The 69,912-nt window shown below is 30.4% G+C and overlaps 9 protein-coding genes across 23 annotated transcripts in view; 6 read left to right on the plus strand and 3 right to left on the minus strand.

Moving 5' to 3' along the window:
- The first annotated feature begins 4,686 nt into the window (after positions 1–4,686).
- LOC100814612 (cytokinin riboside 5'-monophosphate phosphoribohydrolase LOG1-like) lies at positions 4,687–9,382 on the plus strand. Of its 2 annotated transcripts, none has more exons than XM_006600160.4 (7): positions 4,687–5,123; positions 5,502–5,599; positions 5,676–5,706; positions 5,782–5,881; positions 7,706–7,776; positions 8,227–8,373; positions 9,054–9,365. In XM_006600160.4, the coding sequence occupies exons 1-7, from the start codon at positions 4,986–4,988 to the stop codon at positions 9,117–9,119; spliced, it is 651 nt and encodes a 216-aa protein (XP_006600223.1). In that variant the 5' UTR covers positions 4,687–4,985; the 3' UTR covers positions 9,120–9,365. The 2 variants fall into 2 exon arrangements, with proteins under 2 accessions (XP_006600223.1, NP_001239732.1); NM_001252803.3 differs by having other exon boundaries at positions 4,837–5,123; positions 8,230–8,373; positions 9,054–9,382.
- Positions 9,383–18,437: 9,055 nt separating this feature from the next.
- On the plus strand, positions 18,438–22,027 carry LOC100815137 (uncharacterized). Of its 8 annotated transcripts, none has more exons than XM_041010921.1 (5): positions 18,443–18,598; positions 18,765–18,846; positions 18,991–19,054; positions 19,979–21,190; positions 21,263–21,983. In XM_041010921.1, exons 4-5 carry the CDS (start codon positions 20,861–20,863, stop codon positions 21,845–21,847), a joined length of 915 nt encoding a protein of 304 aa, XP_040866855.1. In that variant the 5' UTR covers positions 18,443–18,598; positions 18,765–18,846; positions 18,991–19,054; positions 19,979–20,860; the 3' UTR covers positions 21,848–21,983. The 8 variants fall into 8 exon arrangements, with proteins under 8 accessions (XP_040866854.1, XP_040866855.1, XP_040866853.1 ...); XM_041010919.1 differs by having other exon boundaries at positions 18,765–18,808; XM_006600163.4 differs by having other exon boundaries at positions 18,444–18,598; positions 20,855–21,190.
- A 1,743-nt stretch (positions 22,028–23,770) lies between these two features.
- Positions 23,771–26,221, minus strand: LOC100815666 (protein disulfide-isomerase LQY1, chloroplastic). Its single transcript, XM_003550373.5, has 5 exons — positions 25,880–26,221; positions 25,715–25,798; positions 25,556–25,607; positions 24,500–24,656; positions 23,771–24,022 (listed from the first exon to the last, which is right to left on the minus strand). Exons 1-5 carry the CDS (start codon positions 26,030–26,032, stop codon positions 24,001–24,003), a joined length of 468 nt encoding a protein of 155 aa, XP_003550421.1. The 5' UTR covers positions 26,033–26,221; the 3' UTR covers positions 23,771–24,000.
- Positions 26,222–31,339: 5,118 nt separating this feature from the next.
- LOC100816203 (HVA22-like protein i) lies at positions 31,340–34,108 on the plus strand. Its single transcript, XM_003550374.5, has 7 exons — positions 31,340–31,640; positions 31,944–31,984; positions 32,093–32,191; positions 32,403–32,459; positions 32,567–32,630; positions 32,722–32,931; positions 33,332–34,108. The coding sequence occupies exons 2-7, from the start codon at positions 31,953–31,955 to the stop codon at positions 33,815–33,817; spliced, it is 948 nt and encodes a 315-aa protein (XP_003550422.1). The 5' UTR covers positions 31,340–31,640; positions 31,944–31,952; the 3' UTR covers positions 33,818–34,108.
- A 4,690-nt stretch (positions 34,109–38,798) lies between these two features.
- Positions 38,799–44,278, minus strand: LOC100783601 (tRNA (adenine(58)-N(1))-methyltransferase non-catalytic subunit trm6). The gene is made up of 13 exons (XM_006601284.3): positions 43,895–44,278; positions 43,705–43,808; positions 43,036–43,228; positions 42,676–42,757; positions 42,288–42,358; positions 41,740–41,781; positions 41,038–41,162; positions 40,740–40,833; positions 40,175–40,274; positions 39,922–40,097; positions 39,737–39,842; positions 39,303–39,389; positions 38,799–39,145 (listed from the first exon to the last, which is right to left on the minus strand). Exons 1-13 carry the CDS (start codon positions 43,996–43,998, stop codon positions 39,056–39,058), a joined length of 1,374 nt encoding a protein of 457 aa, XP_006601347.1. The 5' UTR covers positions 43,999–44,278; the 3' UTR covers positions 38,799–39,055.
- Positions 44,279–50,078: 5,800 nt separating this feature from the next.
- Positions 50,079–53,989, plus strand: LOC100816726 (uncharacterized). Its single transcript, XM_003550375.5, has 3 exons — positions 50,079–50,705; positions 51,153–51,253; positions 52,800–53,989. Exons 1-3 carry the CDS (start codon positions 50,218–50,220, stop codon positions 53,462–53,464), a joined length of 1,254 nt encoding a protein of 417 aa, XP_003550423.1. The 5' UTR covers positions 50,079–50,217; the 3' UTR covers positions 53,465–53,989.
- A 5,732-nt stretch (positions 53,990–59,721) lies between these two features.
- On the plus strand, positions 59,722–63,509 carry LOC100817266 (hexokinase-2, chloroplastic). The gene is made up of 9 exons (XM_003550376.5): positions 59,722–60,105; positions 60,196–60,346; positions 60,902–61,084; positions 61,383–61,457; positions 61,700–61,855; positions 61,956–62,051; positions 62,140–62,270; positions 62,528–62,609; positions 62,968–63,509. The coding sequence occupies exons 1-9, from the start codon at positions 59,822–59,824 to the stop codon at positions 63,310–63,312; spliced, it is 1,503 nt and encodes a 500-aa protein (XP_003550424.1). The 5' UTR covers positions 59,722–59,821; the 3' UTR covers positions 63,313–63,509.
- Positions 63,510–64,238: 729 nt separating this feature from the next.
- LOC100500054 (uncharacterized) lies at positions 64,239–66,109 on the plus strand. The gene is made up of 6 exons (NM_001249266.2): positions 64,239–64,352; positions 64,471–64,569; positions 64,797–64,847; positions 65,006–65,179; positions 65,646–65,705; positions 65,933–66,109. Exons 1-6 carry the CDS (start codon positions 64,350–64,352, stop codon positions 65,972–65,974), a joined length of 429 nt encoding a protein of 142 aa, NP_001236195.1. The 5' UTR covers positions 64,239–64,349; the 3' UTR covers positions 65,975–66,109.
- A 520-nt stretch (positions 66,110–66,629) lies between these two features.
- LOC100817798 (uncharacterized) overlaps positions 66,630–69,912 on the minus strand; it is a 4,747-nt gene continuing 1,464 nt past the window's right edge. For 3 of the 7 annotated variants that reach the window (XM_014769906.3, XM_006601287.4, XM_006601286.4), the window contains exons 4-13: positions 69,895–69,912; positions 69,545–69,764; positions 69,036–69,294; positions 68,879–68,945; positions 68,723–68,780; positions 68,540–68,597; positions 68,345–68,441; positions 67,688–68,011; positions 67,390–67,605; positions 66,630–67,129 (exon numbers count right to left, since the gene is read on the minus strand). The exon at positions 69,895–69,912 is cut by the window's right edge. In XM_014769906.3, coding sequence (XP_014625392.1) covers positions 66,776–67,129; positions 67,390–67,605; positions 67,688–68,011; positions 68,345–68,441; positions 68,540–68,597; positions 68,723–68,780; positions 68,879–68,945; positions 69,036–69,294; positions 69,545–69,764; positions 69,895–69,912 — 1,671 coding nt within the window. In that variant the 3' untranslated portion in view covers positions 66,630–66,775. The remainder of the gene's footprint in view (positions 67,130–67,389; positions 67,606–67,687; positions 68,012–68,344; positions 68,442–68,539; positions 68,598–68,722; positions 68,781–68,878; positions 68,946–69,035; positions 69,295–69,544; positions 69,765–69,894) is intronic. The other 4 variants (XM_006601289.4, XM_006601288.4, XM_014769907.3 and 1 more) reach the window with 2 other exon arrangements.

The following is a 69,912-nucleotide window of genomic DNA, read 5'->3' on the forward strand; positions in this document are numbered from 1 at the left end:
GGACTTGTGGTCCTCTCTGTTTTCATTCTCTGAGCTATGATATATTCCAAATGAGTTAGGGATTGGATCCTTGTTTTAATATTTTGTACAAAAAAGATAAAGAGTTGAAGATAAAAGAAAAGAAAAGAAAAGAAGAAGATGCACTGAACTAATAACATTTCACTTTCAATTTCATTCATAATCTTCCACGTATTTAAACCTTTTCAAAAACATTCTTCTCACAAGTAGGCCAATATTTCCTTAGAATAGTGTTTCAATCTTGAACTTTACCTCTCTAGTTTACAAAAGAAGAAGATATTATATCTCTTAAGTTTAAATTTTTAATTATAAGATTAAAATATGAAGCAATACAAAAAATTAAGATACTTTCAACACTTAAGACTAAACTATTCAATGTCACCCTTACAATTAAACAACTTACTGTGTGTGAGATTGAAAGCTGAAAACAAGAGAGAATATAGAGTGTAAATTGAGTGTAGTTTTAAATTGATTAACAAAAAATTAAGTACATGTTACAAAATTTCGGGTTATTGTGAAGGAGAGGATGACTGATGATGAATTGAGTAGAGAAGAGAATGGGACAAATCGAGAAGATAGAGAAAAAAAAAAAATTAATTGGGGAATTATGGAAGGCGTTAGTGTATAAGGATTAAGTCCACTTAAGAAACTAAATTAATCGATTTGAAATTAGAAATATTAAAATTAAGTTTGATAAAAAAAATATAAGAATAAAAAGTATATTTTATTTGATTTTTTATTATGAAAATAGACTATATATTAATAGTGTAAAATAAATTGATAGTACAAAACTATTTTATAATGTGAGTACATGATCATTGTTAAGAGAACTATCATATATGAAAAAGATTTATTTAGAAGAAATTAATCTTTTTCTTTTAGTTTAGAGATGTCTTTATATAAGCAAAAAAGAATTAAGAGTTGCCTAATAATTAAATTCAAATCATAAAGTAAGATCAATACTTTATTTTTATAATCAACCTCATTTTTATTAATTTTAAAATACTAATCATTCATTATTTATAAAGGGTTTTATTTCACTGTCATCTTGATTTAAATATTAATAATATCATTTCTTCTTCTTCATAAAAATACCTTATCAAAACCAAAAGAAAGACGCTCTTATTCACGATAAGTTTCAATTTACAAGCTATAATATCTTGATATATACCTAATGACGTATATGATGTAATGCATAAAGTGGACTCAATAATTTGTCATCGTTATAATCAACCTCATTTTTATTAATTATAAAATATTCATCACCCATGAAAGGATTTTATTTAAATATCATCTTTAATTTAAAGATCAATATCACAATTATTCCCATTAAAGCATCTGATAATAAAAAAAAACATTCATGATAAATTCCACTTTCCAAACTCATAATGCCACGTGAGAAATAATGGGTGGAACCAAAATACTGATGGAATCCCTGTTCCACGCACAATGCAAAAAGGTGGATCTTCGGGTTCTCAGTTCTTTAATTTGTTTGTTGCTTTTCCATGGAAAAAATTATTTCATGTACCCGGTGAATTATAATAAAATTCTGTGTTTATTTTTACTTTAACAAATATTTAGTGAAAGAAACAAAATTTCAATATAATTTTATCCAGTCAAAACTATGCTATTATTTTTCTTTTTTACAATAATAATTATATCATTCGGATCGGATTGTAACACGATCCTTAAGCCTTAATCTCTACGCCCATTGTGTATGAGATTTAAGAATTGTGTATTCTTCGGGTCGAATAATAACTTGATTCTTAATTCTTAATTTCTACATATATTATGTTTGAAGTTCAAGAGTTATGTAACTTGATTCTCAAATATTATTTGACCTGATTATTTCAATAGATATTTATTCGATCAAATTATTTTTATCTTTATAGTATCAAAATTTCCAAGAATATGATATAACATATTAATACACCATATGATTCAATCCTTGAATATGAGAGGAGATGTGAGCAGTACTTTAGGTTTAAAAGGTTATCATGTTGATATAGTAGGTAAGTTAAGCAATACACTTTAATATTTTGAACTAGGTTGTCTCCATCTATTAAAAAATCATTTTCTAGAACAATAACATTAAAATTTAAACTTAAAATCTCATACAAAATTACAAATTACTCAAACCATTCATCATTATAATAACCCTAATAGATTTAGGTTATTAGGTCGCATAAGAGAAATCTATTGCCACTTGTTAATTCTCATGGCCTGGTGTGAATCACCCTCTTCTCGAAGTTAGTGCTGCATACATGACGCCACTTAGTTTTATTTGATATACTTTAGTATTCTTTTCAATGAAATATTAAAATAGGATTCCTAAACTTGTCTTTCGACTTGTGAGTGCTCTACCTATTATGGCAATAGGAATGAATCTTCCACGCCTCAATTCAAACTTATCCAATTCAGAGCTTTCTCCACATTCTTATCTAATTCAGCTGGTGGTTGCCTCGTGCTTCCTTGTAGACTCTTTATTGTGTTTGTATCATCTCTTTACGTTTTTTCAGTGTAAGAATTCAAAATAAGTATAAAAAAATTTATAATAATTCACAAATCTTATTTAATTAACTGAGTTAACCTCCCTTAATATTTATCCATTCGTTTAAAGTAAAAAATAATGATTTCTTTTCCTTTGCTGCAGTACGTAATTCTTGCAAATGAATATGCATGATACTTTTTTAGAGTTTAAGTTTAGTGTATCATTAATATATAATAAATATTCAATTATCCTTAGTAATAAAACACATTTTTTACATTCATAATTTATTTAACTAAAACTCTGTTTCTTAAGCTTAATTAGCCAGTGAGCCTGCTGTTTCCAAAAGGCAGGGCCACAATATAAAATATAAACCACGCAATACTGGCCATAAACGTGAACGTGATGTTTCTCCAGCACCTCACACGCAGTCTTTGCATAATCCTAGACACTAGCTAGTTGATTAATTACTTGATTACATATATTTAATTCAAGGAAGATTATTGACTGTACAATATATAGAGTCGGTTTGAACATTGAACATATAATTTTTAATGAATATATAGTTTATTCAGCAGGGTGGTGTTTGACTGAGGTTTATTTAAATTAATAATTAACAATGATGATAACGTGGTTTCACAAAAAGAAATTAGACAATTAGGTTAGAAGCCGTTCCATGTTTAATTCGATGATCCTTTAAAAGGCTGGAGATGAAACAAAGCTAAATCTTTCTCACTAACACAAATATATAAGTTTTATTCTTATAATTTATTATTCTCTCGCATGGATTTTCTTGGGTTGGTTACGTTCTATCAACTATATGTCTACTCCAATGGTTCTGGCTGAAGAAATAGCCACTTGGCACATTACTAATACACCATTCTTTTAGTTAGTAAGTAAGCATAGTGTTCACGGTAACTGACATCCGCGAATTTGAATTGAACAAAATCGATCTAAACAGTTTGAGTTGAATGTATTTAGATTAAAATCGAACTGAACCGATCAAAATTATTCCTATACGAATTGAGTCACGAGTTTAGATTTATAGATTCGATCAAAATCAAACTGATCAAAATGTTTAGAATTTTTTGTTTTGACTTTAAATACTCCTAATATTGAGATTTTAAGTGTTGAAACTACCATTATAAGAACTATTAGTGTTAGAACTTCTTTAAGGTATTATTTTCAAGTACATTATTATTTGTTTCACATTTTTTTATTATTATGTTTATAATATTAATGGATCATATTTTATTCATTTATTTTAACAAAACAACAATATATTTTTTTTAGATATTTTTGCAACTATAATTGTAAGATTTTATAATTCTTATGATGATTCAAAATTTAATTAGAATGTAATTTTTTATATTGTTATTTAATTATAAATTATTATTATTTTTACAAATTTCTCGAATATCCTAGCTTGGTGTTATAATTAATAGAACACCTTGATACAAATGTATATAACTGTAACTTTACAAAAGTATTCCTATAAGTAGGGACTACTTAATTTGATGATGGGGAGATTCTGGCAGGGCTCTAATTCTAAAGTGTACCGGAAGCAGTGTTGGTTAGGGAAACCTCTTATATAAACAATTTTTAAGAAAAATATTGGTGACACATTCTTTTAATCATATTTTATCTTTGATCTAAAGGGTTAATACAATAGTGTAAGATTTTGTCATGTTGTTTATATGAGTAGAAAATTTGTATTCGATTCACACTGTATTCAAAATTTAATTTTTAAGTTAGAAACAATCCAATCATGCATGAACAAAATTAATATATGATTCAATAAGTTGGAAGAACACCATAATCTTTAATCAAGACAAAATAACATATCATCTTTTTAATTGGATTTTTTTTTCAAATATTAAAATTTTATGAGTCTCACATCATATTTAATAATTATATCTCATGAATTCATAAATTTTAATCAATTAAAAAATGCATCCATGTTTAAAAAAATATGTTAGAATATACTGTTATTACTCCTAATTTGTAATTAACTGATAATATAAAACTTGTTACATTATATAAAATGATCAAATGAAATATAAGTTCTTAAGAAATAACAAGTCCCAATGTTTACATTTTTAAAACTATAAGAAAAAAATAAAATGATGGGAAGCAAAAATGAGATTATAATTAAAGGAAGAATATGTGACGAGTGGAGATGGATGACGATAGATTGAGACAATGATGTAAGATATGATGCATTGCAGACATTGATATGCAATATTATCGTGTGTGGGAAGGGGGCATAGAAGATGGATCTGATTCTCAGATTATTTATTTAAGAGATTATCTGGCACCAGTTCTATCTCACCACTTCAATTCTTCTACTTAACTAGCATAAAAATCACGTTTGCAATTCTGCGTGTTCTTTCCCCACCCTTCATTATACGTACATATTCATCCACCCACCCTCTAGCTACCAATAAAATTGTTCACTTTCACTAATTAATTTTATAGTATGGAAATTGAAGAGCAAACGATGAAAATGATGATGAAGTCGTCGTCTAGGTTCAGACGTATCTGTGTTTTCTGTGGCACCAGCCCTGGCAAGAACCCCAGCTACCAACTCGCTGCCATCCAACTCGCCAAACAACTTGTAATGTCACAACTCAATTATTATTATTTCTCTCTTCTTCAATTCGGACAAAACCACCTTTATTTATTCTTTTAATTATTTAATTAGAATATATATGCACTCACATATCACACCACTCAATTTTCTTTCTTTAATTCTGATCGTGTGTGTGTACCAAATCAGAGTAAATATTCCCTTGGCTAATTAAAATTTGTATGAGTTGGAATCGTAATCAGGGAATCAATAAGTATTCATATTAATAATCTAGTAAGTAAAGATGAATAGACAATTGAAGGGCTATTATTTATTAAGAGTTTAATTAACTAGATTGATGATGATGATGATGTGGTAAGATCAAGAAGAAGAAATGATGAGAATTGGATATATATATATATGCAGGTGGAGAGGAACATCGACTTGGTTTATGGAGGAGGGAGCATTGGGTTGATGGGTTTAATCTCACAAGTTGTGTTTGATGGTGGACGCCACGTGTTAGGGTAATTGGATCTTGTTTCCCTAGCTTAGCTATATGTTTCTGTACTTGTGATGTTCATATTAATATTATTATTGCAGGGTGATTCCAACAACTCTTATGCCAAGAGAGGTATTTTTATTTTATTCTATTTTTCATAAGTTTAGAAATGTTAATTGATGAGTGGTTTAATTTGGGTTAAATAAGATAACGGGGGAAAGTGTCGGAGAAGTGAGAGCAGTGTCAGGCATGCACCAACGCAAGGCAGAAATGGCGAGACAAGCCGATGCATTTATTGCGCTGCCAGGTACTCCATAATATAATAACTTCATTTCTTTCTTCTTCCACTTATGCATATACCTATCTATGTCACAGATTCTCACCTTTTCTGCGATAACTATCTTACCTTTTTTTTTTAACCGCACATTATTTTTTTTTTCTTTCAACAACATCATACTATTTATTATTTTTTTTTCTTATTTTCCTTTCTAAATATTAAGTAAGAATTGATTCCTATATTTAAATAAATAAAATCTATAGCGTATGGTCATAATTAAGCTATACTTTTTATTGATAATTCTTATTTTTCATTTAGATTTTTACTTTTTTTTTCTTCTCTTTTCATCTCTCTCTTTTAATATCTCAGTATTTGTGTAATGAATGATATAAATTTTATCTATAATTATAATTTATCTATTTATTTATAAGAAAAAAACTCAATAAAATTGTTACATGGGAACTTTTTTAATTTTTTTATCTTTTAAAATTAATTTAATTTTATATTTCATTTATTTTTCTATTAAAAATTTATATATATTCATGTATCTATTCCTTAATTATAATAATTATAATATTATATGCATGTGGATATGTTTCTTAAGCATCTCAAAGCATTTTATCCTTTGACCAATATAGAAAAGCTCTTGTTATTGCATATTTCATGAATTAATGACCAAGCTTTTCAATGACCGAGAACCTGGATCTACCATAAGTATATATAAAAAAGACTTTTAATATTATTATTATTTACGAAAATATATTTCTCAAATTCAAAAGGTGAAAGGTTAAGACTTAAAAGTAATTGAAAGACTAATAATAAAAATGCAGACATAAAACGTAACTGTAAAAAAATTAAGTTGAAAGTCGCATTGGTGACAAATGCTTTGTTTGAACTTTTATATTCAACTATATAGTAAATAAATTAGTTTGGCCTCCCTCTTCATCTAAGCTTAATTAAAAGCCTCTTCTCGCGCGCCTTCTATTTTCAAAACACTTAAAAATAATATATTTATTAAAGTGTTAGTAAATTTTTGTGGTCCCTTTTTATATTACGCACTGAATATTTTAAGATAAATTCAGATAGATTTTCACCACTGATTGTAATCAAATAAATAAAATAACTGCCTCTTTAATTTAGTGCTTGTTTAAACTTTTTTGGGGGTTTTCTTTTTTTTTTTAAAGAAAAATCATATTAAATATATTTCTTTGGAAAACTCTTAAAATAACTATGTAGTTTTGAAAAAAAATAAAAATGAGTAATTTTATATAAAAATAATAATTAGGCGAAGTATCCTCTAAAAAAAATTAGGCGATAGTAACTTAAAAAATTGACTTTTCTTCTTTCTCGATCTTCATCTCTCTCCTTTCTCTTTCCTCACTTTCTCTCTTGTCATATATATATCTGCACTTTTTTATTTTTCTTTTAATAGTCTCTTTTAAGGAAAAGATGATAAAAAAAAATTCCACAATTTAAATTTTATTTTTGAAGTTCTCATAATTGTTTTTAAAAAATGGGGGCAAATATCCTCTGTTGTCCTGTGTTCCGCGCAGAGAAAATAGCTTCTAAATATATCTTTATCAATAACGAATCATAACTGTCAACTGTATGCTGCAATTAGTAAGATTCCTGCCGTGGTTTTGATTTTATTATGCATTATTGCATTTGCATAGTTATAGAATGATATATATATATATATATATATATATATATATATATATATATATATATATATATATATATATATATATATATATATATATTGCATAGCTATAGAAAAAGCAAGTGCACTTTAATGTGCAAAAAAGAAAGAATATAATATACTGATTTTATTGGAAATTTGTATTCCTTTAGGTGGATATGGCACCCTGGAAGAACTACTTGAAGTGATCACCTGGGCTCAACTAGGAATCCACGATAAACCCGTAAGATATTGAAAATCAAATCCCTTCATGCGTTTTGTTTTTAATATATTAAATATTACTAATACTTAAGGAAGAGGAAGTGCTAGAAAATATAAATTCCTTAGTGGAAGTGTACCTAAAGTCCGTAGAGTAAAACATTATATTATTGTAAGTTCGTATAGAAGAAACATTACTTTTGGGCACGTATCGAAAAGACTAAAACCCATTACAAATGTGACACTCACACACTAGAGCCGTTTAATATATAATCGAAAACACTTTTTTTATTTTGATTTGTGTCATATCCCTAGCTCACATCACATGTAAAATACAATAAGTTAGTTTCGAAATTAAGTGTTAACTAATATGGCATATTATATTATAATGGGTTGATGACGATAAAGAAAAGACAGAATCATTGGAAAGGGATAAGTGTGCAAAATGAATGATTAACGGGGAAATTAAATGAAGCAGGTGGGGTTGTTGAACGTGGATGGGTACTACAACTCGTTGCTGTCATTCATGGACAATGCTGTAGACGAAGGTTTCATTACACCCGCTGCCCGTCACATTATTGTCTCTGCCCAAACTGCCCAAGATCTCATGTGCAAGCTTGAGGTACCTACGTACAATGCAATTCCCAATTTTCCATTTTCAATCTCACATGCTCTAGCTAAATTTATTGTTTAATTTGCAAATCATACCTTCTTAAATCTCATTAAAATACTTCACAATGTTATTGTATTTGCACATTCATACATAACCATTCCCCTGTTTTCCTTCTATTTTTCTTGTCATTTCATGTGAGAAGGAGACCAAAGAAATCTAGGAGATAAAGAATATGAATATCTTTGGATAAGTTTTTCATTGAACACTTATAGAAAAAAAAAAGGATAAATATAGTTTTTCACATAGCTTAAAATTAATTTATACACTACAATTTTTAACAAATTAGAAGAAAAAAATTTCTATAAAAATTAAGTATAGAAGTTAATTTTAACTTATGGAACAAGTTCAACTTATTTTATCTTTTTTACTTATTTTATAGGCGTGCAGGGAAAAGTTTATACAAAAAAATAATAATTATATTTCTTTTAATTTTCTATAAATAGCATATGTTATTTTGTCTGATGTACAAAATATTCATTTTGAGTCTGATTAATGAATCCACAATTTTTAACAAAAAATATATATATATAATATCTATAGATGTGGCTAACATGCGATAACATAAACATATATATCCAATTTGATGTGAGTTGTTCATTTGATATCCACCTTGTTGCTGATTTTACCAGGAATATGTCCCGAAGCACTGTGGCGTGGCACCAAAGCAAAGTTGGGAGATGAACCAACAGTTATAAAAAAGTTAACACTGCAAATTACCAAATTCAGATACTTGTCGTTAACCAAGTCGAATCTACATATTTTCTCTACCCCATTAGAAAATAGCTTTCTCAATACAAATCAAGCCTTTTTTGGCTGACACTGTGTAATTGCGGATCAGAATCTGATCTGTATGATCAAAGAACGTAACACTAGAAAACTTCCATCATTAATTGTTGGTGCTTATAGATTCTGTGTTATATAGTAAAGCTTGCTTCAGTGCAGTCATGGGTACTTTCTAAATAGCTTTTTCAAACAATTATTCAGTTCTTATATCGATTAGCTATTTTTCTATTTTTTGTTCGTTGATAAAGTACACGCGTTTATATAAACTTTTGTGTATGAATTTGGAAATCTCTTATGCTATAATAACAAAAGTAATATGTAATAAATGTAGTTTAATTGGCAACATAAATTAAATCTGTGGAGAAAAAATTGTGAACCAATCCATAAAAGTACTTTGTGGGAAATATTGAGATCTCACCGAAAAATCAAAAGATTTTAATTATGATGATTAATTTTTTTAAAAATAACAATAAAAAAAGTAGTTTAAATCTACGATATGAAAGTTATTATAGTAATATTTTTAAAAATATTTCAGAAATAGATGCTCTAACATATTGTTTTTCTTACAGATGCTCTTACATATTGTTATACTATTTTAGTTAGCTGCTCAAACATATTGTTATAATATTTTACTTAGTTACTTACATCAAGGATGAATTGCAAAAAATAATTTAACTAATAAATACTTATGGTTAAATTACTTTCCGTGACACTAAGGTATTTGCAACTTTTTATTAGGTTTTTGAACTAATTTTTTAATTACCTATGTCATTAAACTTGTATTTATTTTTTAATTAGGTAATTTTGTCTAATTATCATTACAAACAAATAATTATTTGAGTAAGTTCTGTAAGTTTGTAGTAAGCTAGGTTGTTGTAAGGTGGAGCTTGAAAAGTTTGTGAAAAAATAATTGGGTTGAGTGAATCGGTAGAATTGATAATACTAACATGAAAAAAGTGAGAATATCGACTTGGATATGTAAGAATGTTCGTTACAAACCCAATGGATGACAATATTATACTTACAAACTAATTAGGTCTTGATATTTTTCATAACCACTGTTAGACAAGAGGATAAGTTAAAAAAATAAGTATTTCTTTCATTTTTATATATAAGATCCTATCACATCTTTTAAGAAAATTGATTAATTTAATTAGTGATATTAAATATTTCAATAATTTGTACCATTTCTTTCAAAATTATACTTAATCTTTTTGAAATTAATAACCTCTCTTTTCACTTCATTCTTTTTCACCTAATTATTCGTCTTTTTCAATTAATAGGAGAGAAAAAGAGTTTATCTCATTAATTTCTAACATTTATTATTTTTTGACTATTAATTAAATAATTAAGAGTACTTAAGAAAAAAATAATTAATAAAAAAGACAATTAAAAAAATAATCTTATAGAAAAGAATAAACAACTTTCTAAAAAGATTCTTATATTATATATATATATATATATATATATATATATATATATATATATATATATATATATATATATATATAAGAAATACAAATTATAGGACCCAAGTAAAAAAAAAAAAGCTTAAAACTGAATTAAAAATTATCAAATAATTAAGAATCTGTAAAATAATTTAACAGATACTTATTAAATAAATTTGTCAGTCAAAGATTTATATCATAAAATTAGATTCATTAACAAGTTATCCGATCTCGGCCTAACACTGATAAAATGTTTTGCCTTTAAGATAGAAAAATATAGTAACACAATTTAATAAAAAAAAATTGAACACACTTGTCATTAATTAAATATTTATAGATTTTTTTAATGAATTTCACTAGTATTTAATGAGTTTTTTCTTACTCCTAATTTTATGGTTTTTAATAAACTTTAAATCAATAAAAAAAAAAACATATTAGAGTCTCTGAATAGAATATTCTCAATGACTTCATCATAAGAGAATCGAATGATGCTGAAACAGTTGGTGCACATGTAACCAGATGGTCTAACTTTGATCACATGGTTCTAATTCTCATCTTCGTGGGAACACTTTATTATTATTCCACTTGGTTATTTGTTGACTTTAGGCATATCAAACTATTTTTGTAATTACCCACCCTTTTCACCTATCCGCGGTCAACACCACTGTACATTAAGTATTTTACGGAAGTTGCAACCATTAATTAGTAATGTGTTGTTGAAGACAACTTTTAATTAAAAGATTGATATGGAAAGGCAACGATTGTGACACATTGAAATAAATAAAGAAAATTTGAATTAGAGGGGGGGAGGTGCAATATTGACAGATGAACTTCCATCGGCATTTATGAGCACGAAATTCTGGATAATATGAATTGACATTGCTAGCTAGTATTATTAAGTGTATGATAGATGAATATTATCTTATAAATATTTTAAGCCAGTTCCATCATTATCCCTGTTTGTTTTCATCTTTTTCTGTTTTTTAAATAAATATTCAAATACAGAGTGAAAACTACATTTTTCTGTGTCTCATGGTGAACATCGAATAATCGGACCCACCTGCAATTTGTCTGATTAACAGAGTCGTACAACTTACCTAATTCCAGGTTTCCCAATTTTGTTCTTGTACCATTGGTTGAAAATGTTCAGAATTCAGACTGGTTGTGATTGGATCGATAAAAGCTAGATATAATTTCATTTGATTTAGAAATTGTTCATCGATCTCTAGTCTAAGGATGAGATATTCAAATAGAATTTATTCTAATTGATACAAGTTGAACTCCAGTTAATATATCTATAATTGTGTAAAAATTAGAGAAAGCATATCTAAGGTTTCAAAGCTCTGTTTATCTGACTCGTAATAATAAATATTTCTTATGTTATGAGGTGTGAATTGCATTTCTGAAATAAATCCTGCGATTTATGCTACTGTCAATTGTTAATGCTTTACTATCAGTTACAATATTTTTGCTATTGTATGGGTCTTGATACATGGTTTGGAAGGTTTTTGATTCTCATAGAATGTTATATTTGTAATCTTGTGATTGGATCCAGGTTTAGTAAGAGCAATCTATTTAAAGAAATAAATCTAACACATAAAAAATGAGATAATGTGTTAAAACACATGAAAATAAGACAATATAAAATTTTAAGATAAATACTTATAATTTTATTAAATAAAAAATTGTATTTGTTTGAGAAAAGGGACAAAGGACAAATTTAGCTTGTGTTATGGGGCAGCTGTCCCACTTAATCTTTAATTTTTCTTAATATAAAATACACATTTGCTCATTTAATTTAAAATGTAGTTAAAAAATTAATGTATAATATAATTATATAAGGATTGTCCCCACTAATCTAATCTATATAGGTAGGTAAGTATTGCCCCCACAATTTAAAATTTTTAGATCCATCATTGCATGGGAATACGTCAGAGAATTCAATCTTATAAAATTGTGGGTACAAAATATGAAATTTTATGATAAATATATATAATTTTATTAAACTGAGGAGGTATGTGTCCATCCTTATATACATAAATAGGTTTGCCATTGATATTGAGTATTCACTTTGTTTATTATGTGGACCAAAGTTTTCTGGACAAGCTCTGTAACGCAAATGAATTAAAATATTTGAAATAACATCTATTAAAAATTAGAGAGAAGAAATAAAAAAAAATAACTATCATAAAAATAATTCATTTCATTTTGTGAATATTATTATATTTAAGTTTAATTAAAATCAATTAGAGTCAATTTAATAATAGAGATTTGGGTAGTTTGCACAAAATACTATATTGAAATTTTATTATTGTCATTATATATAAAAAAAAAAAGAGTCCAATTACCATCTTCTAACATGGATATTGAGAATTTGTCCCTGTTTTGCTGCACAATAAAATGCCAATAAATTCATACTTATCTTTTTATTTCCGTGTTTTTTCTATTAAAAATAATATTTACGAGAATAATAATTGAAATTGAACAAAACAACTGATGGTGACCATATCCATTGGTACCACGTGTATAAAACAAAACAAAATGAAAGGACAAAGTAAGTGACAACCGACAAGGGCTGGTGAATGGCCCCTGCCCCTGTTAAAACTTAAAACTTTAATTGGTGTTCTTGAAGAGACGTAGCTCTAAGAGAATTATAATTCTAATTATGATTTACAACACTTCAGAATTTCTTTATCATGAGCTATATTGATGTTGGCAGATAAAGGCCTAAGGACAATGAACCGGTGGGTTCTCATGTGCTCATGGCGTTCCACTATTAGAATTAGAGTCAATTATTCCATACTCTTTGAGTTTGAGGTATCTTAATTTTCTCTTGATACTGGCTTTTTTAATATATTACTATTTTTTTTTTATCGAAATCCTAAGTTCGAATGGTAATTTATCTTTAAAATTTGTCATATGAACTGAATTTGATCCCAATATAAAGTATTCATTTTTTTAATTCATTAAAATATATTACACTGGTACCTCTTATTTATTTAAAAATATTGTATTATATATCTCTACTAAGACAATTGTTGTAAACATTAAAAGTTATGCATAATCTCAAAATTTTCAAAGAATATCAATGGTTATTCTTCGTCTTGTTATTTTTTCGAATTGGCCCAATATAGGTTCTAAAACACCTCAAATGCACGTTATTGTAAGACTCTTACACTTCGTTTAGAATGCAAGAATATGCGGAGAAGGGATAGAAAATAGAGGGATACACATTTATTAATAAACATAATTTTATAGTATATTTGAGGAAACAGACGATTCTTTCTTTAAAAGTCTTTCACTATAAATTTATATGTTAAATTTTTATCAATATCAAAGATTAATTATAGAATAAATTATAAATAAAAAGTGATGAGTTTGAATAAAAAGTAAAAATTGAAAAAAGTAAAATTTTGAAAAGAAATAAAAATTGAAAAATGTAAAGGATTTAAAGGAAAATAAGAATTAGAATTGAAATGTTGGTTAACAACATTATCTTAACCCGTCAATATGTGAGCGTCGCATGGATTTATGAACATTGTGTGAAAGGTGTTACATATTTCAACTCTTATTACAATGGTACAAATTATTATTTATAGACAATAATTCATAATTACTCATAAATTCTAGTAACTTTCGGTCATCTTGTTCATTATCAATGATTTTTGTCTTCAATCTTTAGCTTTGTCAATGGTAGTTGTTAAGAGGAGCGGACCAATGAAAAAAATTAAGGAAACCATATGGTAACTTAGATAACTTTATAATAAAATTCTACATTAATTATTTATTTATAAGAAAAATATTCAAAATTTATCTATTAAAATGAATTTCGATGAATATTGTGTACAACTTATTAATATTTCTTATTATTATACCATGTTTTTGTATGAAATACTTACCGATTTTGTTGATAACTAAGCTTAGTCAAAAAATTTAATTGTCCATCTTTATTGGGTCTCTTCTCTTAATCACATTTTTTATTTTATCCACATAATTCCATCCTAAGATCTTGTTTGAACCCACTATTACTCAAACCAACAATATATTAATGTATAACTTAATATTTGATTTATTTTTCTATAATCAATGTCTTCAGATAAAAATAATTAATTTAATATTAAATATAATATATATATATATATATATATATATATATATATATTAAAAAATAAAATTTAAAAAATCAGAGAGACCAAGGCCCCTCACCTATACCTTAGTTCATCCCTTCGTCTCTCTTAATCATCCAACATATCTTATATCTACCCATCTTTCTTGTAATAACATTAATATTAATATATTTTCTTTTGGCCGATCAATAAAAAAAAAACTATACTTGAGTATAAGACTTGTTTTTCGCCACCTTCAATCAATTATTACATATTAAACAAGTAGTAGTTGTAATCTTTAGATTTAGAAGGAACAATTGAGCAAATGTGAAAAGTTGATAAAAATCATTCAAAAGAAATAATAATAATAATAATAATTAAAACACCCTTTGCCCCCATGACTTTCAATTCATTTCGTTTCCATAGCTTTGTTTTCCTCTTTATTAATTTCTGGTTTTGGATAAACATCAACAGCTTGATAAAGTATATATCCCATGGAAATGGGAATCACACGCATTTTGTGATCATCAGTCTTTCAATTTTTCCTTTTTCTCCTTGTCAAAAGATTAAAAGAAAGGTAAAAGAAACTAATAACGGATTTAAGCATTGATAATAATAGCGACCTTAATGACGCAATTAGTATTGGTCGATGTCCCACAAAAGTTTGTTTGTAATTGAAGTTCGAACCATTGCGTAGCTTTTTCCTTATGTACACGTGTTAATGAACTATGATTCCAATATTTTCCCCATCAATTTCTTGTCAAAACATTAGTCGAACTTTGAAAAATGTATAGCCATCGAAATAGAAATAGGAATCCATTCGCGCACTGTGAGTTGTGATAAAAGAGACAAACGGATTCACGCTTTGAAAGTTCAGGCAGTTTCATGAACGTACTCAAATTCAAGAATATGGGACCTCCACGCAAATTTTACACTAAATTCAACAATTATTCTTCTGAATGTTAACATGCATGAAAGTAAACAATTATTCTTTTGAATCACTCACGTACCTTATTCTCTGGTTTCAAGGAATTAGAGAGGTGAGGAGAGGAGAAGATTATTAATATTTTGAACTTTGTTTAATTTAGTATTTAAATTTAGATGGGAGAAAAAAAAATAAAGGGATTAAAATCTCTCTTTTGTTTTTACTAACTGAAAGACATTTACCGCCACATTTGTTTATCTATATTTTATATTTTTTTTCGTAAGGTGTAAAATTTGATATTTTATTTTAGTTTCTTTTCTTATACATTTTTTTATATACAATGACGATATAATAAAATTTGAAACTTGGTGAATGAATGGGATTAATTTAAGACTTTTTTTTTTCAATTTAAGACATTTTTTACTGCAATTTTCTAGTGGATTCTTAAAATAATGTTTTGTTTTTTACAATAGTGGTACTGCGAGGTTTGATTCTAAAACACCTTACAATTAAATGATCAAAATTCTCTACTGTTACTGTCAGGTCAACCTTATATTCATTTTAATAGTATTTTTTTAATCTATTAAAAATACTAACTTATTTGAGGGAAGGAACAATGTATTTTGTTAAGAGGGTTAGTGAGGTAACTATATGACCTATGGGAAGTTGAAATATGGGAAAATTCTGACTTTTTCTCTTTTGATTTTTTCGCTTCTTAAAGTTAATATAGATATTTAGTAATTAAAGTTAGTAATAGGAGCACACGGTTATAATTCTTCTTCAATATGAATATTCTTCCACTATATAGAAGAATAATAGTAGGGTTAGAATAATGTGTTTACAAAATTGTCTCACTCTAGTGTGGTCCACTCAAGCTTGAGGATAGAAACTTCCCAAACTATTTATCTTATCTCTCAAAGAGGCTCTCTAACTTGAATGAAGACTCTTACCCTTATTTATACTACTCCACCTCCACAATGAATGGTGGAGATTACTTATATCCTATGGTGGAGATTAATTCTCTAGAATACTTCACACATTCTAGGAGTTTCTATACTCTTTTACTCCATTCTATATCTTTCCATACTCTTCCATAAGATTTCAGAGATTTTTACAAGCTTCTAGAGAATTTTACACTGCTCTAGAGTTCTCTAAAACATTCTAAAAAATTCTACACTTTTTTAAAAAACTCTAAATTTTTTTAAAACCTTTTCAATTAAGGAGGAATCCTAACAAAACAAAGTGTAATTAGCCTATTTGTAGAATTAAAAAGATAAAAAAAAATAAGAAAAAGTGTACAGAAAACGAACCTATCATATCTATTATTGTTAAGATTATATTTTATTTTTAATATTGAGATATTTAGAGCAAAATAAAAAAAATGATTTATAATTTTTCCAGGGCAGTAAAAAAAATATTTTCTAAATATTATATGCTTATACTCTCATTTCTTTAATTGATACTCATAAAAACATTATAATTTATTATTATTTTTCATTCTCTTTGGTGGAATTTATCCTGGAATTGAAAATGGTCGTGCTATAAAATTTGTATTGTACATTTAAACACTAAAAGTATAGTATGTAATATGGTACTTGTAAAGGAATTATAGTGACATATAATATTAAATTATTAATACAATTTTAAGAAATTACTAATCTCTTAACAAATTTTTGGAAACACTCATGAGCATTACCATGGAAGTACAACACTTAAACTGTATACATCAATAGAAGAAATGAGAAAAGGGAGAGTTGAATCTAGTGAAAGGGAGTAATCTTCCACAACGTGTCAAATAAAAGTTTGAATCTTAATTAGATAATGCGTATATATTAAAAAAATTTAAAGGCAAATAATATTATTAAAAATGGTATTTTTGATGATACAATGGGGAATAAGAAAAAAAACATTGAGGTAATAAAAAAATAAAATAGCACATCTTTCTTCTGATCCAAAAATAACAGATCAGAATTATAAAGTCCAACGCGTGGGTGGGCTCAATATTTGGTGACTGTCCAGTCCAAATTACATGGAACTTTCATTTGGGTTCATAACTAACCACCCAAAAAAATATCTTTTACAAAATAATTTAAAATTAATAACTTATTCATATATTCAATCTATGATTATTAGCATGGTATTTTAAATCTATTTATTAAATTTATGATTTTTATTTAAATTTTTATATATAAAAAATATATTATTAGATTAAAATTAATTATAATAAAATCAAAAATAGAAATCTACTTAATGTAATAATTATAAAAAAAAAGTATAAAAAAACATTAAAAATATATTTTTAATTTTTTAAAAAAACTTAGGTGATACAAATTTATAATCCGTATGTTTATTAGAAGGGATCATTTTAAAATATTTGAAAAAATATTGGGTGCAGAAGTTTTTTTTTAATATGTAGGAAGAAAATCCCAAAAATAACTATTTCATTTAAACTTTTAAATAATTATTACTTTTCAAAATATAAACAAAAATATAAAACAGAAAAATGTAGCCAAAACATTGTTTTGACTTTAGTGATTTTAACTGTTTCACCCAATATTTGTATTTTTTTTCAACAAAATTGTTTTTTTATTGTAATTATAATTTTTAAAGTTAATTATGAAATTCTATTATCCAATAAATAAATAGCGTAGAAAACTGGCACACCATAGAGGGAAGGAACTGTGAAACCACCCAATCGAATCACGACACGTTTCCTTCCGCATAATTAATAAATATTAATATTCCATAATTTCCTGGGTTGAAAAATTTAATTAGAAAAATTTGATAATGCTCTTTGTTGGGCGATTCGATTGAGTGCGTGTTTTTTGTGTGTGGAGAATGGATATACAGAGTTCAATTTGAGAAAGAGGATTCGCCATTTCAATTCTCTCTCTCTCTCTTTCAATTCGCAGGTGAGTTTCCACAGTTACCGCGCTTCTTTCATTCCGATTCTGATATATTATATAAAATCATCGATCCCCATTGTCCCTTCATCAATTTTTTCACCCTCTTAGGGTTTTAATTTTCATTCGATTTTTGCCCTTTTACTTATGTGAGTGTCTGTAATTTTGTTGATAGGCATTGCCATTTTACTTAATCACTGACCACGGCCTTCAAAAAGGGTTTATCTTTCATTCCATGCAGTGCTGCTTTTTCATTCGTACTTCTATTTTGGATCACTATTTATAATATTTCCATTTCAATTTTTACTTTGAGACATTAGAAATCTGGATAAAAAAATTTATTTTTTATTCAATTTATGGTGCTGCTATTCACGTTGTCTTTGTGTTTGTAAAACATGCAGAGAGGTTCAGTTTGTGTCATGTGCATACAGCAATCGGATTGTTTGGATCAGAAGTCAATTCGAGGTGAAAATTACCAAGCTTTTGTTCTGTTTGTTATGTACCCATCTTTTTTTTTTGTTCTGTGAAAGGAAGTTATATTATGATTTTTTTAGGTTTGATTACTCATTTGATCCTTATATTTGTGCTAAAAACTCTTAGTCCCTATATTAGCATTCTTTTTTAATGTTTTAGTCCTTGTTGTTGGTCTTCAGGCTATGCGAAACCACCACAAAATGGGGGCATAACGACTAAAATGGACAAGAATTGCTTGTATTGGGACTAAAATGTAGAGTTTTAAGGTATATGGACTAAAACAAAAAGTTTGCACCGGATAGGGACCAAATGATTAATTAAACCAATTTTTTTTATGATACCTGTCACAGAATAGATTAGTAGAATAACACATGACTGTCTGACAAGATTCTTTATATGAGAGTGTCTGATAGTTACTTATCGCGAATCGAACCGTATCGTGAATCGTAAGATTTGTGATCAATAATAAAACATGTCATATACAACTAATAAAGACACATAAAAGCACAAAGTGATGATCAATAACTAAAAAAAAATAACTCTAGGAGCATTTTAACATAAATAAATGTACCAAAAATCAAAACACACCCATATATATTAGCATTTAGAAGTCAAATAGCTAACTAAGTGACATGTAAGCTTCAAAACAAACAAACATCCAAATCATAACGGCCGCAATGCCAAAAAAACAGTGGTTGCTGCTGCGCAAATTCAGGCAGTATAGCCTCCCAAAAAAACAGTGGCTGTTGTTGCACAAATTCTGCAAGAAGCAACTGCTGCTGCACAAATTAATAAGTGTAAAATACAGTTATTTATTCAGCAAACAGAGGGACCATCAATGTGTAATGGTAGCACAATAAAATTCAAAGAAAAGGAGAAAAGAAGAGTGGCTCACTCTGTTTTGTCGATACTCAGGAGGAACAAAGAACAAGTGAATAAATGAAGAGGAGACGACAATGAATGAAAAAGTGAAGAGACAGTGGGCCTCCCTGCGTCAGATTGGTTTGTCCCAGAATCGCACGATTCATGTGCGGGATGTGATTCAAGCAATTCATGTGTGATCCGTATTGCCAAGGCCATGAATCATATCATATTGCATGTATCATATCGTGAATCGTATGATACTGATAACAATGCCTAGGATCCATGAACTCCAAGCAACCGAGAGAACTATTGTCTGCATGGTCCTTTCATTGCCCCATGCAAGAATCTCTTGTTGATCATAGGCCATGGATAAGGGATGTCCGTTTTGTGATGAACTTTTGACTGAATGTGTGACTTCAGTATTTGTGAATATCATTTATTTTCTTCCTTTTCCCAATTAAGCCAGATAGTGCATCAACATGTATTCTATTTCTAGTTTTCTAATTTATTTAGTCAGCTGCCAGTTAAATTCTTATGTGTAGTGTTTTTCTGAGCTTGAGTCTTTCAGATGTTGGAGGTCTTTCTATGTTATTGCACGTGTGTCTTTTTCTTTCCCTTTTCTCTTCATATAATATAATATGGTTATTCATAATATGAAAAAGAAAGCTAGGAAAAAAAGGCAAAAGGATGTGAAATATGAGGCCTTTTTTCTTTCCTCATTTTCTTGCTCAATTAGCTTTAGTGTAACCATTGTCAAACTGATGCTAGTGGTATTTAAGTCCTCACTATTTCATACACCTAGTATCCTCCATGGCCCACTTATTAGTCTCTACTATTATTCTTTAAAAAAAAAACAGAGATTGTCCCAAGTTTCCCCTTTTTGAGAATGTTAATGAGTAAACTATTGAATTATACGTGTTTGTGCAGGTGTAGATGGAACTTGAAGCAAGTAATCAACCCAAGCAAGAGCGTTCAAGGACAAGATGGACAGCATCCCTTGACAAGATATTTGCAGACTTGGTTGTCAAGCAGATTCAACTGGGGAACAGACCAAACAATGTTTTTGACAAGAAAACATGGAATCACATTCGTGATGAGTTTAATAGGCAAACAGACCTTAATTTCAACAATAATCAATTGAGGAAGCATCTAGATGTTCTTCGGACTCGCTTCTATAATTTGAAATCTGCTTATGATCAAAATAATGACTTTGTAATGGATGATTCCTGTTGCATTGGCTTTGAACAGTGGGAAGATATAGGGGTAAATTCCTTTCATTGTAGCAACTTTTTCCTCTTTATTTTTAATCTGAACTTTGCTAGGTTTTGTGTACAGGTGCAGCCTAGGAATGAAACTGTTAAAGTGAAAGATTGTCCAATATATGAGCAACTCTGCACAATATTCATAGATTCAGCTGCTGATGGGAAATATGCCCAATCTAGTCATTACGAAGAGTTGGACAAATCTATCGGAGCAGATGCAACTGGCTTTACTCCATGTCCAGAAGCTAAGGTCTCACATTATGTAAACCCATCAACATCAAAGTTTATTCCAGGGAATATCTCAACTGCTGAGAAGCTGACCAAGAATTCTATAGATAGGAAAAGGAAACGATCATGTGAGACGCAAACTACTAGTCTGGATCAAGACACCTGCAATGCTATGGCAGAAGCCTTGTTAGGTATGGTTGCTGTTTCAAGGTTAAGGGCAGTTGTTTCAAGTGTAAGTGATGATAAATTCTCCATAACAAACTGCATTAAGGCTCTAGATGAGATAGAAGGCATTGATCAACAGCTCTATTTTTCTGCCCTGGATCTCTTTGAGAACCCTAGCTTAAGGGAGACATTCATTTCCTTGAAAAGTGTCAAGATACGGTTGACATGGTTACAAGGAAAATGCAGCAAAACTCCCTTCCATTAGAACAGACTTAAAGCCATTTTGAAATCAACTGTAATTACTTAGTTATAAATACTTCGTTTAGTATACCCTTCTTTTTGTTTGACTGTAAGTAATCGCATTTGAAGTTTTAACTCTTGCAACAAGTGGTAGTTGTTTACAAGTGTTATTTCATCTGAACTTTACTTGCATAGTTATTTCTTCAGATATGACTTTTATGAACCATTTAGAGCATGTTTGGAAAAAAGATGAAAAATGACTTTTGAGGCAAAAGTATATTTGTAAAAGGATCAGAATTCTTGTTTTTGTTTTTATTTTCCTTTTATTCATTGGATCGTGCGTCGCAGTAATTTTAACTGCAAACCAAACAATCAAACATGCACTTAATTTGCATCTTTGTGACTTGCTGATTAAATGTAAACAAGTGCCAATTTAGCTCGCATCTTTGTGACTTCTGATTAAATGTAAACAAGTGCCAATTTAGGTCGCAAATGCCGTTAGCATGTTTTGTGAGTGTGATTTATGGACCTTTGGTTTGATACGGAATAGATATGCAGATTTAAATCATTTAATGTTTCACTTAGCATGTCCTATTTAATTGGGCGTGAACAGATATAACGTTTCTATGATGACCGTTCCTGAAATTTTTTGAATGAGAACAATGATAGTATTATTTTAAGAATTCAATCCATTTTGAAAATTATTTTATACAATATTTATGATTTATAAATCGAACCAATTTAGATCGAATTTGTAATTCTTTTTATTTCATATTTTAAAAAGAGGATAAATTATTAGATTTGATTTTTTTATTGTACATTCATATAAACCTAGAACAGATATTATAAATTAATATTTTGTGAGGGTGGGTCAATGTTATTTGTTTTGTTAATCCTTTAAAATTAGACTTTAATACTTTAACTATTTTAGACATTTTTTCATTTAAATATCTGTGAAATTAAGTCCTCTAAAAATTAAAAGACAGAAGTGCTAAATAAATAATTTGTAAATTTAAATATAATAATTTCATAGAATGATATATTGAGGTCACTTTAATTTAAAATGGTCCTTAATTTTTTTTAATTAACAAATTGATATCTAGTGAATTTGTAAAGTACTATATAAATAGTTTAGTATTTCTTTTCTAAAGTAAATTATAATAATCTATTTATTAACATATACTAATACAAGTAAAAAAAAAGACATTATTATTAATAAATTGTCAATAACTATTAATATAAAAATCTAATATTACATTTGTTATAGAGTTTAATTTTTATTCACTATTAGCATAAATAATTTTACCTTATTAACTAATTAAAAATCATCTTAATATAACTTTAAAATAATTATTATAAAATTTAATTTTAAATGATTCATAACAATCTAAACAATACGTTCCAATTAGCATCCACCAAAGAAAAAAATTAGTCATAAAGAACGCTTAATTACTTTCAAATATGAAGTCAATTTTCCTTTGTTTTTTTTTTTTCTGATTACTTTCCTTTGCTAATACCCTGTCAATTCAAGCTTGAAACTACTACTTGCTTCTTGTGTTACTTTCAGTCACTGCGCAGCCAAGGCCATTGCCTTCTTGCAAATATTATATAATTCAAACCCATCTTAACAGGCCTTAAAAAAGTAATTTAAACTTAATAAAAACGTAATAAAGAAAAGAAATTGAAATAACGAAATTTTTATCGAATGTGTTGATAGTACAATGTTTAAATTACATTGAATTATAAGATAATAGAAAACTAACATCAACTTATAAGCTCAAGGTACAAGCTGGCCTCTTCTACTGCCAAAAAAAATCATGTTTAACGCAAGTGATGAACTATCCTGAGTTCTTTTAAAAAAAAGTATAGTTTGCTAAGGTTTAACATAGTATAAACATAAACCACAGACAAAAGACAAGACCTGTCCAAATTCTTACAACAGGAGACATTGAACAATTGAATAAATTAATGCCTAGAAAACGTCAAATTTTTACACACATAGGCAACGAAAGTGAGTGGCCTAATATCATATGATCATCGATTGAAATGTAAACCAAATGAAAGCATCAACATGATTTTGACAGTTGTATTAGGTGTGTACACAGATCAAAGAAATTACACGAGTACAATAACCTCATACTTGGATACAAAATCGGCACCACTTATTCTTAGCTTGCCTCAGTCATCATCTTTGAATTCTCTGATTAATATGAAACACAAAACACTGGTTAACAATACAATTCAGAAGACTTCAACACTCTTCTATAATTATCATCAGTTTATAGCCAGATGTGATTTTACTAACCCAAGCAATGCTCAAGTTTTTGTTGAAGAAACTTATATGATGCAGTAATTTAAGGTTTCTCAAATCATTCATCCATCCTTTTATCCTCTTATATGTTGAATCATTCTTTATAGTTTGATTGCTGATTGACAAAATTGTCTTGGTATCACTAAATTTGTTCAATTAATAAATTATAGACCAAACTTAGATGAAGTTCCTTATGTTCTTTTCGTACTGCTTTACAATCAAAATTGTAATTTCTGTTTGGTAATCTGTGTAATAATGATTTACATTAAATGCCACATAAATTACTGAGTTAAAACTCTAATTTTGCCGAAAGCACTTAAAAAGAGCTGTATATAAATTGTCCCAACAGGCTGCAGAATTTCATACCTGCGGTCAAGGTAACGAGGTTGAATTCCAGATCCTTGACAAGTTGTGCATGTCAATGAACCAACACCGTCACAATTTATGCATCGAGACACCTCCTCCTCACCTCCACCAAGTTCAACTGTCACATTGCCATTTCCCAAGCAAAATCTGCATTTCTCTGGCCAAAGTGTAACAATTTCAAAGGAAAGAAGTTCAAATTTGTAAATATATGAAATAGCAGATCCATGGCTTGCTGCGGTGTTTTCTTCTCTTCTTCATTCTTATTAATTCAGTGCGGTTGAATTGTTTCCCTTTTCCATTCTTATAATTGATTGAAAATTTTCAGCCATTCATGGGGAAGACAAAGTGCCTGTGAGAATTAATTTTAATGCCATAGCACACACACAAAAAAAGACTTACTTCATTGTCTGGCACAAATTAAATAGTTTCAATTTGGCATCCTCATAAGCATCACGACCTTTTATTTTGTTGTATTTGGATTTGGAGGTTCAATTCCCACAGATGCTATTCATTCCAATTTCCCTATCCCCCACTAATAAGAACCTTGGGAGAACTATACCACAAAAGCTAGTTGTTATGGTTGGAGAGGCCAAGACATTATTATTATTATAAATCTCATACTTTCAATGTCACTATTTCAGGCATCACCGTCCACACACCGAGAGACATGTTGAAATGCTCTCATACCAATCTTGCAAGAACCACACCACAAAAAGCTAGTTGTTGTAGTTGTAGAGCCTTATACACCCCACACTAGAATTTCATACTTCCAATTTGAGACTCAAGTCTCACACCTTGCAATTGAATTCTAACACCCATCACCAGACCACATTAGTAAGTTTCATGATCAAAATTTTGACATAAGCTCTTATAAGATAAGAACACTTATTAACACAACACTTAAAGTTATTTAGCTGAACGCATCCTCATTCTACTACAATTACAATTACAATTACAAATTGTGACCTGCTTTAATAATGGTCAACATTGAAAATTTAATTTCCCTATAGAGTCCAAGCTTTAAGTATGAAAAATGATGAAGAGGAAAATACTTACGAGCGCCAGATCCATTGCATGGGAAACAGGGCTGTGTGTTTTCTCGCTTAGCCTGAAACAAAGAGAAGCTGTAATCAAAACCCAACTAGAATTGCCAAAACAATATTAGATTAGAATAAATAAAATAAATGTTATAGTGTGGAGTCAAAAACACTTCACAGCATTATCAATTTGGGTTTCATAGAACACTGGAATGCCAATCCCAACAGCCACACTAACAACACCTACACTTATAGCCACTACCTGAAATTAAAAACATTTTATAATTCAATATTGATTAAAACAACAAAAAGAAACAAGTAAAGAAGTGAAGGAGGAAGTAACCGTGTTTTGATCAAGGTCCAAAGCTCTAATGCGTGGATAAGAAGTGGGTTTTGGTTGAATATTTCTATTTGTAGGCTTAGAATATTTGAGAGGGCAACAAAGAAAGGAAGATTGCAACTTAGGCCGAGAAAGAGAAGGAGACAGTACTGTCATCTCTCTCTCACTTCAGTTTAATTTTCTGGTATGGTATGGTATGGTTATGGTATCTGAACTCAACTGAAAAATGAGAATTGAGGCAATGAAACTCCCAACAAACAACATCATCCAACCAAAAACTAGTGGCAGGAACTAAACGACCACATAGTCATTGTCCCATCTTCCACGTGGATCTATTATCATGAACCATGCATTCCAATTCCTTATCACCCCAAAAGCCCATAATTTATGGAAATTAAGCCCATGATCCAACAAGCCCATCATTTTCTTTTGCCACACTTTAATAAGATTAAGAAGAATAAGTTCAAGTCTAAACTCTAAAGAATTTTGTTTCAGCAGATAGGTAACTCGAAAACTAAAAGTGATTGTTTAGATTATAGTTTCTACACTTAAGTTTGGGTTAAATTTAAGTTTGAGTTTGCAAAAATATTCTGAGGACATGTTTGATTTTCCGTTCAACTTGTTGCAAGTTCAAAGAAAGATCTACGGGTCCAACATAAAATTTTAGTCTCACACATATTTCTAAGATATAATTAAACATGATCTCAAATTAATTTTACTCTTATACATACTTTTAAAACTTCTCAACGAAAACCCAAACATATCCTAAGTAATAACAAATTTAATGATAAAAAAATAACACACATTCCTTTTTAAATAGTTATATCACTTTAAGTTCCCTTTTGCCCTTAAGAATAGGTATGAGCAAGTATTATTTTTGTGGAGATCAAAATAAATTTTCCAAAAAAAAATTATTACTAAAAGTAAATATTTCCTTAGATATTTTATCAAGTTCAAAATAATAATAAAAAATTATTTCCATAATCATGTAACTAATAAAAGGTGTTAAATAAATATTTAAAATTTATTAATATTTTACACAATTAACTAGAAGTAACCATCTTTAATAGATGTATTAGAGGAGCAATGAGATTCAACTTTCACTCTTCCTTACACATAATTAGACTCTCAAACCTAAGATTTTTTTAAAATACCGATTTTAAAAAATGGTCTTTTAAAATTATTTTCCTTAATTAATAATTTGTAACGACTCCATCGATTTTGATCAAATTTTTTTGTGCCTTATATCCCGATGTCCTCCGAATAGTAATACATTGTCACATGCATGCACATAAATCTTCTACTCAATAATAGCCTTCTGTGCCATTTGCATTTTATTCTCAATAATAGCACTGCAAACACGTTGGAGTATTATTTGAACTAGTTCGATTGGGTTCGGTTTCTAATAGATTTGAAGTCCAAAATTGAACATTCCCACTACAACCCACATGAAATCGATTTTTCAACTCTCTCTGCCCAAAAACTCACCCCAAACATTTTTGTCGGATTAATTAGTCGGGTTAAGATTGAGTCGTCACAGATTCACGTCCACCTTTATTTTTATCACCATATTATTTGCTTTTCCCATGATTAGGGAAATGCTAAAAGCTTTTATTTTTTATTTTTTTTTTGTCATTATTTGAATATTCCACACTATTTAAGTGAGAGATTGATCTAATTTGGAGAAATGAAACTACTTAATTTAAAATTGGGTTATGTACGTAGGTTGAACTCTAACATTTTATTCAGGCTCCAGTCACATGATTTAAAGCTCACTATTAAAAGCCTTTTTAGAACAGTTTTTAAAGAGAAATAATAACTTTTTTTAAAAAAATCTCTTAAAATGTGATAAAAAAATAATTACTGTTATGTATCCATGAAGGAAAGAAGATAAACATCTTTTTTTTCTGAGATTCTTTATAAGGTAAAACAAGAAAAACTACGAACGAGTTGTGTATAATAAAACGAAAATGATGAGAGGATGGGCATTATATATATATATATATATATATGAGAGCGACAGGCCAACAAATAGACATAATTAGGTGGCACATGAGGGAATAACCAACATTGAACATTGATGTTGAACGTTGGCAATTGGTATCATGGTACATGATATCTATATTGAACATTCGTATGTCCCATATAACATGCAATGGAAATATGGAATGGTCACTCGTACCTTTGAGAAACGTAGAATCCAAGGCTTTCCTTCTTATTTTTCTTTTTTTCACCCCCACTTTTTTTTTCTCCTCTTGATGAGGAAACATCATCTTCTCCAATGTCCACATGGCTCCCTTTTCGTTTGGTTTTCCTTACCTTTTATGATATGTATATAATATTATTAATGATACCCTTATAGGGTCCCTTTGCCTTTCTGAAATATACTTGAGCCTTTTATTACATGAGAGTCTCTTTTCTTCTAACCTTTTACTTTTGATGTCAATAATCTACCATGGTTTGTTGTTGTTCTCTTAGCTTTCTTGTGGTTGACAAAAACTCTCAAGACCCGTGGCCTCCACTCCACCGCTTAAAGATAATAATGATCCCAATTGCTTCTCTATGCAACTTCTTTCTGAAGGGACAATGGCATAGCATGCCCCATCAAGGGCATAAATTTAAATGGATGAAGATTAGGTATAACTAAATGTCAGCGGATTTTTAATTTATCATACCACATATGTATTCAAATGTGACCAGGAAGTAAAGAGATAGTTCAAATTGTGGATAAAAATAAATGGAGAAAAATGAGTGTTCTAGTGCACTATGCCATAGTGTATATTTTTTGCTTAAAGTGAATCGATCTATTTAAGGGTAAACTGATATTTTTAGTTAGAGTTTTATGGTCAAGTTAAGAATCGAATCTTTTGATTAAGAAACTCAAATATTAAACTATTTATATTAACAATTTTGGTTGTTATAGTGTATTTTAAAACAATTTAAATTTCAGATTAAAAGATTCAAGTACCAAATCATGTATGGTAATAAATTTTTTATTGTTATAATGTATATTAAAACAGTTTAAATGCCCAAGTGAGGATTTTTTGAAGGGTTGGTTAAACCATTTGATTTTCTATTACTACAGTTTTGGACACGTTAATGTTTTTTAATGTAGCACATAATTTTGTGTTGGAGCATATTGCGCCACGCATCCAAGCACAAACAAAGAAGACGCCAAAACCCATATGATATCCCACGACCACGTGACTATGGGGGCTTCACAAATGACTTTATTTAAAGCAATGCGCTGCTAGCTGCTCCTTGAAACTTAACTAGTTGCTTATTTGTTCATAAATGAATGTGTTAAACCTAATTAATGAAGTTAGAGAGAGAACTGGACTAATTAAGCAGTGATCCAAACTACAAATAATGTGTTCTAGCTAGCTTGCACTATTTACCTTTTAGTCAGATCAAGACCATTCTTGTTTGTTCATCTATCACTACATGCATGTTGCACAAAGAAAAAACATTTACCCGTCATTTCTAAGTTATATTTAACTAATCTATCTACAATCTGATTAACTTATCTGAAGATAAGTTTTCACAACCAGACATTTCTAAATTATATTTTACTAATCTATTAGCAACCGGATTAGCTAAGTTTAAATTTAATAAGTTTTCTTTATGCTTCTATTTTTTAAAATAAATTTTAACTCCTAAAAAATATTAGAAAGAGTATTATTACTAACTCGATTCCAATTTTAACATATAATGTTCCCACTTTAATGGATTGTCAGTATTATTGTAGTAAAAAAAATGTATTAGTATTCTATTATTCATTCATGCGCTATGCTTTTTCTTACAATGCACTGTTAGAGACTTAGAGTGCATCTTAATCTATCCACAAGTTTACCAATTAACTAACATAATTTAATTTATGCTGATTACCCACACTGATAAGATTCTCTGCTCAGATTAGACGCCCCAATTGGCTACCTCTCCTCTGAATTGAAATCTGAGTGGTTACTTTGTCATTTTTTCATTCTCGCACCATCGCTGAAAGTTATTTTTGAAACAAATAAAACATTCTATCACAAATTTATTTCTATAACAATCACAAAAAGTTCTAATTTTCTGCAGTTGCTTTTGTTGAGGTATCACTTCAGATTCCTGTTCTTCCTGGTTATAATAGCATTACTCCTAAAATTAAGGCAAAACAAATGCGGCTAATTGTTTACAGTTTTTTTAATGTTTTTTTTTACAGAAATCAAATACATTACAGTATTATAAAACTTTGTAATATTATTATTTAATTAAAATAAAATTAGAATTTAACTTTCATTACTCATTATTGACGGATTGAGGTGGATTTCATTACCGTTACCAATATAAAAAATAAGCAATTAAATTTAAAATTAATACTTTTTAAAAAATATATATCAATTTACTCCAATTAAATGTAAGCAATATATAATGGCTATAAACCATTTTAGTCATCACATTTTTTTTTCTCTTTTAACTCACTCAAATGTGATTGCACACATTATAACCAACTTTCCAAACCACTCCTATTTTCTCTTATAAACTCTTGTGACAAATTAGTTATATTAACTTTTTTTTTAAAATGTTAAAAAAAATTTAAGAAAAAAAATTATGTGCTTAAAAAAGTATGTAGTACCTACATTTTGAGAAATTATTATGTGATTTATAATCATTATGATCCCATTTAATTATTTTTATAATTAAAAATTTAGCTAGATCTGATCCTAAGGATTCATTTGTGTCAATACAAGCCTTAAGTCTTAGTGAGCCTTTACCAATACACTTATAAGTTATTTACCAATAAAGTTCTTATGGGAATCAAACTTATGTTTTTTGGAAAGGTTTTTTTTATTAACTAGATCAATCTTTATTGACGATCCATTTAATTTTTATATAACATATAGTTAAGTATAATTAATAATTTCATGTAAATTAAAATTTTTAAATGTCACAAAAATAGATTAGAATCATGAATATTTGATAGTAAGAATTACACATTTATTTCTCATATAAAATAAAGAAGATTGAAAATGGGGAATCAATCTTGTAATTAGTGAATTCTCAATGTTAACTTATTTGGCCTGCAAAATCCTAAATTTTCTTTAATCATATTCATTGAAGTTAGTGTTTATATTTGTATCAACTTGAGTCAAAAGTTAGTTTGGTGGTGAAAGTAAAAAAGATGAGAGAGATAATAAGTTTTTTTTTTAAAGAAAAAAAAAAGATTAACAAACTAATAACATTAATATGATAGTAATATATCTGAATTTTTGTGATGATTAGTTGAATGTAATGCAAGTAAAGAAGTGAAGGATTACTTGAATTGAATATGACCTATGAGTTATTGTAAATAATCTTATCAACAAATTAAAAAAAATTGTATGTGAAGGGTAACTGATGAGGCACAGGAAAAGGTTACAAGAGGTCGATGCAGAGGATCGTTTCCCATAGTCTATAGTCTATAGTGTATGCTCCAATAGACTCACTCATTCTACGCCCACACACTGACACTGACCCATATCGCTGTGAAATGAAATTGCAAAGCTAAACAAACCATTTTCATTTAAAACGGCTCTTCTCTTCTCAGTCACTCCAACTTCTAATCTTTTTTCTCTTTCACTCACTGTTTCTCTTCTCCTCCGCATCTCGCAGCCGACAACGTAACGGTTCGCGGTACCCGTTGCTGCCGCCGCCGATCTTTCTCAGCCTCCACCGCCAGATTTACCTCTTCTCCTTTCGGATTCGCATTTCTCTTTCTCCACCGCAACACACTCACCTTCAGGTATTTCCTTCTTTCTTTTTCTTTTAAATGTTATTTTTGTTGTTCATTTGCGATCTGTAAATCAAATCAGACGGCTTTAGTGCATTACTCAAGATTATCATTGTTCTCGGAACTCTGCACTTGCATACGGAAAAAAATGTTTTTTTTAAAAATAGGAAAATGGACTTTAGGATATTGTCATGATGCAATTTAATGAGCGTGGAATTGGAGGATATTTGGTCTTCAATTGTAGGAAGTTGCTTGAATGTTACTTATGTTATGCTGTTTGGAGTAACCGTTTTTATTTTTATTTTTCAATGTCAGGGATACAAAATGATAGGATCCTTTCTGACCTGGGCCCTTGTGTATGTATTTTTGTTTGCTGTTCCAAATTTTCAGTTTTTTTATATGAATGGTTTGCTTTGTAATATTTGAAATTTAATGATTTTATTTGGCATTTGGTGTAATGGCAGGATGGTTTTTGGCTATGCTTATCCAGCTTATGAATGCTATAAAGTGGTTGAAAAGAATAAGCCGGAAATTGAACAACTTCGCTTTTGGTGCCAGTATTGGTATGCAGCAAATAACATGCTTGGTTCTGCTGTTTGTAAGAGAAATAATCGATTTTTTGGATTTTCAAGAGGTTGTTGCAAAAAAAAAAAAAGATTTTTTCCCTTCAGAATAGAGCTAGTTGAAACACACACATTTGTTGTTTGTGCTTAACTTAACATGACAACTTCTTGTGACAAATACTGATACCAACTTTCTTTTTCTGTGTTGCAGGATTTTGGTGGCTGTTTTGACAGTATGTGAGAGAGTTGGTGATACTTTTATATCATGGTAGAGGATTCTATCTTGCATGTATTCAGAGAATGTTATACTTAGATCTGCTTATTAACAAAAAAAAGTTTGTGATTTCTTATTTTTGAATTGATTTCTTCATGAAGGGTCCCAATGTACAGTGAAGCTAAGTTGGCATTTTTCATATTTCTGTGGTATCCTAAAACTAAGGTATAAAATTACTTGCTTTGTTAGAAAATCTGATATCATTTTCTTATTTGCTTCTCTTCAATATGACAGTAAAAATTGAAATTTGTGTTAGGGAACAACATATGTGTATGACTCCTTCTTCAGACCATATGTTGCGAAACATGAGACAGAAATTGATCGCAACTTATTGGAACTAAGGACAAGGGCAGGGGATATTGCAGTTTTGTATTGGCAAAGAGCTTTCAGTTATGGTCAGACTAGAATATATGACATTTTGCAATTTGTTGCTGCACAATCGACTCCAGCTCCTCGACCTGCTCAGGTAGTTAATTATGATTATGCATATTTTGTGTCTGCTATTATGTTTGAGGGTGACTAAGTATGCTAGAATATCAACTGTCAGCTTTCTTTCATGTGGCATTGAATTATACCGCATATCCTTGTTTATTCTGTTTTTTAATGCCAAGATATGTTTTTTATAAGTATGCCATGATACTGTTGAAGATACCACTATTTCCTTCCATGTTTGTATGTTGTTAAAAGTTATATACAGTCGATATTCATTTGTAACTTTTAATTGGTAGATTAATTAATTGTTGATTGGTCATTGAAAGGATATTTTGTTCTTTGTTATGCTACCTTTGAGGATTTTATCTCATTTCCTTCGCATTCTTCTTTATGCATAATCTCATGAACAAACAAATTGTCTCTTGAAACAACAGCCACGACCGGGTGTGAGGGGGGTTCGTCAACAGGCACCTGCAAAACCAGCTGCTGCAGCAGAACCACAAGTTGAGGAACCTCCATCTCCTACCTCTAGCACATCTTCAAGTCAGCTCCAGAGGGAGGTAGAAGAGGAATTGGGTTCTTCTCCACAAGTTCCTAAAGCACCCACATCTGTAACAGGTTTAAGTAACCAGAAAACTCCTGTAGCAGGTGTAAGTACTCAGAAGTCTGCTGGAGCAAGTTTAAGTACTCAGAAGTCTACTGGAGCAAGTTTGAGTACTCAGAAGTCTAATGTTGCACCTGAAACAACCAACCAATCTGCACCAGCAGAGGCAGAGCCAAAACAAATTGAAGCAGCTCCATCTTCAGCAAAAGAAAATGGGAACTCTCCTCCTACTTCTACAAAAGAGACCTTAATGGAAGAAAGCATTCGAGTTACACGTGGTAGACTAAGAAAAACCCGATCAGCAGGAACTCGCTAGCAAATGAATATTGTCAATTTTTAGTCTGAAATAGGGGTAGGTGGACAATGATGGGCATTGAATTGTTGTAAAACTTGATGTAAATCTGTTTTTCTAAGTTTCCATTCCATCTTCATTTTATATATTTTTTTCACAAATTTTGTCTTGGCATAGAAGCATTTGTAGCCTGATGCCACTTTATGTGGACTTAGATTTCAAGGGGGTGTTTGCATCGGCTGCTTTGTATAGCTGGTTTTCATGTTAGTGCAACAGTATTACCCAACATTTAAAGGGAAGGCAGAACTTCATTTATGAGGCAACTTTTGTCCATACTTTTTGCATGCATTAGGTGAAGCAGGTTGGTTATTCACCTGATCAACAAAAAAAGTTTGTTTGGCATTTTTAATATAGAATCTGCTTGGCAATCGAATTATTGATAGCCGTGATCAACATACAAACAGTGTACTCAACTAGAAATATTGAAAAAAGGGTCAATTCCCCTCGATCTGATATTTATATAAAAATTTCTTTATGATAAAGACCTGCGTACATGAATGAAGAATTTCGAGAGAGAAATTTGATTCATAACTGGATTTAAAATACTACATATCAATATCAAATGACTTGTTTGGGTATTAAGCACAATTTTTTTAAAATGATTAAAATTTCATGTGATTTTAATTAGTATTTGCAATGAAAGAATTTAAAAATTATTTTCTTTTTGTTTTTTGTTATATTTACAAAGATTTTTTTTAAGTGAATCAAATTTCTATTATTTATTTCTACACCTACCTCACTCCTTTCCTCTCCATCACTCTCTTTAACACCTCTCCCAAGTCCCAAGCCTTAATCGTTAGCAATTTTTTTTTTTTTTTAGTAATAAGATACAAATTTACGCTTTTATCTAAATTAGAATATACAACTTTATAAGTGATTACTCTTGCTATCTTAATCAGACATTTTTAATATTCTCTCAACTCTTTTTTTGTAGTCTCTTTTTACTTTTCGATGAGCATTCTTCATAGAAGTTAATTATATAAAAACAAATATTTATCACGTGCGATGCTAAAATACTAGTAAATAGAAAAATATCAATGTTTAATTTTGTTTGTATGAAATTATATTGAAATTAGAATATCAAATACTTAATATTGGATTTTTATAGTTTTTAACCATTCATGATAAATATTTTTCAAGTTTTTATTATTTAAAAATTAGCTCATTTTTTTGGGTAAAATTTTATATTTAAATATAATTTTTTTAAAAATGAAATTTTACATAAGAAATGAAGCTTTTTACGAAAATAGAGAATTTGAAATATATGAAATTTGAATTTTTTTCCAAATCAAATAATTTAATTGAAATTTCTAATTTTCTGTACATTTCAAATTCCTTAATTTCTTTTTTTTTTAATCTAAATACTTCCTTAATGGATTTTCTTCTTCCCATCACGTGAATACTTTGATAAACTCTTAGGTGCAGGATAGGAAATATGAGTTAGTAGAAAGTTGGATTGCATGGTTTCTATTTTCAAACGGGAAGTGTCAAGAGTATTTAGAATTTGACGTTGAAGGAAGGCAGACGTGTTCAATAAATTATTTAACTTAAGTTTGACTTGGGATTTTAGAACAAATTTGTACCGTTACAACAAAGATCTGGTTGTTTTTTAATTGACTTGATTTTATATACTTAATTTTTAGTTAAATGCGCATTTTCATTTTGCAATGAAATAATTTTTATTGTGATACTTAATTTTGGTTATAAATGTTTCAGACGTAATATTAAAAGAGCTACTTTCTACCGCAACTTAAATCGTGATTTGATGCTAAAAAAATTGTAGAGACACCACTAATAATTTTTCAAACATTAGTTTATGGATAAAGCTCATGAAACATTGTTTTTATTTTATTTTTTTTTCAATGTTCAATGAAAGCACAATAACAAAATATAGGAACTAGAGATAAATATGCTGAAATCTAGTTTGGCAAAAATTCTTGTAGAACCAGAAATTCGTTGAAAGGTTTGTACATATTTGAAAAGGAGAGAATGTTGAGGTAAGATGTACGAGTGTTTAATATCCTCACATTTTAGTCTGACAATTGTAAACAACCTTGCAATCTTTAATATTATGCAATAACAAAACAGATTGTACGATCATTTCTAGCGTTTTCCCACTCCAAATGGTAGCACATGCACGTGATTCATCACAATTCACAAGGGTTAAAAAAGAGTGATATGATATGAGATGGGTTGGGGCAGGGAATTTCCTCTAGCCGTTAGCATTACCCTTGACTTTTGACAATCTTATCCAAGTCCCAGAAATCCATCATTGTCGAGAATTTAGTTAATTTGTATTATATCTTTGATCTTTGATTAGAAAGGGAGTACCAAAATGTAAATAATAATAATAGTAATAATTTTGATGATGTTTTTTTTATAGTGTAAAACGCATGTATCTTTCGTGGGAATCGGGAAGGACTACGAATTATGATAGATAGTAAAATTCTTTTTTTAAATATTTAACACACATGTATATTTGAGATTTAAATCGAATTCTGATTAAGTTTAAATAATTTCACTTAATTGATTCATGCGATTTTGAAGATGGTTTACCGGTGTGGGAAAATGCAAAATAGGTGGCATCAACTGTCCTATATTCCAATTGGTTTGAGTAATATTTGGCAACGCCTATTCAAAGAGTTGATTAGTGTATATTATTTCTCAATCAACATCAAGAATGAGATTATCTTTTTATTGTTGGTTTTTAGAATGAGATTAGCTTTGAGTCATCGCAAATATATATGACGGCATAACCAAAGTGGGCCTATAAAAATGCAGTTCCTTCTCTATGCCACTCTCCATGAGCGTGACAGCCCAACCAATCCTGCAAAAGTAGCAAAACCTCAATCCACTTTGGCATAAATATCTATTAACAATATATTTTTTAACAGATTTCTTTTAATGTTATTTTAATATTAGTTAAAGTTTATTAAAACTCATTAAATAAGAGAAAATTTCATAATTTCAATAAATTTTAACTAATAATAAAAACTGTATTCAAAAGAGTAAGTTAACAAGTGTGATACAACCATTTTTTTTTAAATATTCTTGTTACAACTCTAATACTCCCACTACGTATTTCTTTTACAATAATGGAATGCTATACTTTACATTTATGTGCTCACTACATATTTATATATCTCTTTTATCTGTTTACTAACGAGAAATGCTAATAATACATAATGGATATTTTTGGAAGAGCAACAAAAAGAAAAACTCCATCACCATAGGCTGTTCTTGGAAAATCAACAAAAAAAAGGTAAATTAAATAGTAATTTGACGCCACTGGAGAGCGATCCATCACCAGTATTGTTGAGCATCCATTGCTAGTGAAAGCATCTGTTGCTCTTCATACGTACATAATGGATGCCATAACAATCAGCAATCATTATATAACTGTATCTTCCCCCCCCTAATTTCACAGCAATTGAAAAATAGAAATAAAATATAATAATGAAGTAATTGTGAGGCTCATTTAAGTAAAATTTCAGAGTTATATGATTAGAATAAAAAGTTGATTGAATTGTTCAAAGTAGTAAAAATGATGTAATATTATGAAGAGTGAAAATTTATGTACAATCATTTTTAACATGTTGAAGTTGTTTAGTTGGATTTTCCCTAACTTATTGCTATGTCCCACAGTTGCTTTTAAATTTTAAAACTCCTTACCAACTTTTTTAATTGTATCTTGGTAACACACATTTGTTGGAGGGCCTATTTGCTAAACTACAACAACTAATTCCTCTTATTGTGGTGTTTGGTACTAGTTTAGACATACATTGTAATTGTTTTCAACAATTTAAAATTAATTCTATTAAAATCCTTCGTACCAAACTCTAAAACAAATAGGTTTGAATTAAAAGGTTCTAGATCAATTAAAAAAAACTTTTAAAAATTATTGGGTTGGAATAAAAAGTTGGTTGTGATATTATGATGAAGTGTGAATGAACAATGGTTTGCTTGAATGAAGTTGCTCAAAAATACGCACGCGTACTAAAAGGGATTTCGAGTACTGTATGGATATTTTTAATATAAGTAAAACTTTAAAAAGTATAAATAAAAATATTTAAAATTATAAGTGAGAAATACATAAGTAATTCAAATAAGTATTTTAAGATTTATATACCAAAAAAGCACAAGTATTTAAGATTTAGGGAGAAACAATGAAATTTAGGCCAACACAACCATAATTTTTTTTAAAAAAATAACATTAATATCAATTAAACCTTCTAGAATCATCTGTCAAAAAAACCCTTCTAGATCATAAAGCCAACATTTTATAGACTTTCAATTTTAACCTATAAGATATCAAATTCTTGTTAAGAGTTGGATAGAAATGTTTACGCACAGCAGTTTTTTAATACAAAAGAAAGAGCTTAAAATCAATGCCAAGGATCCGATTTTCTATTAGTTTTTTTAATAAGTAACAATAAAGTTCCATCAGAGTAACAAAAATTAAATTCGTAAGAGACTTCATAAACGAATTGCTAAAAAAGAATTTAAGCAATTTGGGATCTTTGATTATTCTACTGCATTGAAATAAATAATAATAAAAAAAAAGAGAAATAGCAACGAAATAGAAAACATTACTGAGTCTTAGCTTAGTTGGGGAGGTATGAGACAAAAAGGCTTAAATTGTGTGAATCTCGGCTTGCAAAACACTGAACATACGTTAGCAAACAAAATCCTTTTGTAACTTTGGAACTCAATTTTTAGAGGCTGCTCCAGAATGGATATATCCAAACATAGGCTTAGGCTTCATAGTTTGATTTAACATTGAAAGCGGAATTAGATAAAAATTAATTTTGAAAAGACAAGAAATTGCATTGAAATGTGTTAAATTTGAAAAGCGATAGAAGTGAATTCCTTGTGATAAAACAAATAAAAAGTGAGTACTGATGAGATTTTAGGAGACAAGAAAAATCATCTAAAATACAAAATCTATAAGAATATCATAATATTACAGCCCACAATAAATTTATGCGCCAATTAAAAGGTTTGCAGACAGTAAACATGAAAAAAAAAAAAAAAAGACTAGTGTACAGTGGCCATATTTTTCCTTTGGGCGACCAAAATCTCGTCAGAAACTAAAAAAATGTTGAATTAGTACATTATAAAGCAGAAACACAATTGGTCATTGGGATTCATGTGCTATTATCCAAAGGAGAGAAAGTTAGTAATCAAAGCAAAACTGAATATTCATTCTGTGCTGCATATCTTAGTCCCACTGAGAATGTAGCCCCCAAATGAGCTCATTTGCATGCATGGGTGAGTTCTAGATGGAAGTACCTGCCATATATATATATATATGAATAAATTGTTAAAGGGGGTCTGTATTTTGTACCATAAAAAAAATTGATATGAATAACATAAATAATGTAACCAAAGGACTTCATAAAACTTTCTCTAGTTTCATAATATTGAAAGGAATGACACAAACTTATACCTGGTATTCACGCAGCCAAGGCTCTGTTATTTGCAATCCAATAGCCATTTTCTCAAGCTGTAAATTGTGCATGCAAGTTGCAAGAGGCTGCATTTTATTCAATGAACAAACAAGGAAGATTCTGTTAACAATCTTATTAATCAATTGACATTGTTTAATCAATTGTCAAAAAGCAGCACTCCGCTTCTTTAAATATGCATAAGGATTTGATTAATGTAAGTCAGAAAACAAGTGACTTCTTAAAAATTGTTAGTATTCAAAGTCTATCTTTGATATGTTCCTAAGGTTATATAAACAAAGCTACCCAGATAAAACAGTATTACATTCCCAACATAAAAGAATTAAAAGAAACTAAACCAATTAATTGATAATATTATCATGCACGGATGCCTTTAAATCATATCACGACTAAGTTTGAAATGTGAAATAAATACCTGAAGATATTGGTGATAAATAGCAAATGGAGCAGAGTCTGCTAAAAGGGGCAAGATATCTCTAACCAATGTCCAAGTATCCAACTCTGGTGCAGCAATAATTAGACTGTACGCATGGAAAAGAGGAAAATGCTCTCAATTCAATGATTCTTTGAACAGTGAGGCAAATATTTAAACTTATATACCTAGAAAAACCATTTTCCTTCCACAAGTCAATGATTTCTTTTTGCGCCCTTTCTCCGGCCTTTGGAGCTTTCCAAACTTCTTTAGCAGGTTCAGTATTCTCAGCCCCAAGATCAGAAATTCCATTTTCCGATGAATGAGAGATATCCTCCATGCTGGTCGATGCAGATATTTGATCCTGCACACTTCATAACTTCAGACAGTGTGCAAACAACAAGATAGAACTGAGCAGGAGATCAAGGAGGTCCTACTTACATTTGACTGGCTTTCCACATTGCACGCATCATCAGGTTGCAGAGTTTGTTCAGGTGATTCTTTTTGTGATAACAAGTCAGAAATGGGAGACCGTACAATTCTGCAAATAGAAGATGATAGTAAAGCCAGAGGCAAGAACCAAACATACACATGCAAACTGACCAGCTAATGTGGCTGTAAACAGTGTAATAGACAAGTGATTTGAAGTCATTTTCTTTGGTTTTCAGATAGTAACATGGAATTAATTTAATTATATCCATAGATATCTCTGAAGAAACTTCCATAAAATTTTCTATTTTTTCTTTGGCTTCATAAATTATTAAAAGAAAAAATGTGTCTAAAACTACTCATTTGAAAGAAAAAATATTTTGCATTAATATCATAAAAAATATCCAGGTCAAAACAAAGAACATCCAAAACTATCTTTGAAAAATTAAAGCTTAAGAAAATGCTAACTGTTTCTCTTTTAGTGTAATCACTACTGCAAAAAGAGTGATAAAAAAACCATTTAGATGATTTTAACAAGGAAAATAGTTTGGTGAATGCAATAAAACACATATCTGACCTCTTGCAGATTTCATCACTTAAGTTAAATATCCTCACAATATCCATGGAATATGGTGCCTGCCCAATATATGAGTTGCATACAAAACCAGTACCTGTAAAATTCGCAATATCACTTGCTCAGTCAGAAGATTGTGTAAAACAAAAGTGAATATATCTACATATCAACAGTAAAGTGCTATTTTCTTTATATCTCAATTGTTGACATGTGAAGTTGTGATCATTCACACTTAATTACACATTTTATTGGGGAAAATAGCAATATCTAAATGGCAAACTCAGTTTAATTTATACCATACCTCCTAAACGTTCTGCCACAGCACCAGTAAGAAGGCCACCAACCATATCAACTACAAGAATGTCAGAATTTGAAGAAACATTACCCATGGAAAGTAGAAGGGACAATGTGTCCACCCGCAAGAATCTGAATCATTATATAGTTAGTTAGAAACAATATCAAGGATATATGCATCACTTAATCTAGAGAAAATAAACCCACTATTTTAATTCTATAAACAGCCAAATATGTAATTTTGTATGTATGTACGGCAAACAGGATACACAAGTCCACAACAAAGACAAATAAACTCAGAATATTTACATCCTCACACCGATAATAAATTCAGAAGACTGGCTACTTCTCAAACCCATATTTCAACACAAAAAGGTGTTTTTAGCAGGGTGTGGTAAAATTAAAGAATAAGTTATATTGACTCAAGTTTTTGGTTTACAAAAAAAAAACACAAAATTAGCAATTGTGCAGCCTGCATATCTAGTCAAATCTTTAACATGTCCAATGTTTGAAATTTGCTCTATTCTATTCTATAACTTTTTCCTCTTCTTTGATTAAAACCATATGCATACATTAAAGATATTACAATGCTTGTTGCTCACAGTTTACATCATGCTCCAAAAGAATAACTCAATTCTAATAGAAAATAAACGAAAATGGTAAACCTGCAAGGAAAAATAGCCTTCACATGACCAAGATAAAGACTCACCCAATTTTAGATGGATACTTCTTAAAATAGGCCTCACATATACTGGAGAAAACAGATGATAACAACCGTAAGTAAGAGAGTAAAGACTCAAAATATCAAAAAACTGATACAGTATACATATTACATCTACAGATATGCTTGACAAAATATAAAATAAGTCACAAAATGCTTCATAGGAGATAAATATTATATTCTTGATATTTTCAGGAATAATTTATTTCCAATGTCCAAAGAGCATGCTATATCTATTCACCAAAAAAATAAAAAAGAACATGCTCTCTACATGATTCTATTGTTTGTTGAATCAAATATAATGGCCCTGGTCCCACTTCCATCAGACAGTTTGTAGTACATTGACAAAAGGCATAGCAGCATAATGTCATTTCCATCAACAGAACAAAACCCAGAATGTCCAAATAAGCTAGATCTTTCAGGTAATCTTTTATATCAAGGCACAGTTATCGGTTGCATGGAGAGAAAAATGTGAACCATTTATAAAATGTAAAAATCTAGTGATAACAACAGCAGAGGAAAATAATCAAGGTCACCTTCGAGCAACAGGACGCCTCATAAGTACTTTTGGTGCATATTTCTTCTGCTTCTTAAGTCTATATTTCTCCTGCAAAAATAGCATAAGATTCACTTCAATTTCATTCCTAAAATTAATATATATATACACACACACACACAATTTGGTCCCAAAAATTTCCATCTATACTAAGTAGTCCCCAAAGTTGTCAACATGCTAACAAGTTCAACCTTAGCAGTAAGTGATGAAAGTGTTCGCAAGTTGGCAATCTGAGCAAATACACTGTGTAAGCAGAAACTTTTTGGAACCAAAACAATACAAATGATACAAGCAATATTTTTAGGTAAACAAATTGTATAGTATTTTCTTCAAAGTAAACAATCTAAGCTTTTCATGCGTCAAAATACCTGTGAGAATGATGTTTTCTTCTCGAATGTTGCACTATTGGCAATGAGAGCTTCAATTATTTCATTACCTCCCGCACCCTGTCTGCATAAAAGATACAGTTTATTCTTTCACTACTGAATCCCACAAGATTGGCAAAGAAATAATAACTCAACAGTTCATTTCAGAAAAGCAAGTAGAATTCACACAAACAAAGAATGGCACAAAAACTGCATTCGAATTATATCACTTGTAAAATCAAGGTCACAAAACCAAAAACATCCCAAAATAACACCTAAAAATCTTCACCATACATTTCATTTGAATCCCCAAAATCTAATAATACCAAGAACCAAAATTCAACCAAGGGAAGATGCACTCACCTTCGCATGGCTTCTATATCCTCACCAGTCAGGCTCTGTGCCGTGTTATTGTCAACCAAGGCACGATTGTCCCTCGAATCAACATTTGCTCGACCATCTCTCACTTCTTCAGGATTATTATCATTATTAACTTTGTCCCTGGACTCGACACTTACTTGACCATCTCTTACTTCTTCAGCATTATTACCATTAACTAAATCACAAATAGAGAGGCACCATACATGTTAGAGTGCAGGGAAGTATCCCAATTAAACTTCAAAGAAACAAAAAAACAATCACATTGACTCATTCACTCACTTAGAAAGAAACATATACCCCGTCCATTATAATTGTCGTCCTTGTTTTACAAGGACCAAAAAAACTGATAAATGAATGAAATAGAATGACAATTTTACAAAATTAACCTTATGATCATTAACTCATTTTTAATTTTTGTAGTTTATATCATTAATATTATAAGAGATATAAGTGGAAAAAGGCAATTAATGTTAAGTTGAAAAGACATTTATTTATTCTTGCAGAAACGATTATTATGAGACGGAGGGAGTAACGAATAAGGCGGTTAGAAACTAACAAAGGCAATTGAAGCATAACCAAAAGTGAATAATAAGATAGCAACAACAAATATTAAGAATGGCAAAAAAGTAAATAGATGAAAAGGGAACATGCCTTGTGCGGGAGAGAGGAAAGGTCCATCGACTTGAAAAACAGTACCGAAGGGACAGCCAATTAACGGTTGCAGAGAGCAGTTCTTATTCCCAATCTTCAATTTTCTAATGAAGAAAAAAACAATTTTTATTATTTAGAAATAAATAAAATATTAAACAAAAAAGAAAAAGAGAAGAAAAGAAAAACTGACGCAGCGGGGGAGAGACGAGCGAAAACGAGACGGTCACCGTCGTTGATGTCGAGCAAGACGCTGCAACCTTCCCATGTGACTCTGCTACTACTACTTTCACACATCTTTCTAGTTTCTATGAACGAAAACTATTGATAACTTGAGTGAAATTCAGAGAAAGAGAGAGAGAGATCTAATACTAATATGAATGAATCTATGTATCTTTGTTTGTGTTGTGCAACTGCAACAACATGCGTCACAATACCAGACCAGACATAAACCCCTGACAAACAAACATGAGACAGAGACTCACTAGGGTATTAGTATTAGGAGGATTTAGGATCTATTTTACCGCTGCGTTTTATTTTACACCACTTGGGCTCAGAACTGCATAAATCTTTTATCTATCCTTTGCCGCCTGGGCCTCAACGTTATTTCAACTATTGGGCTCTCCCTTTCGTATTCTTGTCTTTTGCTAAATACACCTTCTGTTTGCTAAGTTAACCCCCTTTCTTCTCATTAAATTTGTTTTAACCCATTATACCATTTTAACCCTGTTTCTACACACACCCCACTAATGTGTTCTTCGCATAAGTTGTGTTGGAGCCCAGTGTTTACACTTACACCATGATCTGGGGGTTCCGCAAAGCAAGCATGGCCAAGAGTGCACACAAGGTGTTCGATAAAAGGTGCTACGAATCCAACATGGTTACTTTCAACACGTTGATCCACGAGTTTTGTAAAAGAGGTGACATGGAGGGTGCTCGGAGGGTTTTTGACAGATTGGTGGAGAGTCAAAGTTGCAAGCCGGATGTGGTGAGTTTTACCTTGGCAAACAGGGAGGTGTAACTTAACAAGCTAATAGGTCTAACTCTAAGCAAGTTTCTCCTCTTGTAATTTGGGATTCCCCTTCCCCTCCCATCCTTCCAAACTATCCTTCTTCAATATAGTATTGGGTGATCTCTATGTTTCTTTTCCAAAAAACAATTCCAGTAATTTAATTTCGAAATGAATTAAACTCCCTTTCAAAAAATTTAATTAGAAAAGAAACAACAACAAATTTATTTACTTTAAATGAGAATAATTTTAAAATAATAATTAAAGTGCAATTAAGAGTGTAATTGCTGGGAGTGGATATTGAACACTTAATATTAATTAATATCACTCATTTATAAATAATTAATATTATTTAAGAGGTGCATAAAATAAAATATTCTAAAACCTTGGCATAAGTGATTTGTGTCGGATAAATATAAGCTATTCTAATTAACAGATAAAAGATAGATTAATCTTATCTAAGAGATAAAAGATATCCCTCCTCGAACTAGAACATTGGAAGATTGTGAACCTAACTATTTAAATTTAAAATACGAAAACAAAATCTTTATATTTATCCTATCCAAAAGATCAAATAGCAAATTAGATAAGCAAACAATTATCTACATCTGTTATTAAATATGAATTTGGATGATAAGTGATTCTAAATTGATTTAACTACACATACTTAATTAGGTCACCTACCCATACTATAGTAGGGTGGATCGATCATGACGTCTTTTCGTTGTAGTTGTTATGTTATTTTTTATTTTTATTTTTTCATTGTAGTTGTTAAATGATTTTATTTCAAATATTTGGTATGGAATTTGATCTAGTTTATACTTTTTCTTTATGCTTATAACGTTGCTAATTGATCGAATGGTTGGCCAAATCTATGTCTGACTTAATAACTACTCTAGTACTAATTCCATATGGACTTGGCCCCATTTACTAAATATTAAAACTGATTTCTCATCCTTTTCTGTGTTGTACGTTGAATCTCACAGAAATTCATGGAATATGACATATGTAATAAGACGAACTCCATGATACCTTTCGTTAATCACATTAATTGTGCATGTTATTTCTCCTTATTATAATACCAAACTTCTGCTTGTGTGCTGTGAATCAGGTCCACATGCGCACGTAGGCTGGATCCGAATTATAGTTCACTTGTTTGTATGTTTTTTTTTTCTATGCATGGTTACAAAGAAATTAAATTATTGATGGAACACATACACTATGTTATTTCTTGCGAACTATAATGCATCACATGTGAGTTAAATACAGTAACTAAATTAATAACTAAATGCTTTTTTAATTATTATTATGAAACGGACTTTAAGAGCCGAAACACAAACATAACCAGCTAGCGAGGGAAATGAACATTTGACTCGTCTTCTAACAAAGGGATGGTCAGAAACAGGGGAGGGAAATCACCATAAAATAGTACAGCCAAGACAAATTAAGACCAATAACTAACTGTCAAATTAGCATACTAATGTCTTCCATAAATAGTACATCCAAGACCTAAATAAAGACCTATAACTAACTCTCAAATTAGCAAACTAACGCCTTCTAGCTTAGTCAACTATACTAACATTAGTACTCGAAACAAAGAGTGTGATTCTTTTCTAGCTTGATTACCCTTTTAGTTTTTACTTGAAATTCAAGAATGGATAGAGCTTAATATGTTTGAATCCTCATCAATTAATTAATAAAAAAATTATATATAATTTGTAAGGTATTTATTATAAAAGCTATTAAGCATATTATATGTGATGATTTATAATTAGATGACACTATAAAATATACTTGCATTGCTAGTGTCATTATTATTTATTCCAATGGATAATATATATTTCTATAAATAAAATATTCACTTTTTTTGAACAAAAAGAGAAATAATATATGAACACTTTTACTTTTTAATTACTCGCTATTAACACCGATAATTTTAGAATTGACCTAATGATGAATGAGAATTAAAGCAAATTTTGAGAAAAATTATTTTAGTTTAAATAAGAGATTTTTATAATGAATTTTTTTATCAACATATATGACCTTTTTATACTTAAAAAAAATTAATAGCAAACAATTTTTGTTGGTAACCCTAAAGCTTGAACTTTAGTAACCTTACTCTTGGCCGACCTTGTACGTTTTTTTCTCTTCATTTTTTTTCTCACATTATATTACTTGAATCATACCTATGTTTTCTCCCTTCTCTTTCTTTTCCTCCCTAGTTGTGACATGAATGCTCCGTTTGAAACCATTGAAAATGAGATTCACACAAGAAAAAAAAAACAATTATTTAAGTGCATGTGTTGGAATGAAATTAAGTGACAACATCTAACACAAAAATCATATCAAAATACTAAAATGATGTAGAAGGCATAATGATAATCTGAACAACATGAATCGATATGACATAATATCAATACAAACACACCCTTAATCATTTATTCATTTTGTTGCTTAGAGCAGTTTTAGTAGAAGAACCTATTTTTAATTTTTGGATAATTTTTTTGTTATTTTTGCTCTAATGGTGAACTCAAATTAGATACTTGAATTTCACTTGTGCAGAACAAAAAATATAAACTTTTTTCTTTCTAATGACATTAAAAAATATTTTTTTTTTACAAAAGGGATTTTTTTTTTAGTTTTTCTTCTGAAATTCTAACTTCCGGCATGAAAAACTCTCGAGTAAGAATAATAGTAAATCTAGTGGATAAAATCCTTATTAAAGATGCTAATGAAAGTGGAAAGAATGAACCAAATAGCTCATGTGATCCAATCTTATAATAATTCTTTCACTTTGGGAAAGAAGAAAGAAGAAAAAGTGTTTTGGTACAAAAATTTGAACATTCATCTCTTTATATACTTTTTGTATTAGAGTTTTATGTTATTATATATATATATATTCTCCTTTTCTTTTTATTTTTTATACAATTAAATAACAAAAAAGTTTTTTTCCTACTAAAAAACCCAAAAGTGTATGGTTGTGCGTATGAGCTATGAATACATATTTATAGACATGGAAAATAAAAGAAAAAGAAAAAGAAAACGAATTGGGAATGACATTGGAAGGTGCAAATTGGCATATGGCTGCTTATTCTTTCTCCGTGTTTTACATGATGCCTTCTTGGCTCATATGCTTTTAACTTTTGCTTGCTTTCAGAATCTTGGGCCCATCAGATATGATCGTTTCACCGTAGCAAAATTAAAGAATCGAAAATGCCCAAGGCTACACCCTACAGTACTCAAACCAAATCTCACAAGTTGCTTCACTACACTATTCTCTTTCTCGGATCTATTTCATAGTATTCTTATTCTTATTGGTTTATTCTGACGTTAAGGAGCTTTTCCTAGCAAAAAAACATTATATTTGTTGGACATCTATGTTTAACAAAAAAAATTCATAAATTAATTAAAATTTGAAAGTTAACTTTTAATTGGAAGTATGAATTAGAGATGCTTGATAAAACCAATTGTTAAATTAGTAAATAAATGTAAAATAACATCAAAACATACTTTTTTTACATAAATTATATTTTTTATTTTATAGGAAAAAACATTTTTTATGTAATTATAGTCTTAATTTTTTTAATTAATGTTGAATTATTATAATTTTTTGTGTAAAGATGAAATGTTTTTAATAATAAAAGAAAGAGTATACATAAAATGATGTTTAAAATAAATAATGTAATGTTAACAAAGGTTTGTTTTTAATTAAATAATATAATATCAAAGGAGAGAACGCGTGAGGAATTTTATTAAATAATGAGGTGTAAGTGAAAAAATAGTAATCAATTATAAGTTCAAATGTTTCAAGTAACATATGGAAAGCACTATATCATTGTATTATGAATCATCTTATACATGATTATTCTAACCAATGATCTTAAGTTTAAACTTTAAATATGTAATTATATTAAATACTTAAAAGAAAATTTTTATCATTTTTAATAATAGGTCCTGTATGTTTTATTATCTTGAAAGATATTTATGATGTCTAAAAAATATTGTAAAAAAACTCTATAAACAAATAATTTAATTAAAAAATATTTTTAATGTAAATATTTTTTATATATATTACCATTTGGTCATGAATTGTCATATAGTAAAATTATTGACTTTTGTAATCATCATTAAATGTATACTTAAAATGATTTATAATCGGTTTGCACAAATAATATATTAAAATTAAACTCATAAACAAAATAAAATAAATTTGTTTACCAAATACTTCTATTTAGTTCATATATGCTTATAAGAAATTTAAATGTAAGTTATTTAAAATGTACACTTGTAATCCTCATCTTTAATGTTTGCTGAGTGGAACATCTAGGAAACTTAGAAATGTTGCCGTACGTAGATATAAAATCAACAAGTCATTCTTTATCCCCTATAATATATGTGGCACCATTCTTAGAAACTACACATCCTGGTCAAGTGCCTATTTCTGCGCTAGCTTTCATTCATCAAGTTATATATTGATGAGTTTTCACATTTTGTCAAATGTTCCTTTGTAAGTTATCCATTGTTTAGAGATAACTTGTCTACTTGACCTTGCCTTTATATTTGTAATATATATTCGTTAAGTACATAGTTATTATGATAGTTGCCCACTTGTCCTTGCTAGCTTTTCTTCCCCGGTCCGTTTTTGAGAAATCAAAACAATAGTGAAGAGAAACGGAAAACTGCAACAAAGATTGGATAGCACATGGTTCGATATATGGCTGTTCAAACATACAATGATACGATATAAACATCCCCCAAACAGTTAACATTTTTGTTTTTTCCTCACTGTAGCAGTAGGCCATACCTTCCTAATGGAACAGCTCAGTCGAACCATATGATCAAATACTAATATGATGAAATACTAATAAGATCTCATTTTATTAAAATAAGAATAGAAATTGAAATATTATGCATATATATATATATAATATGATAATGAGTTAAAATTAAATTAAAACCAAAAGATGAATCTGTGTTTTAGTTGAAAGGACAAGCACCCCACACAATGCTAAAAACTTAAATCCGAAGTAGAGAGAGAAAGTATGAAGGAATAGTAACAGATACTACTAGTAATTGAACACGTCCGAAATTTAGAGTAACATTTATTTATTACATTCCCAATCGCCTACCAGAGGTAAGTCCATTTTAATTTCACGCGTTTGTAGGTCCAAAGCACTGAAAGCAGGAAACTGAAAATTATATATTAAAAAAATAAAAATAAAATAAAAGAAGAGATTAAGTTGTGATACAAATACTACTAGTACCACTACATATTTTAATAACATTAATGAATAAAATAAAGAATAATTGCATGTCCCACCAAACAGCAGCACCCTCTGCACCCTCCTTTATTACACATCTGGGATCCTCTATTCTATTGTCATTCATTTACGCAAACTCCTTCAGAAAAAAGTTATTCAAACTTGAAAATAGAACCCCGGCCTCACTCTTCCTTTGTTGTATGAAAGAGAGAGAACGTTTTGTTTTGCTTTACAAAACACTCTCTCATGGCTCTCCTAACTTCCTTACCTGAACAGTCCTCCAGTACCCCCAAACGCCACCACAAGCGCAAACCCCAACAACAACAACAACAACAGAAACAGAAACCAGCTTCCTCATGGGACCAAATCAAGAACCTCTTAACCTGCAAACAGATCGAAGGGTCGAGAGTGCATGACCCTTCAAAAGTGGTAAGTGGGTACTCGAAGCTAGGGTCATCTTGCAGCTCCATATGCAGCTTCAGAGATGTGGTTCATGGGAACACACGTGTTGTGCACAGGTCTGATAACTCCTCACCAGAGAGTAGTTCTCTGGGTCAGGAAACTAATGGGTTACTCACTAGGAAACCTGTTACTACTACTACTACTACTACTACTCGCTCTTCTGCAAAATCACACGGTGGAGCAACCTACACGTCATCATCATCTTCCAGAGGCATGCAATTCAGGAAGCTTTCTGGGTGTTATGAATGTCACATGATCATTGACCCTAGCAGGTATCACATCATTTCCATTTCTTTTCACGTTTTAGCTTTTTTATTTTTTTCCCCGAACAATTCAAGTTTTAGAATTTGAAAGTCTAATTGATGTTTTTTTCTCAAATGCTGTCCTTATTTGACACCCACTGCTAGTGGTATAAAAGTGAGTACGGATGATTAAAATACTAAATGAGGACATTTTAACCTAAATACATCAATTTTTAATTCGATTAACTGTTTTTTAGTTTGTGGGAAATTTAAATATCAAAAGATATAGAAATGAGGTAATAGTATCTTTTATATATATATATATATATATATATATATATATATATATATATATATATATATATATATATATATATATATATATATATAATTCAAATTAATTACTTTAATTTAGCATTGTAGCTTCATTTTTCCAACTTAAATTAATTCCGTTTATAATCAAACAATGAAATTCAGGTTGCCAATTGCGAGGAGCACTGTGTGTGCTTGTTCTCACTGTGGTGAGGTCTTCCCTAAAATGGAAAGTTTGGAGCTTCATCAAGCTGTTCGTCATGCTGGTACTCTTTAATTTCGCTCTATTTTTTATTTCAGAAGAATACATGCATCATTAATTCCTTTATAAATGCACTACTATATGCGATTTAATTATTCCTTTGTATATATGCACCGCTACTAGCAAATGCTGATGATGTTTACATCTTTTGTCAAAGGCAAATAGTAGTAATCACGTCCAATTCGAACATTGATAAGAAGAATAAAGTTAAGTAGATTTTTTTTTTCATTAAAAAGGACATATTTATTATATAAAAAATGTAAAAGTATTAAACAGTAAACACTAACAATTTTTTTAAAAGTAATTAAAGATATTATATAGAATGGAGTTAATGCTATTTAACTAATTCATTTAAGGCATTCATTGACGAAATTCTTTATCAAATTTGTTTTCCATGAAGAGAACAATTAGAGTAATATAACAATAAAAAAAATTCATCATTCTCTAATATCATGACTATTTCACTTTAGCTCCGATGTACTGTAGTCCGATATAGATCTGATGGTTTGTTCGAGAGCATGATAACAATTCTGTCTATATCAGTGTTAATTGATTGAATTGCCTTGTGCTTGAGGGAACGTGTTTGTGGGGTTAAAATGTAAAAGTAAGCTTCGAAATTTGAAACATTGAGCAAAATGGACTCCACCTTCATGCATGTCATGATGCAGATTGTTTTTGAACTGTTTCTCCGATAATCTTGCTCATGATTTTTCCTTTCTTGCCCTCCCACACTCAGCAAGTCTTCTTTTAACATTTTGAAGTCTATTTTTTAATAGATTTTACTTCTCCTAATAAATTATTGCTTAAGACAGTACATTATCAATAATTAAATCCCCCTTGACATGTTTGAAAAACTTGAATTATTTTTCAACAGTGTTGAAAGTTTGGCCATCAATTACTGTATTTAAAAAATACTTTTAATTACTGACTACACAATTAATGTTGCACTGCCAACACTTTAATATATTTTCATTCTTTAATAAAAACATACTAGCATAATAAGTACTACTAACATGTTTGAAAAACTTTAACTATTTTTCAATTGAGTTAAGTTTTTTGAAAAATAACGCACTTTAATTTATTCGAATTCTTTTTTAAAAAAACATCGAATAACCTCTTCATTCACCATTCACAAGATGCACCCACCAAAATTTCAGTGCATTAGTTGTGGGGGCAAACGTATCTGTAGATTACTTGTTCTGTAGGAGACTATACGTACGATATCACAGCTGTCTGCTGTAACGAAGATAAATGATCTGCCTCCCCAAATATTGCAAACTCACATATCAATTCTAAACTCATAACTATAATCATATCTTCTAAAAGAAAACTATAATCATATACTAGAACATGATAATTTTTTCAATTTAGTAGAATCAGATAGAAAAAATTATTTGCTCATAACTATATTCAATGATCTTTTAAAAAAAAGTATAATCAGTGATATCAATATTATCTGTCTCTCCATTCAAAGAACATGAAAAGGATAATATTTAATTAATACTAATTGCTTTGAATAATCTTAATTTAATTTTGTGTTTGGGAAACAGTTTCGGAGCTAGGTCCGGAGGATTCGGGTCGGAACATAGTGGAAATAATCTTCAAGTCGAGTTGGTTGAAGAAGGACAACCCGATATGCAAGATCGAACGGATACTAAAAGTGCACAACACCCAACGCACCATCCAACGGTTCGAGGAGTGCAGGGACACCGTAAAGAACCGTGCGCTGGGCAGCACCAAGAAAAACCCCAGGTGCGCAGCAGACGGCAACGAACTCTTGCGGTTCCACTGCACCACCTTAACGTGCGCACTGGGCGCACGTGGCTCCTCCTCCCTCTGCGCCTCCGTACATGGCAGTTGCGGTGTCTGCACCATCATCAGGCACGGTTTCCAAGGTGGTAGTTGCGGCGGCGGCAGTGGAGACCACGGGAAGGCGAAGGGCGTGAGGACCACCGCCAGCAGCGGTAGGGCCCACGACTCTGTTGTGTGCGGTGACGCCACGCGCAGGGCTATGCTTGTGTGTCGCGTGATCGCTGGAAGAGTGAAGCGCGTGGTCGAAGACGCGCCGTCCGAGGAGGAACACGTGTCGGTTGCGTCGTATGATTCCGTTGCTGGGTACGCTGGAATCTACTCGAATCTCGAGGAACTTGTTGTTTTCAATCCAAAGGCTATCCTTCCTTGTTTCGTAGTCATTTACAAAGTCCCTTCGTGTTAGCAAGCCGACAACGATTCTATTTCACGGTCCTTAGTGCATCTTGCGTATGGAGAAAATTTTGATAAAAGAGATGAAACTTATATATTTTTACGCAAGAAAAAAAATGTTACTAGTAGTAGTATAATATTAGTATATTTCAATTTTCACAACTCAACCATATAACAATGAATAAGTTACTAGTTGTTAGTGTTAATCTGTATATTTCAGTTACAACTTAATGACTAGTAATTTATTGATCGTTAATTATATTATATGGGGTGTGAAATAGTAGTACAAGTGAAATGTGAAAGAGTAACAAAGAAATATATATCATCGTAATTGAGTGATGGAAGAAGAATGTTGTAATGTACTTTTCTATGCTTGGGTGTGTCTGGTTGGTAGTTCTACAATGCATGCACAAAGCACACGCACGAGGCATGACCCATCAATGATCAATGGTGGAAGGTGGAAGTGTGTTTGATGTCAACCTTGTGAATATCTCACCTACTTTTAATTACAATGTCTCCGAACACTTTGTTCTGTGAATGAATGCTTTTTAGCTCAAAACTGCTAAACTGAACAAACATGCGTGTTTCTGTTCAATTTGCCGGTGATCCACTTTTGTTTTTGGGTGAACTTAAGGACTAATTTTTTATATATGAATTTGACATTTCCAAACAAATGTTATTTTAAATATATGAAGCTAAATTAAGATCAATTCTTTAATCTCATAGGATATGATTATTTATCATACCATGTTACTCCTACACTGTACATGTGTCTAGTATCTGAGAACATTAATTTACTATAACAAGAAATAAATGTGGTTTAATTTTTTTATAAATATTTTTAAAATTTTATCAAATATATATTATCTTTATGGAATCGGATCTCCTACTGCATGGAGTGCAGTTCTAAATCTAACGGTGATTAAATTTTAAAAGCAACTACATATTATCTTAGTTAATGTCCTCTTTTTATAGATAAGTCTTAGTTAATGTCCTGAACTTTTTGGTTACGGGCTAATTAAATGAAGATATCGATTGCTCATGTGACGAAGACAGCATGCCGTAAATGAGTGACTATTCAGCTCAAGCATTAAAACATTGACCTGTCATCTTCAAACCACACTACCAGGTCCCGTAATAATTAGTGAGTCTACGTTTTCTTTTCCTTTCAATTTTGTATAGGAGGAAAAAGTCTTTGCCAAAAACAAATGATAATAATTACTACGATGAAAATTGAAAAAAAATTATTAATTCAATTCCAAGTTTCAAACAATTGTGTTTTTTTTTATTCAAACAGTTATTATGTAAACAAAAACTTGTCGATATCATTAATTAAAATTGAATAATTAAAACAATAAGATGAAAACTACCAAAGTCTTTGCCAACTTTTTTAGCATCATAAACTTTTAATTTTGTTGTGGTTAGAAAATATGTGATGATGCAAGATTTTATTCTTCCAACTTTAACGTCTACTGTCCCGACCACCAAATACATTTATCAGCTAATATAAAATTATTTTATCTTAATTAAAAGTTTTAAATTTAAATTTTGATTATTTAAAATAAATCTTTATTGTGCATAATGATCATTTCTATTCAAACAACATAGTTTATGGTAAAAGATACTTGAGGTTTATATAAATAAAAACACCCATTATCTCGATAAATTAGCACCATTTGACAATTTATGGAGACATATATAATCATGGTGGTCAACTAAATGACGAGGCATTATGCAATTATTGAAAGAAAAATAGCAATAGGAATAAGAAAACCAAGACGAGAGAGCAGGTTGGGACGTGATCGGTTAGGGTTGTCCTTGAATAAACAGCACTTTAGCAAGAAGGGCATAATGAAGAAGATAGCTTTTCTATCCCTTTTTTTTTGTTTCTTTTTGAAGGCATCTAGGCTTTGAGAGCATTGGAGAAACACAAGATGATAATTGCCAACACATGCTTGAGCACATGGAGGAGATTCACTGTTTTTTTCTTTCTGTCTAGAGCAATTGTATTTTGGGACAAAGTCATACATTCCAAAACAATAGTTTCCCACCGAATCTAACATCCCACAAGGCCATGCTAGAGAGGAGTAAGTAATGCCTTCTTCATGGTTTCATTTTCTTAATCATAAATTAAGCCTTAGCTAGCTTTTAAGTTGGAATGCTTTTCCACAGCAAAAACGACAAATTTAGGTTTCATGGTTTTCTTATCCTTAAGACTTCTAATCATTCTCAAAAGCTATAGCGACTTAGATAAAGACCCTAGGGATGAACTTTTCATCATCTTTTTTTATTTTATTTTAAATTTATATATGCACTATCAGGGAAGCTTTTGTTTTTTACTCTTTACTTTTTTTTCCAATTGTTTTTCCTCACATTTTTTTAATAAAAATATTACTTCTTATTGTCAATATAAGACTAGTTTTATATTGTCGATAAGTTATGACTTACGGATGAGTAACGTTAGATTTTCTCTTTCACAAATCTCTCTAACACTAAAATAAATAAATGAAAAAGTAAAATACTTTTGGTGTAATAAATGTTTTAATATTTTTGAGAAATTAGTGTAGAATAATGGAAATAAATTAAAAGGTTCTTATTGTTAATAAAAGAGAGTAATATATATTTTTCGAACATAAAAAGTTTCTAAGAATGCTAATTGTGATTGAGTAAGAATTTGTATTTCTCAGATTTATATGTGAGAATAAAATTTTCATACGATTATAAGGCTTTGGCAGAGCCAAAATCCATCAGGTTTACAGATATAAAATTTTGATTTTTTTTATTACATAATTTTTTTGAGGTTTAAATATATGTCTTGTCTTTACGTTTTTTTCATTTTCATTCCAACAAATTTATTTTTCATTTTAGTTTTTACAATGTATTTATTTTATTTTTTTTCCTTAACTCACTTTAGATAGTATTTTTAAACAGTAAAAAAAATGTTATCTAAAGTAAAACATACATCTTGTAAAAATTAAAATGAAAAAAAATGATTTTACAAAAATAAAAAATAAAAAAAAGTATTAGTTTATAAAAAAAATGTATTTAAGTTTTTTTTAACAAAAAGTCCACCATACAATGTGAATAACATGCAATCTCAATCAGTTGTTTTTTTTCTACCTCCGGCTTTGGTGATCTCGGTCTTGAAGAGTAGTTAAAAAAATTGTTACAAAATATAAGTTGTTTTATAAAATTAATATTATATTAAATATTTTTAAAAAAATTATCCTCAATCAATATTTCATGCATTAATACAACAGTTTTTTAATTATTGTGAATTTTTTTCTTCTAAATCATTAGTATTTACTCATGCATTTATATCATTGATTAATTTTAAAAATTACTTATTTTTTCACAAATAACACTAGATATAATACATATTTTTTATTTCATTAGGTGAAGTAAAAAGGTGTCAGTCCATCAAGTTTATATATAAATTTGTTATTATTAATGAGAATTCACCGAATCAACTACACAACTAGTTATTGACAAAAAAAAGCAACAACTAAACAACTAATTGGGCTTCAAGAAAATGAAATCTCACGCAACCCAAATTATACTAATTACCAAATCAACTACACAACTAATCGACAAAAATGAAACTATACAGCTAATTGGTTCAATTAATTGGGCTAATCACCTTCTAATTGCTTATAGCACACTTCATAAACATTCAAGTTTTCCCCCCCAAATAGTTTATGATAAGAATGTGAATCCCATTTATCACAATAGGAGATTTGGGAAAGAAAAAAAAGTTAGAGGACAGGATGTTAGAAGGAGCGTCTAAAAATGATTGATGAATGGACTTTTGATGTTTTACTTAAAAAAAATTATATAAATATAAAAAAATTGACCCAAAAATCTGTCAAAAGGTGAAATAATATTCATTCCATATAAAAGATGTGCTTTCCACTTTGAACATTATTAGATTGATATACCTTTCTTGATTAGTTCATTTTAATACTGAGAATATACAAGCTAATCAGATAATGGAATTACACCATGAAAAAGTAAAAATAAATATTTATTGTTTTGCCTTTACAATAAAAATTTAATCGATTCTTTCTCATCATAAATTTAATCCAAAGACACTATATTATATTCAGCGTTGTCACCTGTATCCCCGTTGATTAGTTCCCCACATTACAACTATTTTAATGGCCCACGAGGCTAAGACTAAGGGTGGTGAAAAATAAAGTGGGACTATTACAGTTGTGCATTCCATGATTTATATTATACCAAAATCAAACAAATCACATTTGCATCTGTCCGAAAAACAAAATCACCTTTTCCCTAATCACCTGTCACACTCAAACAATCATTCTTCTTAGAGCAATAATGATATTTATATAACCAATTCAATTTATGTCACCTTAATTTTAAGTAATTTAATTAATTTTCTATTCAATATGTATTTTTATTACAAGTTATTTAATTCATAAATATTTATTTTTCTTATATTATATTTAATACAAAGTAGACAACTGGTGAGTGATAGTTATTAATACAAACAACTCTTTTCAATTTTAAACGACTCAAAATCAAATTTGACACATTAAAATAATATTTTTTTTATTAAGTAACCGATTAACCAATTCCCATTATAATGCTCTTAATTAGCAAAACATTGTAGTCTCTTGAATAAACATGTAACGTTTTCTCCTTTGGGTAACTTTTATTTCATGAGAATTAGGATAGATATATTTTTTGAAACAGAGAAGCTTGACTTTCTTTTACCTGGTATTTGCATGACAAAGGCCTTACTACTTAAATTAGTAACTTTCCTGTACAATTCACAAATTTAAATAAATTATATGAGATAATATATTATTAGTGTTAAATATGATAAAATTACAATATTTTAAGAAAGATGATCATTCTGAAATGTTGTTCGGCCCAAAAGGGCCTAATAACCCATTCTATTTGACAACTACAGTGGTTAAAATGATTAAAATCTTCAAAACCTCAAGGTACGGTTTTCATCTCTTCTTCATTCTTATCAGTGATCAATACTGACTTAAATATTAGAGTCTCTGCATTTATATTCCCTCCAAAGCAAAGCAGGGAAGATCTCCATTGAAAGTCCTATTCAACTAACGTTGAAGGTTCAATCTATACTCTTCTCCTTTTCGGCCAATTGAACAATTATTATAAGACTTTAAAATTACAAAAAATAAACGAAAATAAAATATTTAAATTAGATGTACTATATCTATCAATGTAATAAAATGTTTTAACATTATCATGTACCGATTACTCATTAAAAAAATGCCTTGTTTTTCATTTGTTTCTTCTTCCTCTTCAACTATACAGCATGGAGAGAGCCACAAATATTGGATATTAGAATATTCGTGAGTGTGTTTGGATTGAAGAATTTAAAATTCTGAAAAATTTTAAATTCTAAGAATTTTAAATACTTCAATTGAAATTTTTTTATTTTCAAAATTTTGTGTTTGGATAAAAAAATTAAAATTATGAAGGTGAAAAGAAATAAATGAAAAAAAGATATGATTGTTATACTAGTTATACGTATTCTTCTACGTTTATACCCGATCGATGTTTCATGAGCTCAAATGTTGTTTCTTAAAATCATCTTTTAAAAAGGATTGTAAGAAGAGAAATTGAAATTTCAAATTTTTAATTGTTTAACATTCTATTTTAAAATTCTAAAATTTTAAATTCTTTAAAATAAACACCCAAACAATGAATTTTAGATTACATAAATTCAAATTCTCTTATAAATAACTTTTTTTCAATTAAAATTTTCTATAGAAACGTAATCTAAATGAATTTGATTTGTTAACAAAGAGGACAAAGCATAGAGATGTCACGTTTGCATTGTAATGTCCGCCACAATCCCAACCTAGCCAAAATGTAATTACGTAGTGCATTAGACAAAATATATCTAGCTCATCTTAGGTCCCGTATCTAACGGTTAGGTCCTTGCATAAAATATTTTAATTTAAATTTATTTCCCTCATTCGTGAGTTTTTTTAAGTTACTAGTATTTTTTTCTTAATCATTACTTTTTTGTAAGTATTTTTTTTAACATACAGTTGATCAATCACACTTGCCATGTATGATTGTTTCTAATTAATGAAATTTTACATAATCAGAATCGAAAAAAAAATACTCTGCCAAGTAAATATATCGGTAAGGTTAACTTTTTTGTAATTATGATTAACCTAGGAGTTAGTATTAAAAAATTCATCAAAAAGTGTTTTAACTAACTTAAAAGATAGTACTAGTAAAACGTAACGGTTGTAAGTGACACTGTACTGTACTCTTGTGTTCTCACTTTTTCATAAAGAGTGTTGGATCAGCTGAAAAGAGATCACAGATAGATAGATAGAGTAGAGGCAAACGTAAGATGATGTCTGTTACTGTTGCTGCCGACACTACCTCCGCCGCCGTAGGATCCTGTCTTTCACGATCGCGGCGGCGGTGCTTAACGGTGGCTCTCCGATCTAAAGTGTCAGTCACCCCAACCAGAATATTGACGAAACTCAAACACGAGTGTGCCACTCCTCTGCCCCTTCTTCAGCAAGTGGCCAATAACATGTCTTCTGACATGCGAGCTGGGCTTGCTGCAGAGGCTGGGCCTGGGCCCGGGCTTCCCATGATACCCAGCTATGTTGAAAATCTTCCCACTGGGTATGTTCTGTTCCCTTCCCAGCTTTCCTTATTATTGTTATGTTCCACAATGTTAATGATTTATTATTGTTGTGACATGACATGACTCAGGAATGAGAAAGGGTTGTTTTATGCCTTGGATCTCGGAGGAACCAACTTCCGTGTGCTGAGGGTGCAGTTGGGTGGCAAAGATGAGCGTGTCATTGCCACCGAGTTTGATCAAGTTTCCATACCTCATCAACTCATGTTTGCTACATCTCAGGTAACTCATTTATTTTAATAATTAATTTCATTGCTGTTTTCAAATATAATATTTGTTTACCACCACCAAACATTGGATCAACTGTTGCCAGATTGTTTCAGCAAGTTTCGGATTTAAGTTCTAGATATGAAATTGTGTTAACTTCTTAAAGAAGGAGATCTTTATCATTCATAATTATTCTATCTAATTCGAAAAAGATTACCATCTGTGAATGATAAATATGGTTGAAAAAAAATAATCTAAAATTTGTTTGTATCTAGCATATAATATATATCTCTTTGCTATAAGTTTGCCCATCACTTAACCAAAACTTTTCTAGGAGAGGATGAGAAAACATCTTGACAAAAAATAATTTAATTTATATTGTCAACCAATCTGGGATTTTTATAAAATATAAAAATCATGGTAAGTTTGACCTTCAAGATTTATTACAAACGTTAATAACTTTTATATATATTATTTTGTGATAAGATGACAATGTAAATTGTTGACATTTTCAGTATAAGTATTTTCTCATAAAACAAATCCTATGTTTGTTTTCAATTTCAATTGCAGGAGCTGTTTGATTTCATTGCTTCGGGGCTAGCAAAATTTGCGTCCAAGGAGGATGGTAGATTTCATATCTCACCGGGAAAAAAGGGAGAGATTGGCTTCACGTTTTCATTTCCTGTGAAGCAGGCATCTATTGATTCTGGCATACTAATCAAGTGGACCAAGGGTTTTGCAGTGTCTGGAACAGTATGTTTTTATCTATCTATGCTGATCACTATTATTTAACTTAGTGTGCATTCTTTCACAGATCAACTTAAAGCAAAACTCTAACAATATACAGATCGATCCTAAATCCTAATTGTCACTATTTTTTAAAAAAGATAAATTCAAATACAAGGGCACTATACATTATTGAGGGGCAATGTAAGTTGTGTTGTTAATCAGGATCATTAACTAGAGTTTTATATTTTGGTATAGTTAGATAGTAGCAGAAATATATTAACATGATACTAGCATGACTTGGAACTGCTAACTCTTTATGCAGGCAGGGAGAGATGTGGTGGCTTGTCTGAACGAGGCAATGGAAAGGCAAGGAATAGACATGCGAGTTTCTGCTCTGGTATGTTGTTTTAATGTGAATAGTTTTATAAAAGTTTAAGAATTTAATGAAAATACACTTATCCAATCATGAGATGTCGTATAAGTATAATTGAAAATGGTTGATTTTTGTGCTAATTACTTTGAAAGGCATATGTAGAATGGTTTATAATTGGTTATACAGTGTGCCAATTTATCAAAATTAAACTAAGTTTAAACCAATACAGTGGCGATAAAAAAATATAGCAAATTCCTTCCTAATAGGTGAATGATACCGTGGCAACGTTAGCTGGAGCAGAATACTGGGATAATGATGTCGTGGTTGCTGTCATTTTGGGTACTGGAACCAATGCTTGCTATGTTGAACAGATCAGTGCCATTCCTAAGTTACAGGGCCATGTCTCTTCTTCTGGGAAAATGGTTAATAAACACTTATCTCCTTTGTTTCATCATATCTTGTTTTAATGCTTTATATGAACTAGATCATCTTAATCTGAGAAAAACATTCCTTGATTCTCAGATCATTAGCACTGAGTGGGGTGCTTTCTCAAATGGTCTCCCTTTAACCAAGATCGATAGGGAAATGGATGCTGCTAGCATCAATCCGGGTGAGCAGGTGAATTTTGGTAGCAACATTCTTCATAATTTAGTTGTTCTGAAATAGTAGCAAGTAGAAGAATCATTCTCTGCATATTACTTGGCAGATATTTGAAAAGACAATCTCGGGAATGTATCTAGGCGAAATTGTTAGACGAGTGTTGCTGGAAATGGCTGAAGAGGGTGGTTTGTTTGGAAAATCTGTCCCGCAGAAACTATCTACACCTTTCATACTCGGGTAAGATTTTTTATTTTCAGTTAAAATCTATGCTCAAATCATATACATTAATAGATCACATTGCTAGTAAAATTTGGTAATATGGCATTCACTCTATACATGTAGCTCTAATTTCATTTTACCGTTTCTAAGTTTCTCCCCGTTATTCCTTTTTCTTTAAATGGGGAAAAAAGGTTCTACTCATATTTTGTAATCATATACACTTTACGTTTAACACTCTTGAGCTATATTCATATGCCTTTATATAAATTTAACAGGACCCCAGATCTATGTGCCATGCAGCAGGACAGTTCTGGCGATTTACATGCAGTTGGGTCCCTCCTCTATGATAAAGCAGGGGTAAATTAATTTCTAGTCCTAAAGTCTAAACTTCTGATAATTTTAAGCACCTGTTCTATAAAGATGGTAATTTCCCAAGAGAACTATTATATAAATAAGCACCATTTTGTTATTTTATATTGCAAATATAAAACTCACTCTTTCAACAGTATTTTTTAAAATAATTATTCAAAATATATTTTATTTAAAAGCATACTCCTTGTGGACCAGATTTTTAAGATGATGCAGAGTTATGATCATATTATTGTCAAACAAGAGCAATGTGTTTTATTGTATCTGCTAAAAAAATGCATATAATACCCATCCTATCATTAATTTTCATTTTGTGTTTTGTTTCCATTGGGTCGTTTCTCTTCAGGTTGAATCCAATTTAAGTGAAAGAAAAACAGTTTTAGAGGTTTGTGAGACAATTGTAAAGCGAGGTGGGAGCTTAGCTGGTGCAGGAATAGTGGGGATTCTACAAAAAATGGAAGAGGATCAGAGAGGTCTCGTCTTTGGGAATGGGAAGAGAAGTGTTGTTGCCATTGATGGGGGCTTATATGAAAATTATCCTCAATACAGGGCTTATTTGCAAGATTCAGTCACAGAGCTGCTAGGAACAGAAAAGTCAAACAATGTGGTGATAGAGCATACTAAAGATGGATCTGGAATAGGAGCTGCTCTATTGGCTGCTTCAAACTCCATGTACAACCAAGACTTATAGTCCATTATCATGCAAATAAAAATTGAAGGAATAATCCATTTTTCCTTTTGTATATGGGAGAGGAAAAGGTCACTTGATGGAGGTCCAAGATTATTATTTTTCCTCATAAACGTAGTATTGAAATTTGTATTTTATATAAAATACTCAAGTCTCTTGTTACTAGATCTTTATATAATTTTAGTGGATTGGTACAGTAATCAGTAATGTATATAACTGTTTTTTTAGTAACGTAATTTATATATAAAAAAAATTACATTTTTTTATACAAAAGAAAGAAATAAGAAGAGAAGAGAAAAATGTGTAATAAAATAAATGTTGTGATAGAGAAAAATAAAAATATGTGAAAAAAATTGTAAAAATGTAGTATTAGTAACATTACTTATTTGTCTTGATACAATTAAATTAAAATCAATTAATTAACTCTAGAAGTAAATTGTAAGAAAATGATTAAGTATTACTTTGTGTTGTTTAATTTAGTCTTAAAATTTTTAAAAGATATAATTTAATCCTCAAATTCTTAAAATTTGAATCAATGTAATCTTTAAATTTTAAAAAATAAATAAATTTGGTACTCAAATTTTAAAGAAAAGAATAAATTGAACCATTTAAAAATTAAATGGTTCATTGTAAAAAAAATTAAAGTGAAATCGAATCTTTTAAAAATTTAAACAAAAAATTAATTTATCTTTGATGACTTAAGACTCAAATTCAACAATTTAAAAATCTGAGAATCAAAGTGAACAAACTAAAATAATTTTAAAGAACAAATCGATAATTAAGGCTGATTTAAATGTTAAATGTTAAAAGTTGGATGAAAGTGAAGTTATAACCGGCCTTTGGCTCGTCTGCGTGCGTCATTACACGCTAGCAAAGCTGCAGCGCAAAAAGAAAATTAAATTAAAAATAAAAAAGAAAACAGAGATGTTGAAACTTGAAAGTAAAGTCGTTGGTAGGATCATCATCTCTTTGAGTTGCCATTGAAGAAGAAGCTCAGATCGGAAAAATTCACCTCTCCAATCCCAATCCCATCGTTGCAAATGGTTCCTTCGTTCATCATTCTATTCCCTCTTTCGCTCCATAATTACAATAATAATCTCTTCGTTCCAATATTTCTTTTTTCCATTCTAAAATTCGTTTTCCTCTTTTCCGCATTCGCAGATCCGATTCATTCTGTTGCAGAACAGGCAGGGCAAGACCCGTCTTGCCAAATACTACGTTCCTCTCGAGGACTCCGAGAAGCACAAGGTCGAATACGAGGTAACAATTTCGTCTTCCTTCCCACGATTTCACTTCTTCTTCACACACAACAGCACCTTAACCTAATTTTGGAGATATAATGTTGGTTTAGTGATGAAAGGAGAAGGAAAGGGGGAGAGGTCGCGGGTTCCAATCCCCTGCTAACAAACAAAAAACTAACAGTATTAACAACTAACATTTGCCGATAAAAAATAAACGCCTTAACCTAATTTTCCTCAATTTCGCAGGTTCATCGGCTCGTCGTAAACAGAGACCCTAAATACACAAATTTCGTCGAGGTCAGTGCTCTCTCCACCATTTTCTCCTTCTTCCTTTGCTTTCACGAAGTTGTAATTGCATTAATTCTGTCATGAATGTTCTATGAGGTTCTGCTTTTGTTGCTCTTAGGTTGTCTAAATTGTTATAACAATTGATTTGTTGGTAACTTGTCTTGCAGTTTCGTACGCACAAGATAATATACAGGCGATATGCTGGGTTATTTTTCTCACTCTGTGTTGATATCACTGATAATGAGTTGGCGTATTTAGAGTGCATCCATTTGTTTGTGGAAATATTGGATCACTTCTTCAGCAATGTCTGTGAGCTCGATTTGGTTTTTAACTTCCACAAGGTTTGTTAATTCTCTCTTCTTGTTCCTATACCGTGTTTGTTTGTTTCTTGCATTTTACCATCAAATAATCATGGGATTGTTGATGTTGATGTTGATGTTGATGTACCATTGTACTGATCTTGATTTTTGCTGCATTTAGTCATGAGATTATTATAGTAGAATGTTGACAAACCATAGCCTGAACTAATCAATATGCTAGATTGTTTCTTTAGCTGGAAAATTTCAGTTTTGTTGCCACTTATTTAGCTACACTGATCAATATGAATCCCATCCACTGTATACATTAACAATTTAACATCCTCCAATGGATGTATGTATGTCTAATCTATAACACATAAGTTTTGCTGTTTTTTTTTTTTTTTTGTTTCCAAGTGAAGTTCATGATCGTAATCCTCTTTCTTAAGATTATTATTACTATTTCTTTTAATGTTTCCTTACTCATTTAGTTTACCTATATGTCTTCAAGGTCTATCTTATACTTGATGAATTCATTCTAGCGGGTGAACTGCAAGAAACAAGCAAGAAGGTATGCATTCTTTTGGAGTTACTAAGCACTTTGCATGCTGCTACTTGCTAGTGTAAGATTTAAGCTGTGTAGTTACACTATGATTCCAGGCGTAGTTGCCTACTTCGGTAGCTTCTTCCAGCATTTTTTCTCTACTTCTGACAATTGTGTCCTGGGTGTAAATTTATTTGAGCTAAATTTTAGGGCATAGCAAACCTCAAATAACAAATCTATTTTTGTGCTTGCAGGCTATCATTGAGAGAATGGGGGAACTTGAAAAACTAGAATGAAAAATTACTTTTCAGCAGTCATATCAATTTGGAGATTTCGATGACTTACTCATGCCCTTGGCTTAATTCTTGTATTTCAATTGTGATACAGAATTTTGAAAATCTTTTCCGTTGAGCCATGTATTCAATGCCCTTTACCTTCGCTTCTTATTCGGCTTATGTTTATATTTGTAAGACATTTATAAAATCAGGGTTTTCAGTAGCCTTTCTGTTACTGTCTCTGTTTTGTTTCACTTTTTATAAATTTATTTGCTCTTCTTGGTTGTTAGTAAAACACTTAATGGAAATGTAATTGGATGATTGTAGTATATAAGCAATGCAAAACGATTAATTTTGATGGTACAAATGACCTACTAGTGAACAAGTGTTGTATATGTTTCATTTCAGTTAGATGAGTGCTAGGTGTCCTGTGAAATGAAAATATTTTTTTCGTGATAGTTTCAAGTTGCAGGTCTTGCTACAGTGTTAACATTTGTTTTTTCCTCGCAATTTCACTAGAGCAATCTCCTATAGCAGCTTGCAAGTTCTGTGCTACTTTTGATGTGAAAGGCGCAACTCTAAGGGTTTGTTTGGTTTAGATGAGAAAAATAAAGAAAAGAGAAATAGAAGATTTATTTATTTAAAGTAGAATGTAAGAAGTGTGGATCCCACAAAATAAAGTATAAAATTCCTCTTGTATATTATTTCTTTCCTCGAAAACAAACATACCCTAAAAGCTGGATGTGTAGAAGTATAAAATAACTGAATCGTTTTCAGGTTGCTCATCACTTTACAATCGCATATGCAGTGACTCTAATTTCTTCACATAATGAAGGGAGATGACGAAGGTCTAGTCCATTTGTCTTGGAAGGGGGCAAGTAGCTGCTTCTGTTGCCCAGAGATTGAAGTGATCTTGGATCCAAATATTTCTTGTGATGCAGGGGAACAAGGAAGGATGGCTTGGGCACATGGACTCAATGCAGAAGAGTCATGCCTTCCACTTTGCCAATTAGGATATTGAGTCCTCAAAATATTGAAATTTACTGTAGACCTACCTTGTTCTGCTTGTTGCACCCCCCAGAAGCTTTGGTGCTCTTGTTGTTTATGTGAGACTGTTGAACCATAATGAGTTCCGTATAACGGGTTACCAAAATAATGAGGTTGCTGCAACCGAACCTGCAGTCAATTAAAAGCATTGCGGAACAATATTAGTAGTATGACGATAAGGGTGGCATATTTATGAGGATATTAAATTGCACGTTAGTTTGTTCAATTCATTATTAGCAATAAACTATAGCCACCACCTCATTTCATATGGTTAAAAAGATAATCACATTAAGCTAATTTTTACCAAAGTTGGACCCTAGATTTTGGAGCCCATTTTATTTGATTAATACTTAATAATAGTGCTCTTGCCACAAAGAGAGATCTAATACCTCTGGTCCTGCAACAGAAAGCTGATCAAGGTAAGAAGTTGAGGCATACTGTCTCTGAACAGCAGGAATTGGTATGCCCCCATGCAGAGGTGCTAGTGACTGTAAATAAGGCACTTGCAATTTTGATAATGGTTCCAACATACTTCCTATTTTATTATAATTATTTTCGAGCTTTAACCCATTACTTCCTGCTGACAAGGACAAGAAGTTGAAATTCTGCACAATAAGGATAGTCATTAGAGCATGAGGAAAATGGTGCAAGGTGTGGCATATTTACCAAAATTAACCTTAATCTTACTTGCTGCTTTTGATGGCCATACTGTACCACAGGTGTTGGAGCAGCCTGTGATATGTTTCGATAATGGCATTGCTGCCGAAGAATAATATTCTTACTTTCATGTGGATTCCTCACAGTAGAAGTGATTCCATTTTTCATTTCGTTTGAGCTGTGTACTTTTAAAAGAACTCCACGCTTTGGTCCTTCATGTTCTCTCATTTGATGACATTCAAAAAACTCAGTTTCTTTGAAAACCTGTGTTTTTGGCACCTCTAGACTCTTGATTATATGACTGATGTGAACATGAGCTGCACACTTCTTCCATGATCTTTTAGGAATAAAGATCTGCACGGTTATTCATTGACAACAATAAATAGCTGTATGAGAGGAGTGTACATTTAGGATCAAGAGATTTTAACATAATAGAGGCAGGTCAGTCCAAGGGTAAAGCAACTAAAGCTTGAGCATTAGGCCTACCAACATTTGCTATTAGTTTTTTAAAGCAAAAAAGGTCACTTATGTTGACTAAAAGGCCCCACATATCACTCTTTTCTTTAAAATAGAATAAAAAGTCTCTCAATTTTTACTTTAGGTCTTAGTTTCTGTTGGGTCGGCCCTTACACGGTTAACTCTAAGTCACACAAAAACAGCAGTAATAATAGATTTGTTAGTCCTTACACTCCCCCTAGAAGAACAAGTTGAAGTTTCCATTGAATCCATTTTCGAGGCACGGATTGCAGCTTCCAGCCAATCAGGAGCCTTAGTAGCAGAAGACCTTGGGGAGAAAAATTCATCAGGTTTGGACAAACAGAACAAGAAGGATTGAAATCAAGCCACTAAACAGGTTGAAAATGTAAAGTGAAAGAAATTTACTGCAGATAAGCCTGGCCTGCTGGTGCCACTGGAGACAAGCCTGGCCATAATGCAAGGCCTTCAAGTAAAAGAAGTTAAGAATCAGCCAAATTGATGTAAAAAATTTTAGCCTATACTTGAGTCCCGGAAATGAGAAATCAACACTATAAAAAAAGGACATTTTGATCTTTTAGGGAAGTATACCATTTCCTTTTTGTTCCTTGATCAAATGCTGTTGTTGCTTACAATCGACGTCTCTTACCTGAAATGCAATCCAATAACACCAATAAGAGCAGCACTAGCTCACAACAAGTTTTGGTAGAACCACACTACAATCTGTGTAATAGTTGAAATGCTCACCGCCTCAAACGCCACATCTGTTTTCCTCTCAACTTGAGAAATCCGTGATAGTTTGGGCATATTTAATCTGCAATGTCATGAGAAAACATGTAAAATATACACAAAGAACGGTTGAAAAGCATAGATATTTCAGATTGCAACAAAAAAAATGACCCACCCCATTGCTAGACATAACTCAGAGTCATGCAATGCAACTTTGTTGCTATTTTCACGCTTAGCCGCCACAGGCATGGTCTGAAGATTTATTGTTAGAGAAGTGCTATGAGATGGCATCAAGAGCGTTGCACTCTCAGGAAAATCAGGTTGTTTTTGACCAACAGCTTCATTCAACCAACTGATTTTTGAAGCTTCTCCAGCTGAACTTTCATGATAACTAGGACTTGCAACAGGAGCAGTTGCTGAGGCTAGAATAGAATCTATGGCAAAATAAAAATAATAATAATAATAATAAAGAGAATGAAAAAGAATAAGTTAATAACTAAGATAACTTTGTCGCTCTTAATAATCCTACTCAAATATAATAAGATTGTCTATTGTAAAAGATACATGTGACTCAAATATAGTGTATTTTAGACTACAACTTGTTTCTTATAAATAGGACTAGAGGTAATAATAACTAAGACATGTATCCCAGATAAGGGTGAGAATTGAGAATGAATAAATAACCTTGAAGAGCAGCAGCACTCGCATTATCCTCCAAGTCTTGCAAAACTGATGAATTATCTGGCAAAAATTTGCCATCTAAATCCGTACTATTATGATTGGAGGCATTGTGAGGGAACATTCCAGCCAAGGCATAGAGAGTCTCCGCAACCTCTTGCTCATCTTTTGTGATGGGCCCAGAAGCTCCTTCTCTAGGGGAACAGTCACGCCACATTCCTTGTTTCTGCAAAAGCATAAAATTCCAAGCAAAAGTTGAATTAGAAACAGAAAAAAAATGCTTAGAAAACCAACCAAGCAAAAGGGTCAAGTTTTGAAACCGGCAAACACAGCCCACAGATATATGTCTTACTTACAACACTCACTTTGGACTT

This window comes from Glycine max, chromosome 17 (genome assembly GCF_000004515.6).
Source record: "Glycine max cultivar Williams 82 chromosome 17, Glycine_max_v4.0, whole genome shotgun sequence".
NCBI classification, from domain to species: domain Eukaryota; kingdom Viridiplantae; phylum Streptophyta; class Magnoliopsida; order Fabales; family Fabaceae; genus Glycine; species Glycine max.

Excerpts from the sequence above, each read along its gene's own strand:
- LOC100814612 (XM_006600160.4), top strand. The coding sequence starts at position 4,986 with ATGGAAATTGAAGAGCAAACGATGAAAATGATGATGAAGTCGTCGTCT. Across the intron at positions 5,124-5,501 it reads TCCAACTCGCCAAACAACTT|GTGGAGAGGAACATCGACTT; the intron begins GTAATGTCACAA and ends ATATATATGCAG. Across the intron at positions 5,707-5,781 it reads CAACTCTTATGCCAAGAGAG|ATAACGGGGGAAAGTGTCGG; the intron begins GTATTTTTATTT and ends GGGTTAAATAAG.
- LOC100815137 (XM_041010920.1), top strand. The coding sequence starts at position 20,861 with ATGGAACTTGAAGCAAGTAATCAACCCAAGCAAGAGCGTTCAAGGACA. Across the intron at positions 21,191-21,262 it reads AACAGTGGGAAGATATAGGG|GTGCAGCCTAGGAATGAAAC; the intron begins GTAAATTCCTTT and ends TTTTGTGTACAG.
- LOC100815666 (XM_003550373.5), bottom strand. The coding sequence starts at position 26,032 with ATGACAGTACTGTCTCCTTCTCTTTCTCGGCCTAAGTTGCAATCTTCC. Across the intron at positions 25,799-25,879 it reads TGGACCTTGATCAAAACACG|GTAGTGGCTATAAGTGTAGG; the intron begins GTTACTTCCTCC and ends TTTTAATTTCAG. Across the intron at positions 24,023-24,499 it reads CCTCGTTACCTTGACCGCAG|AGAATTCAAAGATGATGACT; the intron begins GTATGAAATTCT and ends CATATTAATCAG.
- LOC100816203 (XM_003550374.5), top strand. The coding sequence starts at position 31,953 with ATGATAGGATCCTTTCTGACCTGGGCCCTTGT. Across the intron at positions 32,460-32,566 it reads GGTGATACTTTTATATCATG|GGTCCCAATGTACAGTGAAG; the intron begins GTAGAGGATTCT and ends TTCTTCATGAAG. Across the intron at positions 32,631-32,721 it reads TGTGGTATCCTAAAACTAAG|GGAACAACATATGTGTATGA; the intron begins GTATAAAATTAC and ends AATTTGTGTTAG.
- LOC100783601 (XM_006601284.3), bottom strand. The coding sequence starts at position 43,998 with ATGTGTGAAAGTAGTAGTAGCAGAGTCACATGGGAAGGTTGCAGCGTC. Across the intron at positions 41,782-42,287 it reads AGGCGTCCTGTTGCTCGAAG|TATATGTGAGGCCTATTTTA; the intron begins GTGACCTTGATT and ends TGTTTTCTCCAG. Across the intron at positions 40,098-40,174 it reads ATGTGGAAAGCCAGTCAAAT|GATCAAATATCTGCATCGAC; the intron begins GTAAGTAGGACC and ends TGAAGTGTGCAG.
- LOC100816726 (XM_003550375.5), top strand. The coding sequence starts at position 50,218 with ATGGCTCTCCTAACTTCCTTACCTGAACAGTCCTCCAGTACCCCCAAA. Across the intron at positions 50,706-51,152 it reads ATGATCATTGACCCTAGCAG|GTTGCCAATTGCGAGGAGCA; the intron begins GTATCACATCAT and ends AATGAAATTCAG. Across the intron at positions 51,254-52,799 it reads TCAAGCTGTTCGTCATGCTG|TTTCGGAGCTAGGTCCGGAG; the intron begins GTACTCTTTAAT and ends TTTGGGAAACAG.
- LOC100817266 (XM_003550376.5), top strand. The coding sequence starts at position 59,822 with ATGATGTCTGTTACTGTTGCTGCCGACACTACCTCCGCCGCCGTAGGA. Across the intron at positions 61,856-61,955 it reads TCTCTTCTTCTGGGAAAATG|ATCATTAGCACTGAGTGGGG; the intron begins GTTAATAAACAC and ends CTTGATTCTCAG. Across the intron at positions 62,610-62,967 it reads TCCTCTATGATAAAGCAGGG|GTTGAATCCAATTTAAGTGA; the intron begins GTAAATTAATTT and ends GTTTCTCTTCAG.
- LOC100500054 (NM_001249266.2), top strand. Across the intron at positions 64,570-64,796 it reads AGCACAAGGTCGAATACGAG|GTTCATCGGCTCGTCGTAAA; the intron begins GTAACAATTTCG and ends TCAATTTCGCAG. Across the intron at positions 65,180-65,645 it reads TGGTTTTTAACTTCCACAAG|GTCTATCTTATACTTGATGA; the intron begins GTTTGTTAATTC and ends TATGTCTTCAAG.